A 66,924-nucleotide genomic window follows, 5' to 3' on the forward strand; every position below is an offset into this window, starting at 1 on the left:
AGCAGTATTACTATTACTTCTGATAAATTAGCAAACTATCCTAGATCACTGCACCTCTCCTGCAATTGCAACGACTCACGTTGTTGCTGCTATGGCAGTCTTGGGGGCAAAAAAATCCCTTTGGATGCTCCAATTATTAGCTGACTTTCATTAATAAAAAACCTGCTCTGCTTCCTATGCATGTGGTAATCCTATTTTATGGTGGTATGTGCATCACTTGACTGATGCTTCTCTCGGCCTAAAGGCGACTGCTGCACCTTGGAACGTACCAGATCAGACTCAGATTATTCTAGGCAATGCTATTAGAAATGCCACTTTTTCAGCTGGAGTGCAACAGACTTCTATCTAATTAAAAACAACCACATCCCAACTGTGTGATGCTCTTGCACAGTTTTGACTAATTCTGGTTTGTTGCAGTCAACAGAAAGTTGTCCGCAAATAATTTTTGCATAGTACTTAAATATTATCTTTGGTGATGTACCCATATTTTTTTTTATATATATATATATATGCACTTAAGGTTAGGCATAGGCAGGACCCTTTTGTCACATCTCTTTAAATAAACAGTGGGAACATACAAAGTAAACATGGATGCAGGCCACATGCTTTATTGCAAAGACAATTTACTGAAGAAAGTTTACTGGCTCTTGTAGAGAAATGGTAAGAAAAAGAGTCAGCAAAGAGGCATGGGACACAGGAAGCAGGAGCAGTTAAAGTGAGACTTTGGTTTATGGATAAACATATGTTTGGCTCTTTTTTTTGGCTAAACGTAACAGCGTGAATGCCAAGCAATGCCTAAAAAAGAAGAGTGGAACGAAAACCGAAACTGCTCTGTGGTCTTTCTTATTTCTTCAGGGAACAAAGAAGTTTATGCAAGTTTCTCAGCAATACTTTTGGCCGCTTTGATAGTAAACATGACATCGATTTCATTTAAAAGTTTCAAGGCCCATAGAATCTCTATGATTTTCCAGAAGCAGCCTTGGGGGGGGGGGGGGGGGGGGGAAGGAGGAATGTACCCAGTGCATTTTGAAGGGAAAAATAATGAGATAAAAAAATTACTATTGAGATGAAGATGACTGCCAAATTTAATGTAACTCCCTTTCAACACAGCCAGCAACTACAGATTTGACTGCAATGAAGGAGGTGGAACAAAGAACTTCTGGTTCTGCAGAGAAAGATGGAAGGCACCTCAACCATCTTCCCATAGTTGACACATTTCAGCGTTTGGCACAGAACAGGTATTTACACCCATGAAGCCCATCTCCATTATTTACCCACGGTGTTACCCAGAACAGAGGAATACCTGCAATGTTAACTCACGGACCTTGGTGCATCCGGCTCAAACATTTCTTACAAGTTTCCTTGTGGCAGCATACAAACATTTCCTTTCTGCTGGGGAAGTCCTTAGAGCTCCTCTGCTTTTGGGTAAAATGACTAAAACGAATCTTAAGTGAAGAAAATTAGCTTTATTTATGTAAATTAGAAAAACAAATTGTTAGAACTTTGGTCAAATGGTTAATTCTGTACAATTTACAATTATATTTATATACAAAACTTATAATAAAATACAGTACATCACACTTTTCCTGAGTCACCGCATGTTTCTCAGTTCTGTAAATCTTTTTTTTTTCCTTCTTTCTTTTAAAGTAATTAGATTCAAGAAGGAAATACTATCCTCAGTTTGATAGTGTTTGGTTTAGATAATACTGGTATTAAGAAAGAAGTCAATACACTATATGTAGAAAATACTTTATAGCCATTGCAATTTTGATAGTTATTTTTCTATATTAAAATATGTTTCTTGATAAAAATGTTAATTAGATACTCCTTATTCTGAGTCTGCTGCACTTTATTTGACACAAGACAAGCTGACTTCAAATACATCCATCTCTCATTGCAGAGATACATAAGTTCAGGTGAGTTACACATACATATAACCGATCATTTAAAGATCGGGAAACATACATCCAGATAGAGCAGATCTCTGAATGGAGGCACAGTATATTAAAATTGCTGTCCTATCCTGGACAAGAGACACAAGCTCCAATTGCCCGGCCAGCAAAACAGAAAATTAACACAAGTGAACATCCTGTAAAGTGAGACGGTGCCGAGCAGCGAGGCACCAAGCCTGCCAACGCTCACAGGCGCAGAACAGTCCTGCTGGGTGAGGCGCTACGGAGTCCTCGGGGAAGAAGCATTGCAGAGCTGTATTTAACAGCAGTTGGTAAATCTCAGCCAGCTCAAGAAGTTATTAGGGTTAAAGCTATCAATATTACCTTTCTTGAGTTGAATATTTTGAGATCAACAATAATCTATTGTAAGGCTTACAAGGATATTTAATCTGTTTACTTAATGACGCAGTGTGTTAAATTAGTAATTAGGATAGATTGCAACCTGCAAGTAAATTTATGTCCCAGTTAAATCCAAAGACCAATAAATGTAACTTATTTTTGACAGACACTGATTTAAAACAAATTGATTTTGCTTAATGGCTAAGTGTGGGCTGCTCCTAAATAGATCTATGGTAAAGTTCACTGTACTTTTTTGATATAGGCATGTGTATTTCTGGTATTTTAGTCCAAAATAATCCAAAAATACAGATTAGATGAGCTCTGATAGATTTATTCACAGTGTTTAGAGATGTTTAAGAAGTCTCACAGTAACAGAAAGTTATCTAGAGATTTGCTTTCTCTTCAAAACTTTCTGTAATACTTCAGTGCAAACTGAAATATATGAGATCAACTCATAGCGACCCTACTCCGATTAGAAATTAAAAGGGACATTTTTTGCTGTTGATATAAAAGTGCGTAAACTGACAATATGAGACTTTAAAGAAAATTGGTCTTCAGCTGAATGCTCGAACTTTTCCCAGGATTCTTTGCATGTTTAGCAGTCTTCACCTTGATGCTTTCTTGATTGCCTTTTACAGCTGACTCGAGCCTGGCTTTCATAGTTGGAGAAGCCGCCATTAGTTTCTTGAAAACTGATGAATACTGTGGGCCAATCTGCATCAGATTTTGCAAAGCAAACTCATGTAGATTTTTTGCTGAGTTTGTAGCAGAAACCAGGGCATTTTCATCCAAAAGGAAGGAAATAAGGATGGGAAGAAGGCAGGCCACCAAATGAGCACCTATAAACATTGAAAACAGAACTTAAACATACACTTTTTAAAAACAGCTTCAAATTCTAACTAGATGTGTCTCCCTAAGTTAGCATTTAACACAAACTATAAAGCTGGAAATGTTATTTGGAACGTTGGTAAAAAGAACCAACGTTCTTGTTGGCAATTTTGTTAGCAATTAGTGTTCAGGACTAGATTCCTAGCAGTAATTTTGTTTTAATTTGTTACTTATGGCAACTTTCAGCACGTCCAATGCTTTGGATCCTAGTACTGGCAGTAACTTACGGTGCTCTTCCTCAGCAGTGGCTGTCAGCCCCGTAACCACCTTTATTCCCTCCTGAATGACTTGAAGTTCAGCAGCATTTTCAGGTTTTGCTTTTTCTGTTTCCTGCAGTTTTCCCACAATGGATGGTGCTAAAGAATGAATATAAGGATATGACACAGTTTTGTTCGGATGCTGAAAGATGGAGTGCAGCAGCTGGTAGCACTTATACTGTACCTAAAGGGAAAATGAAATTTGCAGTTAAAGCGTTATACTTAAAAATACAAGTCAGTGTTTTAAAACTCACAGTTTATCAGATAAAATTTTAGGGAGGGGGAAAAATGTGCCTCAGATTCAAAATTCATCAGGTTGCAGGCTGCTAATGCAAAATACTTTACAGGAGCATTATAACTTGTAATCAAATTATTAACGGAAACTAGATCATTTTTCCTGTATCTTTCCACTGAGGCCTACACCTTCCTGCACTTTTGAGTTCAGGAAAAAAATATTATTCGTATGAAAATTATGTCCTAGCACTGTTTTGAAAATACACTCTTTTTTGCAAAAACACAGCTGACTGAAAATGGATGCTTAAAATGTAAGCATTACCTCTGCCAAACTATAGGCACAATTTTTAAAAGCCTGAAATGGTGCAGTAGCTGGTGTGTCACGGGAAGTCAACAGGACCAAAACTGTCACGTTCCTACATCATTTCTGAAAGGCTCAGATGCCTAAACACCTGGGTAAAACTTGCAAATGCAACTTTTTTTGCATACTACTATTTTCTTGCAGTCATATTTGGCATCCCCACCTTCCTATCAGTGGAAATCAATGTTTATAATACTAGAAATATATTAAATACAGCTTACAGCTATTTCTCAAGTAAAGGCAACTTTGTTTAATTTGTGTTACTACATGAATATATACAGAGAAGATGCAAGAAAACCAGTTTACAGTGAATTCTCACAGTCAAACACGACATCTAATGCATGTTTTTTTTCAGAGCTGGATTTTCAGACTGAGGAAGTCCCAACTCCTAGGAAAGCCATTTATATTTGCAACAATAATAAATACAATTTTTTTTTCCCTGATATGTTGTTTTTTCAGATGAAGAATAGTAACAGATGAACTGTGGCACTACAATCTAAAGCAACTATGCAGAAATATTTATACTAGGCCAGAACACGGCGTTGATCTAGCTCAACAGGCTGCCTCCAGCAGTGGCCAGGAGCTGATGCTTGTGGGACAGTAAAAGTTATATAGCGGTACTTGCTCCAGCTCCCAAAGACCAACAGCTGAGGGATTTCCTATGCAAAAGACAGTATCTGCATGTTGAAGATAAAATAAATCAAATGAAACAGGTGACTGAAAAACTACACAACTGTATCATGTACTTATTAATGTGTAAAGCTTTGACTGATGCAATAAAAAAATAAATCATAGAAATACGAAAGCGTATACAGAATAAAAAGTGATAAAATGCACTGCTGGACATGTTCTCGCTGACTTATTCTAACTATATTTTAAAATACAACAGATACAGTCAGGAAAGAATTAACTGGAATCACCACACAGGACAAGTAAAACAACTGAACAGAAAATAAGCTAAAATCAATCTCATATGATACTAATATTCTTAGCACTTCCCCAGTACTTACAAGAGGATCTTTTGAGTCAAGTGTTATTTTAAACTTCTCAATACAACGCTTTTGAAGGCACTCTACGGTAGTCACTTCTGGACTGGTAGACATAACGAATACTGTAATAGCAGTGAGCAGGCTGACTTCATCGAGGTCTTGGAGAAGCCCATCTACTATCAATAAAGTAAGGAGTCTGTTAGGTTTGCATTAAAAGTAATTTTATGAATTCAAGTGTTACGAAGAGGTGGAATAGAAATATCAATGTCTACCTTTCTTTAGAAATCTCTAGGAATCTTACGTCACGTCAAAAACATGACATACTCTGATGCACTGATAGGGATTTTTACCGCAATAAAAGCCAAGGCCAAAATGGGAATTCAGGGGTGGTTACATGCATATTTAGAAATAACAGCATATTCCTACTCCATTGTTCCTCTGTATAAATTACAATAAATATCTTTGAAGAACTCGTATGACATACCAGGATACAATGTATTTTGAGAATAATATAAAATTTGCATTAAGAACATATATTCTTTTGCTATACCACAAAAAATCAGCACTATAAACAAAAGTTCCAACAACAACCTACAACTTAGAGAGATTAAACGTAAGGAATGATGAAAGTACTACAAACTCGGGAAGTTGAAGCAGCAGCATACAGAAAACTAACTTTAAGACAAAATTATTTTTTCTTGAACTACTGTTTTAATCCCCTTTGCTTCAAATGCAGACCTTAACTCTTTGTGGAGAGCCTGCAAGCAGCGCAGCTCTCTGTTATGCTCAACTGTACGCTGAAGCCGTAACTCCCATTTATTCTATCATACCGTGTAACTACACTGTGCCACTGCCTAAGGCAGAGCTCAGCCTGCAGTCCCACGTTCATACCTTTACAGACGACTTCTCATATGAACTGTAGGGACAAGATCGCACTATAGTTTCAGCGGTACTTAGTAGCCAAGTAATTCTTCAGTGACTAAAATTGTTTTGTTGGTTTTTTTTTTGTTTGGTTTTTTTTGTTTGTTTGTTTGTTTTTTAAACACACAAACCCAAAATTTGTGCTTACCTTGATCCCAACAGTCAAGCACTGTGACCAAAGCACTACGCAGAAGATCAGTCCAAGCAGTCCGGCTCTTCTCTGCTCGAGCCATCGGAGAAGACAAGAGCCCTTTAAGAGCTTGTAGCGATGCAGCAACCGTCAAAGGTAACTGGCCATCTTGCAATTTCACAGCGGTTTCTTTAAGTACTCCAATAATTAGGTACAAAATAGTAGGAAGAACCGAAACACTTCCTGTAAAACAAAGCAAATTAATTTCACAGAAGGTTAAAAAATTCAGGTACCTTTTGCATTAAAAAAAAAACCACCTCATTTTTATTTATAGCTTATCTTTTTTAATCACCTGTGTGAATGGAGGCTCTGGTAATTTGAAGAAAGATTTGAAATATCATGTGACTTGCTATAGCAAACACGGAGTCAGGCTGCTCACGTGAAGTTAAAACTTTCCCTCTTTTAAATTAGCACTGTATATCTTTTTCTTGATGATTTTATCATATGAAGTGTGGAATTATGTCATGTTCAGAGAAAAGCAAGAACAGAAAGATATGAACCACTGAGAAGCAGAAGAAATCAACCATAACTCCTTGCAGTGGTTTCCTAATGTTCAAATGATGGCTTTTAGTGAAAGGTAATGCGAGAAATTTCCCTTTCAAATTTAATTTATGTCTACATTATAAATTCCTGAATACACAATTCGAGTACAATAGAACCACGTAGCTATCGTATACTTCCCTGTACAAAATGAATCTATTAATTGCACGGCTACATGTGGGAGGAAAAGAAAAACTACTCCTTTAATTGCTTCAGTTTTGTAACTTGTTTTGTAATCTGACAGTCAAAAACATAATTAGAACAGGAAACTGTCACAAGCAAATCAACGAAACTTGCTGCCAGATTTAACCAGCTGAGAAAATTAGGTAATAACAAGGGGGCTCAGAAGAGGCCAATATTTTTTCATTAATCTTTCCTTGTGATGAAACGGCATACCTTCAGGAGAGCAGATTGCAGGAACATCAGAGAGAATAACTAATGCTGCTGCTACCAGTCTACTCCCATCTTCCGACAATAACAGATGTTTTCCAGGTTGAACTGCAGGGCTACAAGTTAATTTAGGGTTGAGCTGGGGAAGCTGTCTGACAAGAATACAAACACATAGCTCCAGTGTTGCAAAGACTAATGATTTCCCAGGCACCAGCCCTCCGGTGTCTTTGCCTTCTCCAAATTCTGGTAACGTTTCCTTTTCTGCAGCACCATCATCAACTAAAACGAAAAGAAGAAATATGGCAGAAATCTGCAGGCTGGATCTTGCTTCCAGAAAGTTTACGTCTTAAGATTGTTTCATCACCAAGTGATAATCTTGATACATATATACGTGTCTGCATGTGTATTCAAAGTTCTACTGGCAAACTGCCATCCTTCTGAATGAGCAAACTACGCGCTCATTGTCAAAAGGCAGAAGTGTGTGCAATAGATTTAGACACACAACATGCTGAGGCACCATGCCAATATGGTGTCGCCTGGTATAAGTGTTTTGTTTCTTCTCCCAGTTTTTTTCTTTTAAAAAAGAACAATCAGAGTAAGTAGTGGAGTCTGTCTGGTAACAGCTGTGTGTGCTGAGTCTCTCCCTTGCTCTGCTGCAGCTGATCCCAGCTTTTTGCTAAGACTCCTCCCTCCCTGACACCTCACAAGACTATCCCAACTGCAGTTTCTCCAGTCTTTCTCTTCACTCCATGCCTTCTAGTCACCACCAAACCCACGTGCTATCTTTCATACCACCCCAATTTGTCATATTAGGCACCTGGACTGAGTTAAGTAAACCAGGATTAGTCACCAACTGTGCAACACTTCAATTAAGATGCATCTTGGAATACTACCTTCAAGAATCCGGTTTTCCAAGAAAGAATTGCTTTAACCCTGACAATACGTATTCAATCTCTCATACATTATTGTACCTTCTGCGCTTCTCCGCTTTTCCTTCACATGTTCCTGAGCTGCAAAAAGAATCAGCCGAACCACTTCGAGGGCAGCAAGCTGGATATCCGGCGATTCTCTGGTCAGTATCAGTCGATGCAGAACATTCAGCAGCTCTACACCCAACTCCTACAGTGAGAAAATGCTTAATATAGCCTCATTTTGATGCAGGAATTTTAGAAACTTGTTAATACTTGCTAAAGCCAACAGTATTACTCTCATTAATCTCATTAAGGGACATGGTACAATCACAGGAGTTGGCATTTTCTTCAACAACTAGCTCCTAGCTCCCAGTAGGAGCAGTCCTGCTCAGTTCTCCCAACACAATAGTAATAACTGTAATTTAGAGATAAGGCACTTAAAACTACTACAAAAAAAATAATCAAGTAAACTTTATCTTACAGCTTTTTAACTCTTGGAGGTGGGGATACTACATTGTAACCCTTGTACAGGATATGCATTTCCTTGGAAAAAGCGCCAAGAGGCAGCAGAACTTAGGCATGTCCACAGGCTTTATCACTTTTGCTGTGTTAGACAGCTGCATGGCACACGGATTAGTATAAAGCTTCATTTAAAGAAAATAAAAGGAATTTTGAAGTTACAGCTTCTTTCTAGGATCACTGGGGTGTTGTGCTTTTTTTTTGGGTTTGCCTTTTTTTTTTTTAAACATCACTGCTTTTGTCCAGTTTGCTCTCATCATCTTCAATATTTATGACAGAATTAATTGAACTGTCCTTTGACAGAGAGAGCAAGAGAACTTTTTTTCTGAAATTCTGTCTTTACCTGGCTCTCATCCTAGCTTCCTAATTACTCCTTCCTGATGAATGTCCTCAAGTTCTCTGCCCCTCACTGTCTTCTTACAGGTTCAATGCTGTGCTCTTTTTCTCTCCTCGTTCTACAGCTTTGGATTTTGGTAAAGCATATGATTCACCTACTACTTACGTGTTGAAGATTTCTACATATACGACACAGAATAGAGATACTGTTCAAACTGAAATTATGCTTTAATTCTGGAGGGCTTTTGATCATTAAGATATTACCTGATCACCACCTATTTTAGACCTTGGCCATGGAACATCGAAGAGTGCCTGTAGAGCATGTAAGCAGGCAACAATGTTCTCCATTGCTGCATCGGATCGAGGAGAGCAGAGAAATTCCACACTAATCCCTGTAAGTGTCAGAAGAAAAAAACAACGTATTTGCTTGAAATTTTAAGAAGTAATTTTGTCAATTATTAAGTAACCTAACAGTAGGTTGAGAAGACATAGAAATAGCGTTTGTATCTTATTAGCATCTCCTATTGCTAATATCTTGGGGCAAGAACTCTTATTTCTCTCAAAACAATGAAAGAATTTCAGCTTCCAGACAGTATAAGACACAATTATAACTGACTATTAACATAAGCAAATTAATAAAGAGAGAGCAATTTCTGAGTAAAAGACTGAATTCTAGGTCCAGTGAATAGGCAGACAATCCATAAAGAGCATATAGCAGAATATTTGCCTAATCACACTGATTTATGTAATAGAAGGAAATAAAGGAGAAAGTAACAATAGTTCAGAGACTCAAAGGTTGAGGCTTTATCTTCCCATTTTACAAAAATGCTGCAGATCGCAGCTACCGCAACTGGAGCGCCAGCAATAAGTAAATTACATGAAGCCTAAGCTTGCAAACTCTAGACCAGATAAAAGCAATCACTTTTTTTCTGAGCTTTCAGAACTCTTCAGATGACATTTTTATGACATTGGAGATAGACTTCATATGAATGTAATCCATATTCTCATCCCAGTTGTTCAGCTGTAATTCCAAAATGTGTGATGACTTGGGAAACTGAGCAATGCACACTAAGGAACTGCTGTGCAACAGAAAGCGCCCCTGTTTTAAAGTTCTTTCAGTTTCTCTGTAAGTAGTGAAAATTAACAAGTGGAATATGCTCGGAAGCAGAACAAACAAGCCAGGTGTCCACGGTAAAGTATATGAAATTTGAAGCACTAATCAAGTAGCAGAGGGAGCAGGGGAAATGAGCAGCTTCTGTACCAGAGGTCCCACTTTCAACCGCGGGAGCAATGGAGTTCAAAAGGAAGGTGGGTCTGTGCAGGAAGACTGGCATCCAGAAGAAGCCATATGCATCTGGGTCATACAAACCCATTTCAAAAAGGGATTACAAAAGAAGAATACAAAAGAGAGACCAAATAAAAAAAAAAAAAGTGCAATCAGAAATGCCTAATTATGTAAATTTAGAGAACTGGGACTGAATTCAACTGCCTGATTAGCCTCTGCAGTAGTGGAGGCTTAAAGAGAGCTTTATGTGAACTTAAGGAAACACTTGTTCACTGTGATGGTGACCGAGCACTGGCACAGGTTGCCCTGAGAGGTTGTGGAGCCTCCATCCTTGGAGAAACTCAACAGCCATCTGGACACGGTCCTGGGCAACTGGCTTTAGGTGGCCCTGCTTGAGCAAGAGGTGGTGGACAAGATGACCTCCACAATTCTCTTCCAATCTACACACTATTCTGTGATGTGAAACTGTACCTCAGTGATGCTAAACCACACACTCTGTAATTGTAGTACTACAACCAAGATAAAATACACCCTTGAACTTGCATGTTTATGAGCAGAGCAGTAAGCACTTGTCTTAGGTCTTGTTTAGCTCACACAGTTTTTTCTACCACATTTGGGGAAATGCTCTACAATTTTCTCACTAGGACAAAATTCTTCTGACTGTATATTTTTCTAAGATATGCAATATTCAACACTGCAGTTAAATATGAATAATTAAATGTTTGCTAACAGTTTTATCTATTAAAAATGACATTTTGGGTTACAGCATCTAGACAGATTATGCGCTCACTAACCCAAGATAAGATGAAATCTGTCAGTATTCACATCCTCAGGAGATTTCACCAAGGGCCTGGTAGAAGAATCTTGACACATGGTAGTCGGGGTGACAGGTCTAGAGAGATTATTAACTCCTTCATCTGGATCAGCAACGATGAAACCTGTGCTAGTAAGCCATAATGCTGTAGCATAAAGTATCAGTGCCCAGGAGTTGTAGTAATGAGGTCTGGCATTTTCAATTGTCTCTGCTGTATAAAATGTACCACCTACAAGAAGAGAAGTTACGAGTTTGAAGGATATCGTATATTTTCAACTACCATATTTTCACATTCTTATAGAAGAAGATTCTTCTTTTTATTGAAATGATGCTTACCATATTTTATGTATGACTTTTTTTTTTATTAAATGTGCAATATTAAAATTCAGGCTAATAAGCGCACTTGATTTAGATTTATTTGGATAGAATCCAATACAATTACCTTTTTCTTCTTTCAACCATAAAATTACCCAATAAACAATAATACCAAACAAACCTCTGTTCTCAACAGCAGTCTTTATCTTTAGATAGGTACACAAGTATGTCTGTTCTCTATACAATTTAATCTTACTCTGATCTTAACACATCAGCTAGCACGTTAATGACGCGTAATTACAAGTGACCTATGAAAATACAATTGATTTGCCTTCTTACCTTCAGCAGGTAGTTGCGATGCATATTCTGAAGGCAAAGTTAAGAGAGCAAAATCCTGAAGTGCAGCAAGCCAGAGCTTGCTTAGTGTTCCAAGATCTGTCTGTACTAAATCCAGGAGTCCACTGGCTGAAGATGTTACATCTCTGTAGCTTTCTTCAGCAGAGTTTGCAGTTTTTAAACAGTGATTGTGTGCATCACTTTGATTTTTCTGCTTCTCAACTGCAACTATGTAAACCTGTTTATATATTTGGAGAGATATTTACAAATATTAACACTTGGAAACCTACTGTGATCATTAACATGACTGCCTGTTGAATGGGCAGCAGGTGTCCTAGACTATTCCTGCTTCAAGTCCAGCCAGGCGTGGGTGAACAAGCACTTCTTTTCTCTACCTTCTGAATCCACTCCCCCAGCTAATCTTGACGCAAGGGCCCCAATAAACAAACAGCCCCAAGAAACCTACTAAAATTCCTAAACATAGCTGCAGTTAACTTCCCTGCACTTAAAAATCAATGTATTACTAGTCCAGCTTCAGCTTCCAACCATCAAACCCCGTTATAGTTACAGCTACAAGACTGAAGAACTTATTAACAAATAATATACCTCTATTACTATCAAATAATATACCTATATACCTATACACAGTCAAACTATTCCTAAATCTTTTAACTGAAATGACATATTGCACTTGCAACCAACTTTTCAGAAATACGTATTATTCTGTGTTAGCAGCACAGAATGAAGAGTACAATCTTGCATCATTTGCAGACTTTGGGTGTTACCATCAATAGGTTAACTTCAATGTGAAAAGGTCAAATTTCCCTAGATGCCCCTCTAGTTTTCGAAAAAAGATAGGCTTAAGAATGTTTCAGACCAGCAGCCCTCTCCAGAAGGCCCCTGGAGGGAAGCTCTTCTCCTCAACTATAAAGGAGGCTAAGGAGACCAGTTCAACTAATCTCGTTTTTGTGAGTAGCTATCTCCTGCAATTACGATTTCTGTATCTTTTTCAAGATTGCAAGTTGTAGTGGGTTGACCCAGGCCAGCAACTAAGCACCCACCACACCTCTCTTTCACTCCTCCCCACAACAGGATCGGGGAGTTCCTTCAAATAGGTAAAGATCCTAAGTGAGAAATAGGTAAGATCCTAAGTGAGAAGGAACCACCTAGGGCTTAAATGAAATATTAATAAATTACAGATCACAAGAGCTTATCCCTGGTTTACTTTGCCATAGTTTCTCATATCCAAGATCCAGTAGAAAGTTATACAGAGTTTGCTTTGAAGACTTCTAGTGATCTCAATTATAGACTGGAACAATCTCCAGATCTTCACTTCTTACAGTTGAGCCTCACATCTAGTCTGAATTTTGTCTCAGCTTCTGACCAGTGAGAGGTTATTGTTATATGCCATTAAAAACCTTTTCTCCATATAATAATTTCAAATTGATCACAGCACCTCATCTTTTCCTGAATAGATGACATAGACTATCTACTTAAACCTCATGCAAAGGACCAGCAACTTCTATTTAATGAAGCATGCAAGAAATTCCTGAAACCATTCTGTCTGAAAGGTTTTAAGTCACCTATCAGTCATCAAGACTACAATTTCAGAGCTTTACACTAACCTCTGCCCAAGCCTTAAGCACAGCCAGTATCTCCATAGTTGAGGTGCTCTCGTTATATTGTTGACTTTGTGCTTCCTTCCCAGCCTGCACTTTGACCAAAGAGGATACAAGCAACTGGTGAACCCTTCGAAGGTCATTAAGATCACTGACTACACCGCTTGCTATCCAGGCACTGCACACCTAGTGTCATAAAACAGAAATAGTAAGAAACAAGAGCCAAACACCACTGGACACACTTTTTTCCATCTGTAAAATGATGAAAAATGGATTTAATTTCTACTGAGATACAGTTACTCTCAGATAATATCAAATGTTAAATGACATTACAGTTTAGCATACGTAAGTAAGGAAAGCCAAAAATATTAGAAGGATGTCATAAATAACAGCCAAAGTATCAACTGCTACAAAGTTTCTCAAAAGATTTTAAAGTGCATAAAATCTTTGGGTTGTTACAATGTAGAGAGGTAACATGGGTGACACTACTTTGTGTGCATTGAGGATTTGAGGGTAGATGATTTATTTCCTTTTTCTTGTGTGAGGCATCAAGCAAAACAAAAATTTCAGAGAGTCTATTACCTAAGACTTCTGATTTTCAACACTTGCCTGACATGCTTTTGCTGTGACATCAGGAGGAGTTTCAGGAGCAAAGGCAGGCCTAAGTGCTGCTCCAACCTAAAGAGAAGTTAATACGTTTAATACATAGTGAGCAATTAACTAAATAGTTACTTTTCATAAGCAGGCTTTGTTCCAGTTTTCCTTTATAAAGCAGTTTCCTGTTCATTTTTCCACAGACTGTTTCAGTGAGCTTAAAAAGCAGGGAGACAATTGCAGTCGTACTTCTATTGTTTTGCTTTGCTTACACTGAAGACACGGTTCTCTTAGAGAAAGGTCTTCAAAGTTGATTCTATTTTTTACACAGTCTAAAACTGAAACAGAAACCTCTTCCTTCCTGAATTCTTGACTTGATGAGTAGCCCTCAAAAGAAAAAACAATGTTCCAAACCATGAAAGACTTGCAAGACACCTAATGAGTGACATTTCCTTACTTAGAAAGAATACAGATTTAAGGAAACAAACAGCTGAAGTTGGTCAACTTTGCAAAGCGAAAGAAGGGAAAAGCACAAACCCCATACACCTAATAAAGAACACACAAACAGACTCACCAGGTTGCAGAGATTTTGACTGTTCTCAATGTTGAAAGCTATTTCACTAAAGGTAATGAAAATTTCCCTTATTGCTTTAGCTGATACCTGAAAACTCAGACTTAAGTCTGATGCTCTTTGAGATGAAAGTACAGTGTTGTACAAGTACTACAAATATGTTCCTGAAAATAAGTGAAACACTAGATATTTAATTGCTTCAACATCTCTTCAACTTCTATGAAACAGCTGATGAGAAGATCTATGCATAGCATTAACAGAAACACTTTAAAAGGTAGTGAACGTGAAAAGGAGAATTATTAGCTTGATTTGTGACCTGCTTGATGATTTTGGACAGCAAGGACAGATAGTGTATTTTTTCCACTTGGTAGTTCCAGACTAGATCAAGGCACTTCTACTTTCCCACAAAGAAGTGCCAATAGCATAGAATTCTAATGGCAAACGCAAGATCAAAGTGGGCTAGGATGGCTTCAGTGTCAGGATCTCTCCACTTCTATGAGAGAAAGTGATTGGCTTATTCAATGCCTGCTAAAAATTGAGGAATGAGCGCCAGATGACACTTAACACAGCTGCCTGACATATTTAATGCACATGCAGCCTGGAATGCAAAATGATCAGGACATCCTTTCTGTAAGTCTCAACCAAGACTTAACTGAAATAGTTCTTGTGAGTACAATACATGCTTTTACCTCCTCTAGCTGATTTAATGACCAAGATCTAGTGTGATCTCTGGGGTGCAAAGGCTACTTCTAAGCAGTTTTAAGTGACAGTTGTTCCTAATACTTCTTGCAATACTTCCAACGCTTTCAAGACTATGCTTTCAAAAAAAAAAAAAAAAAAACAAAACCAAAAACAACCCAATGTTCTATTTCCTTTTTGCTGTATTCAAATAGGGAAGAGGGAAAAATGCTGAAACTTTAAAGCTTTGGGGCTAAAAAATTATATGCCCACTGAAAAGATGCTTTCTAAGTCCAAATAAATTAATAATAGTTTCAGTAACAAACTAAGTGAAACCTGACTCTAGCACTACGCACCGCAAAGAGCAAATTTCTTTTAGTGATTAACTGTAACTAATTCTTTCTAAGTTATTAGCAATGATGCTTACATTGGCTTGATATTGCTCCAAAATTACATGACCTGGAAACTCCGGCTCTGGAACAGCTGCAAATTTCCGAACAACAATTAGCAATGTCTGAAGCCCAGAAAGACGAAGTTGATCACTGTGATCTGTGGCAGCCATAAAAGCCATACGGATCAAGTCAGCTAAATGCAATACCAAAAAGTCATCTGAAGAGAAAACAGAAATTAGAAAAAAAAAATTTATTAAATTTAGATTTAGACATAATATATTTTTTAAGACTGCTCCCAACGTTTTCAAAATGTATATTTTACATTTTACCTTACCACATATCAAGGATTTACTTCAGGCAACTTACACATAAAACAATCTTACTTGGACATCTTGCATTAGCTGATCTAGGCTTCTTTCCATTTGAATGTAAAAAAAAAAAATACTTAGAATAAAGCAGAAATATCCTTATGTATGAGCCAGATTTTCTAAAAAAAAGTTTTGAGGAAAAGACCTCCAGATAAACATAGAGAGGTACTGAAAACTGGCACTGTGTTTCTACTGGTAATTATGCAAATTATGGAAACAAAAAAAAGTGGAGTTTTTTTAGTTATGCTCGCAGATACCAAACTGTGATGCTGTAGGCTGGTGCCAGCTATCACTTCTGATTGCCAAGGCTTATGCAGAAACAATGGCTTCCTACGCGTATGTCACGGCACTAGAACCAGGAAAGTGAGTGAAAATACTGCAGTCATATGCCAATATTTTGGCAAATAAAAATTGCTCTACAGCTTCATAAATATAAGCTTCTAATCAGAGTAATTAAACGTTTCAACAATTGCAAACAACAAATTTATGATGAGTTTAATTAAGACGCAAACAGCTAACATTTATTTTAAGCATAAAATTCTTTCAGTGCTTAACACATACCTCTTGAATCACGTTGTTTTCTTTCCTGAGCCAAAGTTATGTCGAAATGGGCACTGCCTGCATTTTCACACTGGCTTATAATTTTACAAACACACTCTGCAGCAAAAACTCTGGTAGGCCACCGTGGATTACTGAAAGGATGGAACCTCTCATCGCTGTCAGTCGTTAATACAGATGCATCATCCACTTTGGCAGTTTCCTCTTCTTGAGTGGTATCTAGTGAAGCGACTGTATTGAAATCTGCATTTAGGACATGGGGGTGGGGGGAGAAGAAATGTAATATTCTTTCTTACTGTAACTGAAAACTACAGAAGGACTTGTAAGAAAATCTCTTCATGGTCTATCTCTAGCCTCCAACTCACTATCACTCCCTTCAACCTTGGTGTCTTAAAGGAAAGATATTTGATATTACTTGCTGGAAGACAAGATCAATACCAGGAAAGGAAACGAAGAACTGCAGTGAAATAAGTGAAAGGGGAAAAAAAAAAAAAAGCTCTTTTAAAATAAATGTAACATGTTAGAAGCTAGTACTTTTCCAAATCAAAAAAATCTAAACCCAAGAAGTTTTCCTACCGCACTGCAGATAAAAGAATTCCACCCCCCCGCCCCAGTATTCAGCACAGTAATTAATTCTATCTGTTCAAGAGTTTCATTATGATATAGTAGGTCTGCATCACTCCTATTATTAAAAGAAGAGAGGGTCTGAATATTTTTCTTGTAGGCGTTTGCACAGGACCCACAAGCTCAAATGTATTCTGCATTTCCATTTCTGATATAGAAATAAGTTAACGTTAACGTGCTGGTTTTGGCTGGGGTAGAGTTAATTTTCTTCGTGGTGGCTCCTATGTTTTAGATTTGTGCTGGAAACAGTGTTGATAACACAGGGATGTTTCAGTCGCTGCTGAGCAGCGCTTGCACAGAGTTGGGGCCTTTTCTGCCTCTCACACCGTCCCACCAGCAAGCAGGCTGCGGGGCACGAGAAGCTGGAAGGAGACACGGCCAGGACAGACACTGACCCCAACTGGCCAAAGGGCTATTCCATACCACGTGACGTCATGCTCAGCATATGAAGCTGGGGAAGAAAGAGGAAGGGGGGGATGTTTGGAGTTATGGCATTTGTCTTCCCAAGTCACCATTAAGTGTAATGGAGCCCTGCTTTCCTGGAGATGGCTGAACACCTGCCTGCCCATGGGAAGTAGTGAATGAATTCCCTCTGCACTTTGCTTGCATGCACAGCTTTTGCTTTACTTATTAAACTGTCTTTGTCTCAACCCATGAGGTTTCTCACTTTACTCTTCCTAATCTCTCCTCCATCCCAACCAGGCCGGGGGGAAGTGAGCGAGAGGCTGAGTGTGGTGCTTGGTTGCTGGCTGGGGTTAAATCACAACAACTACAAATCAACAAGAATGTGAACAGGAAAGACTTCCTAAAATGTTTACAAAAACTTGTTCAATAGGGAAACAGCAGTCAGAAGGGACAAAATCATATTCCTTCTGAAAGAACTAAGTTAAAGGGTCCAATGTTTCAATATGAAGGACGATGACATACTTAATAAATGTCAAACATTCAAGAAACAAGAATACTTTCCCTCAGTGACAGACTGTACTGCTGCAGGCCTTATTTTCATTGTGTTCTCGAATACAGTGTATTAGAACTTACCAGCTGAGGCTGCAAGAACATCTTTACAAAGCTTCAGCCAAAAAGAGAGCTTTTCAACTGCCATTGAAGTAAGCATATGAGTCAGAGTCTCTTTGATATCTTGGCACAATCTTTGATCCAATTCTTTGTCCAGCAAGCCCAGCAATGCCCCCTCCAGGCCTATTTCTCTGATGTTAACATCTGGTAAGAAGAAAGTCTGTGAGCTGAATGCTGTACATCACAAAACTGAAGTAATGACCACAGAAACACCACTGAAGGTTGCACTCAATATTTCATGAACAACTATCTAGCTCTGAAGTACTTTTGAAACAATAGTATTAATTGCTTTAATACTGTGTCCAAATCATCTGAGTACAAAACAAACTTTGAACTTTTACAGAAATATACTAACAACAGGAAGAAAGTTACCCCAGAGAAAGAACCAGAATCCTACTCTGAATTTCACAGCATTACCATCACCATAGCATCTGTGCTCCTGAAAAACTATTATCTTTGGCCATCTCATTCTTCACGCTGACTGCATTATTGCAAAATGGCTATCGTCTATCTTTTCTGAAAATTTCCAAATGAGTTTAAATTGAAATCCAAAGTGAAATCATGTATTACCACCATCCTCCTCACAGGAAGGCACGTGAGGATGAACTAGTGATCACTCTCAGGCCTTTTAGCAAGAACCCCAAACCTATAGGAAGTTAAAAATTCTAGGGACCCCCAGCTGATGATTACTAAACTAGTTCTCCAAAGAGGTCAGCAGAAACTTTTTTCAACAGGCTTTGTATACCTTCCCTCAATGACAGATTTTTAATTTAAGAGGGAAAATAAAATGATGAATATGCATGTAAAATGCAGGACTGTGAAGCAGTTACTACAACAGCTACTGGCTAGACGGGCTTAGGTTTCCCTGGAACTCCACTTGCATTTTCTCATTTAGTGACCATTACTACCTACAGTATATGAAAAGCAATAGTATCTTCATTTTATCACTAAGAAAGGGTTTAGATGCTTCCATAGTTTGGTACTATACAGAGAACTGAAGCAGAAAATCTTTTTGAGTTAAAGATTTCAATAATGTAGCAAAGTTCTCATACCCATAGTAGAGTGTGTTTAAAATTCATTACCAAGGTGTCAAGCTCTTTGATCTCAAAACTTCAATATGTTACCTGGAGTAAAATCTTCTCTGCTCTCTTTAACTAATGCCACGGCATATTCCGATACCTCAGCAGCTTCTCTTTGCACAAGCTGACGTAAGCAAGCTACCACTGCACGTCTCAATAGTAAGTATGAGCTACAGAGATTCACCTGAAACGTGCAAGAAGAAACAGTAAGATGGCAAACAAACCTTTACAGCAATACCTCAATAAGTCCATTATTTTCTGAACAATTGCAGTTCTGACAAATCTGCAAAGTCAGTAAGCAAGTAATTGATGCTATTTTTGCTCAGTATTTGTTTTGTTTTGTTTTTTAGCCCCAGATGATAGGTTTTGCAACTCCTGTAATCATTTTTAACATATCAGTACTTTTAACATTTTCTCTCCAAAGATTGGTGTGGGGCTGGATCCAACTCCCACCGATATTGGTAGAAAGACCCTCATTAACTTCAATGACGGCTGAACTGTGGTCTCAATGAACAATTAACTCTATTCTTTGCCTGCAGGGTATATATAACAGGCTTGAAAACTCAGTGCAAGAGAAAACTACCCCAATCCTCCTCAAATGTAACTAGGGGAATCCCAGTGTAACCAAGGGCGAGAGAGTCGATCAGGCTTTAGTAAGTCTGAACTCCATGCATGAAAGTAAGTTTATAAGAAAGAGCAAAGAGAACACCGCTGCAATTTCATTGCCAAAAATATTATATACTCAGATTACATTAAATCATGTTTAGAGAAGGCAAGAGGAAGGGTGAGTTACTGATGAGTGTATCACACTGAGACAAGTCAGCTCTCCTGAGCAGTTTCTAGCAAAAAAGTTTATAGCATCACCATATTTTAACACCACCAGGCCAGTGTTTGTTTTTTATACTGAAAAATACATGATAACAGATTCATTATTACAGGAACAAGGGAAAACACTTTAAAACCCAAGACATAGCCTCAAGGTTTTTTTGCTAGAGTGGAGTTTTCCAATTTTTATTTGCTTGCTTTCAATTTTAAGAACATTCTGAAGGGTATCCTAAATATACAATGAACTAGCTGTATGGCCAGGCAAGATGGCTACACCAATATTTATGCAGCTGCTTTTAAATTAAGCTTAGGTTATCAGAAAAGAAATTTATTCTCTAGAAGTAAGCAATTGTGTACCCTTAGCTGTCACCACCCTTAAAATAGACAGAGCTGAGTGTCTGCTGCAGGGAAACCTTGCGGTATGGTCATGCTCCTTGTTTGTCAGCAGTAGGTCAATATATGTTAGTCAAAATGACTAATATATATTAGTTAACACACAGTGAAAAAGAATAACTTAAGGACAAGAAGAGTAAGTGCTACAGAATTTCAGCTTTGTTACATTAACAAAACTAAGCTTCGTCTTCTGAATTTCTATGCATGCACATCAACCTACAATATTCAGTTACATATTTAGTAGACACAAAGATAAACTCTATGCATAATTCTTCCAAAAGAAAAGAAACCTGACTCAGTACGTATGTCTGCAAGATACTTTAACTGAAACTTTAAAAACAACAAGTGAGGCTTTTAATGCAACATTTATGCAAGCAGGCTACACATTCTACTGCAAGTTGGACATGCATAAACTGCGTGCTCATTTTTAATAGGGAAAAAACAGAGGATCCAATTGAGGCCACTGAATAATGCAAGATGCACATTTTTAATCTCTCTCATTCTCCCACATTCTAAGCAGGGGACAGGACAAAATAACAGACACAAAATGCAAGCATCACAAACAAACTTAAATGAACAAACGGTTCCCTTTCTGTGCTTAACATGTAAAAACAAAATTATGCCTCACTAAGCACATAAATGTAATGTACATCTGCCATCTGCAGAAAGTTAGGAGAGGTCTGGTTAGGATGATAATCAAATGTCATTTGACATGCTAAAAGAAATTACGTTAAAATGGTTAAAAGCAAAAGAAAAAAATGAAATAAAAAACACCACTGCAAACTGCAAAAGTTTAGGATTAACAAGGCACAGGGACCTACCAACACAGAATTATCCAACAAGATTTCCTGCACAAAAACAAATGACAAACCAGTCATGACAAAACCAAAATATAGATATCACAGTGATACCAACCACACGTGGAGACCATTACATGTAAATCCAGCATATATTAAAATTAAGAGTCTTAACTCAAACATACCAAACCCCTAATTTTAGTTCATTTACCTTTTATTTAATATTGAACACGCTTAAATTGCAAGCCAGCTGCCCCTAAAATTAGTACTTATACAGTACCAAGAGAACAGCACAGCATAGTTATTGACATTGTGTACCTTATTGTGTTTCAAAATATCTTCAGTGTCTTGCAGCTGAAAACTGGTGTTCACTACCTCATAAGCTTACACGGATAAGCTCTTTAGAAGTCTGTGCTCACATCAGTTAGCTTTAGAGCTAATATTAGACATAATTAAAAGCATATGATTTCTACTCTATTGGAGCCAAGAATTTAACTTTAAAGAATTTAAGCGTTACGCTGCTAGATACAAAAGCCCTGCGATAAAAGATCCAATTGACAAAGAAAGAATACTTTCAGAAGCCAAAGAAGGGAAGGTAGATAATGACAGGCACATGTACACAATTGAGAAAAAACCACAAACAACAACAAAACCAAACCAAACAAAAACTGAGCCAGTGAAGCTGTGCATCCATTGCCCAAGTCATGTTTTGTTAGTGCTGGCACAGTCACAAACTGAATATTTTGGAAAACTGAACCATCTCATGCTGTAGGGGTTGGGAAGACAGGTGGAGGAGGCAGCGTGCAGCTGCTCAGCATGCCTAATGCCACATTTATTTGAAAAAGAAAAAAACAGGAAAAAAAAGAAAAGGGAAAAAAAGAGAAAAAAGAAAAAAAGAAGAAAGAAAAAAAAGAGGAAAGAGGAAAGTCTATTTCAGAATTTTAAAAAGGCAGTTTGAAGACAGAGAAATTTTCTAGAAACCTTGAGGGAGAAGGGTGGACAGGGCAGTTGGTTCAATTGTTACTAAAAAGCACCACCATTTCTTTGCACATTTGTTTCCAAGGTTTTATGAGTAAGAATTCATGTTTCTATGGACAGAAGGGAAAAGATCATTTATCTGACCACAGATTCTTTGCCTCTCCTGTTTTTCTGCCTTAAATAAAGAATGTAGTGGTGAATATCCACAGTACGTAGCGCCCAACTTTTATACTCTAGTTCCCCTTAAGATTTCAAAATGCATTCCAGAGGACGACAGTCATACCTTGTTCTCCACCTGCAGAAGTTTAAACTCCTGGTGAATGACTTGCTGAGGGTCACTTTGCAAGTCAACAACAGGCAAGAACAGATTTCTGGTCCAGTCCAACAGTTTATTCTGCTTCCCTAGCGTGACGGTGATTTAGTGGGTGGAAACCAGAGGGATGGATGGCGAGTTTTACAAATGCAGAAGGTCTGCTTGTGCAATGATCTCACAGACCTGCGAAGCACAAGCTCAAACCTTCTTTGTTTATGACACTCCTGAGAGATGTACTGATGTTTACTGAATTGTCAGCATCAGCAACATTGGTTCTACTTCTGTAACAAGTTCATGAGAATAAGTTCACCCATGTAAGGCCACTGACTTTGGTGGACTCCTCCTCCGAGAAGCTCACGATTGTTTCAGGAGTAGAGGCGAACATGCACGTGTGCACAGACACACACACTTGAGCCAGGAACCATGCTTCTTAATTGAGTAATTTAATTATTATTATAAAGTTCATAAAGTACTGTATGAAGTACTTTGAGACAATTTGAAAAAAAAAATTTAAAGTCAGTACTAGCATATGAACAAGACAACTTTATCATGATATCTTCTTTACTGGTAGGTACTTGCTATTAGAGACATCATACTGTACCTGGAAGAAGACTGTACATGGACTTAACATACGATCCCAAATCCTAATACATCCTCTGAGCACGAGAGTGTCTTACATGATTGGTTGTGATTTTAGTAATATAAGAAAAACTGGTTTACCCAGAGAAGAGAAAATCATAGCTGGTATATGTTAAAAGAAAGAACACTTCAGATGAGTTCCATTTCTTTTGCAACTAGTATATCCATGCCTTACACAATTTGGGGCTGAAAGAGCTTCTCCTTCAATTTTTCCTGGCTCCTACAATCATGTTTCTAGTCAAACTGAATAAAGATAAATGGATAAAATCCAAACTCCATACAAAATCAATATATGGTTACTATCGATATCCAAGTGCAACCCAGGGGAAGATGTGAATAGGAATTGTGTTAAGATAGACAAGAGAGATTTAAAAAAAACCAAACCACCATAATTTATTGTCGGGTTTTTTTTTTTTTTTTTTTATTTTTTTCTCTGATTTAGAGGTAGAGTCTTACTTAAAAAAAACAACCAACCAACCAAAAAAAAAACCCAACCAAAAAACCCCCCTAGCTAGCCCCTCAAAAGCCACCAAGGCTAGTAACTACCAAAAAATTATTTTTGCTTTCTTCAGTGCTAAGTGCTTGGGAACAGCAGCTATTCAAAGACAGAGAGACTTTAGGGGAAAAAAACAACAAACAAAATCCTAGCAAACAACCCCCACACACACCTCTTTGTCAAATACAGCTGAAAAATAGTTTGGTTTACTTTATTCAAAGACCTGGTTTGACTGTTACTTATGTAAGCGTCAGAAATTTTTATACTGACTGCCAAGAAGTCAGTACACTGAAGCATTAGTGCTACAGAAATTAAAAATAGAGGAATCTACGTTTTTTCACCATCATTAAAAAAAACCCCAACCCAATCCAAACAACTCTCAGTAATTACTACACACAGTTTTGTTTTGTTTTTTTTAAATCAATCCTTCACTTAAGACATAAAAGCAGCAGAGCTAAAATACTGGCCAACATAAAATAGCTGGTAAAAATCCAGCACAAAGTTGTAAGGGATGGTGTATCCTGCCAGACAACTGGCCTTAATAAGAGCAGCAGAATGCACTTGCAAACAGTTCAGAAGGCCAAGATTTCTACAGAATGTGCTCTTCTTGTAAAGGGGAAGCAGAAACTGAGGAAAAAAACCTGAAAAAATAGAGAATACTTGCCTGTAGGAGGATATGAAACACCTCACCCCTCCATAACAATCAGTTCCCCTGGTTAAAGACGCATTTGCATTTTTTAGGTGTTTCTGAACTAAATGTTTTAAAATACAGGACGTAGACAAGTAAACATACTCACACACAGGCAGCTTACGAGGCTGGACAAGTTGACGTGTCGAGGAGCAAACATGTGAAGCTGCTGAAGGCAAGAGATGGCTTGAGCCTGAACAAGGCAGTCAGGATTGTCCTGCATCACCGCACAGCCCAGGAGACAGGAAGTTCTTAAGGCTGAAACTGTCATACTGCTGCCTAGATTCAGAAGAAGAAAGGTTTTTGTTTTCAAAACATCAACTTTTTTTTTTTTATTTTTCCTCAGAACATAACCTGTCTTTTTCCCAAGCCACACATAACTCTCATCCTCTGGGAGAATACTTTTTAGATCTGTGTTATACTCTGATATCAATATCACATTGCTCTGTGGAAATTTCAGTGTCCAGGTACCTAAAAGCTGACTTAAACGCAAATTTACATGTCTGCACCATTACTAAGACATAGACTGGCTCTTAACTCTTGAAATATTCATATCTTCTGTTTTCATGCTAAATGTAGGAATTTTCAGCCCCAGGCAGGGCTTGGAGAACCAGTCCAAACAAAGGAAAAGATGTCAAAAAGAAACACTAGTTTTGGAAAACCAGCAGTCATGACATCCTGACTGCATAAACTCATGGCCTGTGAAATATTGTCTTATAATGGGGAAAAAAAAACTTAGCACGCATTTATTTGTTGGTAAAATTTGAATTACACATTCCAATAACACCTAGCAATTTTGTTGCTAAACCAAACATAGCCAAGACTATTTTCTATTGCATACCTTGCAACTCAGGGCCCAGCGTGGTAATAAGTGCATTTAAACAGCGACCAAGGCTTTGGTGAACTTCAGTGTGAGCAGGAGGCACAGTCAACAACAGCATGAGAACAAGAGATAAGGTGGGTTCCACGTGCACGTGATACAAGGGGCCAGCTAAATCTACTACCAGGGAGAGAGAGTGCAGCGCCCATGCCTGTAAAATAAGAGCAGCTGTCACGTCATGTCTATACGAGAGAATAAACATAAGATCTTCTTAAAATTTGATAGTTCAAGTGAAATTTAGTGATTAAGTGTAACAAAAGTTGCACTTTTAGGCTTCAAAGGGAGAGGTTATGTGAGGTATACCTAAGAGGTTGTGAAGTGTTATTTTTACAAGAAAAAACTTATACTCCAGAATATAAACCAGTAAATTTGTAACATAACATTTTTCAGTAAGTGACAAGTACCTGCACATCAGGAGAAGTGCTGTCCTGAGATAAAGTATAAAGGATTCCAACACATGCATTCAGGTGCTGAGTAGAACCTATTCCTCCTAGGTACCTATACAGACATCCCAGAGCCAAAGAATGACCTGTTCTTGATACCACATCCCTAGCAGATTTTAGCCTATTAATTATAAAGAAAGAAAGCTGTTAGTGTAATCACCAAGACTGATACTATGTAATAAGCACATCTACAAATTGAATTTCTAGCATATAATCATCAAAATATTTTATTAGACATTGTTATATTGCTGAAATTCTAAGTTCATTTATCATCTCTTATCTGAAGGAAGTACCAAAAATATTATAAATATAACTAAATAATGTTGCTAGAACAGCAGCCAATTTAATTGATTTGAAAATCTACACACTTACTTACACATTCTTCTTAAAGATCAGCATAACCAAAAATCATAGAATCGTAGAATGGTTTGGGTTGGAAGGGATCTTAAAGATCACCTAGTTCCAATCCCCCTGCCATGGGCAGGGACACCTCCCACTAGACCAGGTCGCTCAAAGCCCCATCCAGCCGGTGCCTTGAACACCTCCAGGGATGGGGCATCCACAACTTCCCTGGGCAACCTGTTCCAGCGTCTCTTCCTAGTATCTAATCTAAATCTCCCCTCTTTCAGTTTAAAACCATTACCTCTTGTCCTGTCACTACACTCCCTGATAAAGAGTCCCTCCTCATTTCTCCTGGAGGCCCCCTTTAGGTACTGGAAGGCCGCTATAAGGTCTCCCCGGAGCCTTCACTTCTCCAGGCTGAATAAGCCCAACTCTCATGCAGAAGTCAGGCAGTGCTTTTTCCTGTTAATTTCTTAAGTGACATCAAATTAATAAGGGAAACCAGCTTTTAAAAATTATTATCATAATAGGGGCCAGGTAAATTTCTCAAACATTTTTATAAACTCAACCAGTAACTTACCAGACTTCTTTTTTTTTAAAAAAAACTTACTTGTCAAAACTGACTTGTGCTAATCCAGCAGTGAAGGCACTGTCAGAAACCACCTGTGCCAATCTGGCCAAACACTCTGCAGCAGCACATCTTAGGAGTGGATTATTGCTTTCCAAGGCACCCATTACCAATGTCAGGGCAGACTTTCTAACTTCTTCTGGACCTAAATTTCCCTTGCAGTTGGCCAAGTGCTAAAATAGATATTAAACGTATTAATCAGCAAGGCAGTATAGTAATCAGAATGTGTTTTCCCTAAAAAAGGGAAAAATTAAAACTGACTCTTCAGCACTTAACAAAAGTGCAACATCATAAAAAAATATATTATCACAGAAAACAGGACTGATCTCCACCTTGACTGTTAATCACAATAAGAACTTCTGTGTAGACACATTTGAACCAACAGATGCCATGTTTTAGTAACAGAGAGAGCGAGAAACAAAGGAGAGAAACAAAGGAGAGAAACAAAGGAGAGAAACAAAGGAGAGAAACAAAGGAGAGAAACAAAGGAGAGAAACAAAGGAGAGAAACAAAGGAGAGAAACAAAGGAGAGAAACAAAGGAGAGAAACAAAGGAGAGCAGAGATTTACCTTTAAGGAAGTAGAAAAGGCTGATACAACATTAAGTTGTACTATTTGTTGCCGTGATCCTTTTGTTTGCTTTATGGAATTCAATAGCTGCTCTAACACCTGGAGCCTTAAACAAAACCAGAAAGGAAACCACAGAATTAAAAACTTAAGGAATAAAGTCAAGCTTTTTTATTTTATTTTAAAACACATAACAAATCCTATATATTATAGAAACAGAGATGTAACAAATCTATTACTCTAACTCTTGAGCATTTTCCTTCAACTGGCATCTACAAACTTGTCTACTACAAAAAGCATTTCTATTCCATATTAGAATAGGTAACTACTCTACAAACACAAACTTTTTGCCTTTGTTTCCTTATGACATATGTATTCACAGATAATCACTAATATCTAAGTAGCATCAGACATGTTATTGAAAGGAACCGTGTATGGGAGTGATGCACTTTGGCTTACAATTGAGAAAGGAGGAGAGAAAAGAAAAAGAAAAGGAAAATGCAGTTATCTGCAGCAACTAGTTCAGGTCTTGAGAAACAGCTGAAGAAAACCAACTGCAACCTGGTGACAGCAGGGGCAAAAAGCCCAGACAAACAGAAAGAAAAAAAACAGTCAGTGAAGACAGAATAAGGAAGGAAATGCAAGTCAGAAGAACATATCATAAAGCATGTGGCAATTTTATTGCAGGAATGCTCATATCCAAACAGCTGCCTCGGGATTACATTAAATCCTGAGTATTCTAAGCAGTGAAGACATCAAGACTCACATGGTGAGCATTCATCCCTTACTGGAAATTGAAAAAACCATTACCACCTATAATGACCATGATCTGAAGTCTAACTACAGGTGGCTTTGAAAATATAAAACTTTTTAAAGTAAATAATAATCGATTTGCTCCAATGCTGCATTCAAGAAAATTACCAGCAGCGCACAGAATAAGCAACAGCATGCAAAAATCCTGAAGAATTTTGTGCTTCAGCAATCAGTGTGCTTATAAATGTGAAACAACCAAAATGCCATGTGTGCAGTAGGAAGATACGTACACACAGACAAAATCAAGAGAAGTCTGTGATCCCTTTCAAGCACTCTTGTACTTTGACAGAACTGTGTTAAGATGCACACACTTGTTTCTTCCCATCCGCTTTTTTTAAAGAATGAGGCAGGATAAGGGTTAAATTTTACTACAGCTTCCTACTCCTTTTGTCCCTCTTTGGTTCTAAGGCATTTGGTGATTATGTATTAAGCACTACAATAATCATATAATAGCTCTTAAAATAACTTCTATTTTGATCTGGCTATCGAAACAAAACATTATTTTTCTTGGTCAACAGAATTTATCATAATGACAGTAACCTCTTACTGGATGTGTCTTTTCAGTGTGAGTAACTTTAAACAGAAAGTCTAATAATTTGTTAGTCCAAATTATATTATTCAGATGATTTACAGAATCCACTTATACAATTCAAATCCACTTATACAATTCATTATTTTTTCAGAATTGTTTTAATCTGTGTTCAATCTCAAACACTGTGACCATCTCTTAGCAGCTCCCAAATCCCCCAACAGTTACGGTTACTACTGTACCTGTGAGATTCTGCTACATGGGAAAACATAACTCCAAAGAGACGAGTTGCTGCACTGATAACAGATAATACAGGAGGTAGCGGTTTAGGTACCGAATCACCTTTTACAACTTTCTCATAAATTGAGTAAGGGTCATACTCCAGGCTGCCGCCAGCTATGCTGTTACCTAAAAGGAGCTGTAAGAAAGGCAAAAAAAAAAAGTGATAGCCGTATTTTTGATCAAGTCAAAACCAACCCTGACCCAAATAACCAGAATTGTATAAAAACATAATACCGCCATTATACCAGACCAAAAATACCTGCTCTTCAATAAATCGGTGGTCAGTCTCCTGCAGTAAGGGACCAAGTAAAAGGAGATCATTCTCATGACAAAGAGGTGGAAGCAAGAACGTAGAGGCATCAATCTGGCTATCTGGGACAGTCAAGTCAGTCACTAACTCTTTTAGAACAGCACAGAAGCTTCCTTTAAATTAAACGAAAAAAAAAAAAACAAAATTTTTGGTTAATTACTTGCCACAAGCAAGTACTGAAATCTATACTGAATAGATGCTGAAATAGCAACATCCATCTAAAATTTTCCTTAAGTATTCAAATAGTTAATTGGAGAACACTCTGACTACTAGGGAAATGATGGAGCACAAGTTCAGAAAAGCAAACTGAGCACATCGAGCAATCCAGAAGATGAAAACCAGAAGCCTTCATCTTTACAGAAGGCATAATGGCTTGCAACTGATAATCCAGTAAGTTAGTTACATTTACAATTCAAGTAGAGGCGAAAAGGCAGTTACAAGCACAGACGTATTTTCTTCCATTTCCTGAGAATTCGTGCTGTGGAAGGTATTACTCAACCACACAGGAATACTCAGAGCTGGCAAAGCACATGTCATTTAAGCCATCCATAAATTTGATAAATAACCAAAAGCTGCAGAATGTACTCCCTTATTTCAGGAGTCTGCACTCAAAGCAAAGCATGAGGAATTTACTGTAGGTTACATTATGATAATTTACAGTGGTAGTTAAAACTTTCACATACTTTTGTACATAATATTTCAGAGAAGATTGTACATTATACATAAACATTAGGCATTCCGAGTCAGACTATTTTAGGTTATTAAAATAGTCCCCGCAGTGAGAGAACATTTCCAGTGCTGAACGACACGTGATGAGAAAGGTCTGGCTTATCCCATAAGTAAGTTGTGGCAAAAAACACTGCAGAACTGATCTTAAAAGAATGTATACAGTCATTATGCAAATATTACATAAGAATTTACCTCCAGAGCATTAAGATTGCAAAGTAAAGTCCTCATGATTTGAGACATATCAGCATGAAGGGGGGCTTAACTCCACATATCCAGTTCTTTGCATTCAGTTTTGTTGTTAGATGATCACACAATTACCCATTTGCACTGAAGTTGCTTATAATTTTCCAACACACAGAAGTTCCCAAAAGCGGGACAACACGGTTGCCAGCACCTCGCGAGCACGAGCAGAACCATTTGTACCGCTGGAGCTGGTAGCTGCAACCAGCCATTTTACCCTTCCTGAGCCTTGAATCCATCCTGAGAAAGGTGACTTCCTCCCCTCTGCCCCCAGACTCCTGTCCCCATCAGCCTCCCTCCCCTGCCAGCCTCTGCTGCTTCGTCTGCCTCCCTGACTAATTAGCAAGCAGGTCATTTTCCCAGAAATGCTTAACTTGAAGCTAAATGCAAAAGGTTAGCACTATCAAATATACTCCAAGATGCACAGATAGTGTGTGAAAGAGACAGAAATCGAGCCTTTTAAAAAAACCACAATAATTAACAACAACTAGAAACTGCTCTTTCATTAATTATTATAGATCACAATTAAAAAAAAATTGAAAAACCCCCTTTCTATGAAAACAGCTTTTCAAATAGAATTTAATGGAGATACTCAGCAATTTTTAACCAACGTAACACTTATTTTAGTCCCAGACACTTGACCATGCTCAACACGTCAAATAATGTTATTGCAGTGTAAAGCAATTCAAAATTCTGGGCCAGAGTGCTGTTCCAGCATTCTAGCTATTCATCTCAGCCTATTAAGAAAGAGAAGTGAATGCTTGTATTCAATTTTATGGTTTAGACAGTGGAACACAACAAGCACAAAAAGCTGAAGAATGAAAAGAACCCTAATGAGTTGTCTGACAAAACACATTAATTTCAGACCATAGAAAACATCAACAAATCTAATAATTAAAATTCAAACTACTGAAATTATTTGTGTGAAATTATCAATTTGGACATTATAATAATGAAATTGTTTATATTAACTCACAGGAAATAGATTTTTCAGCCTAAAAAACGTGAGCACATCAGCGTCCAAAACTAATGACATGTGAAAACAATCAAGAATGTATATCACCATCTTAGAAACAGAACTTGCTTTTCCCAGCTTAACAAGTTCATATGTTGCATCAGCTAAATTGCAGCCTTAACCCTTCACAAATGACGAAAGGCAGCACTAGAACGTTTTTCACTGATGTTCAAGTTAACCTAATACATTCTTGTCATATCTGTCTGCTGAAATAATGCAAAAAATCATCTACTACTCACAGTAGCCTTCATAATTCTGCTGTTTGAACAGATACTGATTTTTATTGATGACAGAAAGCAGGAAGAGAACCATCAGAGAGGCAGAACGAGAGCAGGAAAGCACCAAACAGAGCCTAAACAAGTTCTAGTATCTCAGGCCTCAGAAATGTAAAGGTTTGAGTCAAGAAGGAGGCTTGGAGCTATGAACACAGAATCTGTTTTCAACCATTTATTTTGCTGGGTATTTTGTTTTGTTCCTCTTCGGCTAAAGAAAAAAATCTTTGCAAGTTACTTGCAGATACTAAAAGCTTGAGTTACAACTCCTAGTATATGAGCCCATCACTGATTTTCTCAAAAAGAAACACCTTGCAAGTTTCTAGTCTCTGGCTAACTACCCAGACTGAAGAAAATGAAAATAAATCAAACCATGAACCAGTGAAAGCTTCTCATTCAGTGTGTCACTCCAAGCCATGCAAAATGTGCCAGGCTGTGCAACACAAGAGTACACCTACTAGTCTTCCTAGTGATAATGACTAAAATTAGACACCAAAAAAAGCACCCTGGGTTCCATAATCATATCGTTTCCCCAATAATTTATTGTAAAAAAATCCATATAGTTTCTGCATGAAGCTGTCATACTGGAAATAATACAGAAAGAAAGTATTTATTTCAAGCTTTACCTTAAAAACATTTTTGGCATTTCTAAATGATGCATACTTACATGTTGAAATATATAACAGACTCTGAAAATAAGCTCTGGCAACATATGCATTTCCATTCTTTCCCCACTCTCATAATGCTGTATTACAAACAGGTGAACAAATCTGAGACTACACCTGTCAAACTACTGTTTGGATTATAAAGCTATTTGCAAAGCTTTCATCAAGATGACCACTTACAAACCTTTTAAGCTTTTTCTTTATTTATTGGTTCTACATTGCAGCATCCTCAGCTAGGATGCTCTCTCACAAGATTCAGACTTTACAGATCACACTGTAAAATACTCTATTTTTCAATAAAGTTAGATTATATGCAAAATTCCCCAACAAATCAAGAAAGCACTAAAAACCACCCACATCCAAATATTTGTATTCTATAAAACATTGCCCCTGTAATAAAAGAACCAAAGAAATAACTTGCTGTAAGGGATGGAGGTGTCATTTTCAGTCTTTTAAGTCCGAGTCACAAATGAGTATTATGCACTATGCTTCAAGTATTACATACAGATTTCTAAAGCGGCATCAGCTTTAAGGCAAAGGCCAGGGATTTGTCCTTATGAAGATTCCCTTGGCAGTTACCACTAGATGGAGCAGATTATTTGAGGAGGTATTCCCTCCGAGATACAGAGGACACAGTCAGTTCAGCGGCTGGCTGCCCACTATTCTCTCTGTCCTGATGAAATACTCTGTACTTCTCTTTACAGCTGGGAAACACTCTGGTTCCTTATTTCAGTCCACACAGTACTCTACGGCAGTTGTTATAGTTGAACTGTTAGACCTGTCTAACTACAGTGCAGTTATTGGATTAGAGGATTAGATTTTAAGTACTGCTAGTTATGTTCTGCTACAGAAAAGTGATAGTATACCCAGATTTTTAAAAATTTTTTTTAAATACAAATTTTTTATCCACAATCTGCACAGAATCAGATGAATGCATCTGATATATATACGTCTACTTGAAGCAATTAAATTAATTTCATTTAAATTCTTTTAATGGACTGTATTAAATTGGTTTATGCTAAGATTACACCTTTTGGATTTAGGATTCAATGGAAAGTAACACAGACATCAAAGAAAGTAAATTTCTCAAGTAGTTTAAAATTGCAAGGTTGTCTATATTCATGTTTCAACTAAAAATAGGAAAAAGGTCTGGTATTTGTAATGGGAGAGGGGAAAAAAAGATCATGAACGCTACCTTTTCAAAACTGTAGTGAACTCACTACAGTTTCATCAAATCTAAACAGAGGGAATAAAATTTGTTTATTAGAAAAGCTGGAGCTAACCTTTGCTAGCTGAATAGATGTTGAACAAAAACTTTAAAATGAGCCCATGGCATTTTTAGCCGGTATCTCTTTTAAGGAAATACGTACCTTCATAGGTCTTTGGAGGCAATACTGCTAGTAATTCATAAAGCTTATGTCTGTAAACTGTTGACGGTGTTTTTAAAGAATTTCCATATGATTTATATATTGAAGAAAGCCTTAAAATATAAAAGCACATGAGAGATGTTAAAGACTTCAAGTATTATGCAACACCCCAGTTACATTTGTACTGCTCTACTGAATAATTTTAAAATCTATACATACTGTAACTGCAGTTTTGATTTGCGTTACCAATAGTAGAAGCAAAACAATGCTCTGACAGAACCTCCCAGGACTCCATTCCCAGTCATTACTTTTATTTAATACTAGAGAAATAAATAAGGCTTTCTATTGCCTTTGATTGGACCTATATTTATTGTAATTAACTTTTTTTGTGGATATCTCTCTGTATATTTGCATTTAGAGCCTAAATACATTAAATCACTACCTATTCTGAAGGCAAAAATTTAAAAATTATAAAACCCTCTCCAGCTCAGCTCTGAATCTAAATATTAAAAACTTTTTGTCTGAGCACATTCTTGAACTTTGTTTTTCATTTTATAAATAATGATCATGCTTAAATATGAATGTGTATGTTTGATTTAAAAAGCAGAATAAACCCACTAACTTAAAAGCATGCAATAATTTCTTCCCTAGCTTTTTCTACGTGAAACTGGAATCTGCAAAATACATTATGCCAGCTAAAATCTTCAGCTATCCAGCTGAATTCTATAGGCTAATTTTTGTACTTTAAGAAGTAAGTTCTTTAGAAAGTGCACTAAATCAAATACAAGAAGATTGCTCTGTAGCTTTTCAAAACCAGAATCTCATTTAACAGTTTGATACACACACTTACTGTGTCAATAAATCAACAGCACTTGGAAGAGGAGGAAGAAGCCTCTGAACAACTTCATCCGTAAGAAGACCAGCACAGTGGGAAACAAAGCTTTTGATAGCTAGAAAAGGAATTGGATTTTAACTTACTAAGTGTGAGATATCTAGAAGAAAAACAATCACATTCTTGAAGTAATCACATTATTATCTCACTAATAATTTAAAGTAGAATAAAGCATGTAAAAAAATTTTATAGTATTTTTACCAATAATTTAAGAAACTGACAGAAATCTCAAATGGAAAAAAGTCATATTTACAGATGCGCTGTTTTGGTGTCTCAGCTTGGATGTTCATACACTGACTTTTCATTGCATATTTAAATGCAAGCATTTTTTACTTTTTGTTACCAATTGAGCTATGGGATTTAATTCAACTTCATGATAATTCCATGATAAAAATAAGAAAAAAAAAAAACGGGAGAAGGATGATGATCAGATGACCCACTGCTTACTTCACTAGTTTTCTATTTAAATTTAGCTTAAGTGCTGTACTTTAAGCAACAACATATATACATGAGTATTTTTCATTGTTTACAGAAAATTAAACTTGAGGTAGTAGTTCAAAAAGCAACTGAAAATATCCTATTTTCAAAAGCAAAATAGAATATTTAAAGGTTAATAGTTTAAGCTACTTCTAGAATGAAATTACTATTGAATTACATAATTTCTGATAGATTTCACTAGTGACAGAGTGGTGATCACTATACTAGGGTTCACATTTCTGCAATGCAAAGGAATCTTTAGTACTCTAGAATATGTAACTGAAACACATTTAAGTATTTGAAGATCACTGGAGTAATCTCTTGGAAACCCAAATTCACAGTATTTCATAATGAAAACTTTAAACCTACCATACAGCAGGCAAATACACAGAACTTTTTACTGGCTGAGAACTGCAACTTCTTATTGTAATTTTTACCTGAGTCTTCCCACCCTCACAAGTGTGTTTGACTGACTCACCAATTCTACTTCGCTTACAGTAAGTCAGCTATTAGGAAACAGAACTGCTATTTACCAGATATAATAGAGTCTATAAACAACAGAACATACCCTGGTTTGGGTCTTCATTCCTTACTTAAACAAGAGAAGAGCAGCAACCCTCACGACATCATTTACTATTTGGAAATCAATTGATAAGAAGAACAAGAGGAAAAACCCTCTCGGGTTTTTTTGGTTGTTTTTTACAAAAAATGAAACACATGTACGTAGACATAGATATACAGGTAAGTATATATATACATATATACAAACACATGTGTTGGGGAGTGAATACATCCTTTAGCATTCAGTGAAAAAAAACACAACATGAAGTACTGTTGTTCTTTGAGAAGGAAAAATAAACAGCCAAACTATAAATACGCAGAGAAAGACACGGTAAATCCCACTCACCACAGAGAGCACCAGCACGACCTTCCAGTGTTACTTGCCAGGTAAATGAATCTCCTCGTGTCTTCTCTGTTTCCAAGTCTTTAGGAGATGATGGAAAGATGCACTTCCACAGTAACAGCATTCGTGGCAGGTGGTGTTGGACAACCGCAGGACCTGTAAGTGTTGACAGTTGTTACACCAATGCAAAGATCAATAAAATTAATTTGTTTCTTTGGTTCTTTTATCTATGTTCACAAAATCATTACAGCTGTGAACAAACATTATGCTACTTTCCCAACTGTCTCAGATGTCTTTTCTCAAAGGTTTACTGTCTTGGTACTCCATTACAATTTTCATATGTAACTACATACCCACTGGCACATTTACAAGTATGCCATCAAGCCACCTATAATCTCTGTTTTACTAAGTACAGACCCTGTGGATCACCAGCATAGAAGAGATGTAATAAGCAATAAATAGAGATGTTCAGAAAAGTTATGGGTTAATGTACAATCTAAGAAAAAACTGGGAGCTGTTGGGCAGAAAGAATAGCTGAAAACATGAAAAGTGCCTTAAAAGTATGAACAAAACAGATAAAATACATTCTTCATGAGTAATTTAGTTATCACAGTCAATAATCTGACCACTAACAAATATCAGAAAGTTCTGTAAGTTTTTCAAATGCCTGACAAGAGGGAAATACAAATGATTAGCTCATTTTGTTCTGGGATAGATCTTAAAAAATATCAGTGTCATTCTTCACGACCACAAAGACATTTGGTTAGATTGACTTTGAAATTTATCTTCTATATTTAATTAATAGAGGTCCCACCCAGTCACTGTTTTCCAGACATTGCTCCCAATGAACTAATAGCAAATTTGGGAGAAACGACATTTTTATTTTAAATTTTTTTTCTAAAAATTCCGATTGACCTTTTTTTTTAGGAACCATTTAGCAGTGCTAAATTAAATGAAACATCAAAAGAACTAAAGTCAGAGAAAAAAATACAGAACAGCTTATTTTAGTTTAAGAACAATTGTAGAAAGCTACTACCTAGTGTCATGAGGGCCGCTATCAACAGCCATCCAGCCTGTGTTCGCTGCAGTGAAATGCGACTGTTCTGAGAAGCAGAACACAACAAATCCTCTGCTACTGCCATGATGACCTTCAACGTTAAAGAAAAAAAAAAACCAGAGTATCAGCATCATAGTAACTACTACCGGATTTTTCAATACTATTTGCTGCAATACTTAATCCTATTCCAGTGTCCCCAAATAGAAAGCTGTCGTCTCACATTATAGCAAGAAACTTGGGCTCCTGAAGTTGCAATGACCAACTAGTCTGGGATGGCTTCAACAGCTCCCGTGGGGTACTAGGTAATGTACTTTGCTGCTCTGTCCCCTTCTTTTATTAGCAGTAAAATTAGAGCTGATAATTCTCACAGGAATATGTGTGGTGAGGATAAAAGGGTTCTGATATTCTGTTTATGCCGCTATGTAGAAAAAGGATAGCATGAGACCTACAAATTAGAGCTCAGAAGAAGCGATGAAAGGATTAACAATCTTTTTAGCCCTGTTTTAGAACATGGTCTATCATTATCTCTGACAGTTTTTAATCAACAAATGGCATGACTAAACAAAGAAGTTAGAATGGTGTGGTATGGTTAGAATTAATCCTATCTTAGCTTCTCCACAATAACTGCATGTGCCTACTATTATGTGCTAAATGCAAGGTGCCAATCTGTGCTTGTTACCGAAGCCACCTAGAATTTACATGGAGGAACACACAGTGTGTCCATGGACAATTACCACAGTATGGCTACACTTCAAAAAGTATTCTGCAAATGGCTTGCTTCAATTATGTTTCATATAAGCCAAAATAAGTATTTCTTACATCTTGCATTATGTCTGGTTGCCAAAACAAACTGCTTGTAAATTAGTGTTACAAGTAAAAAGTGTCATTATCACCTCAGTATAGCAAATTTCCTTCTATAATTTTTTTTTTCACAGTATAATTTATTTGGACAATATAGACAACATCCTTCCATAATTTATCTGAAAAATTATGAAACCTCATAAAAGCTTGCACATGAAAGTTTGGTTCAGAAAAGTTTGAAGTTTATACACTTCCAAAACTTAATGAAATATTAACAGTCTGAAAATATTAGTTTCCCCAATTCCATAATGTTACCAGATGGTTGCAAATGAAGACATTTATTTTGACAGATTCTTGATGGATTTAAAATATTTGATCCTAAAATTAAAATGGCACCCCGTTAAAATATACTACTAAAAATTACCAACAGCTTAGCATACTTAAATTACCTGTTAAACAAGCATCCTAGAAAGGATTTCATTTGATGATTTTTGACAATTTTTCTCTCTGTGTACTAGAAGAAACGTCTTATTTTTGAAGGATTTCTTTTTAATCTGAAGTGCAAGCACTAATACAGAACACTAAATATGTACAAACCCACTAATTATTCTGTTCTCTTGAATAGGTTCCACCTGCAACTTGAACCACGCTCTCAAAGGAAAATACATTATTATAAAACAGTTTCTATCCAGGTCACTACTGTCTACGTTTGATATTTCCTTTTCAAAACTGCTCTGTTTAACACTGGTCTCTTTCAGCTCCTCAGAAGAGGAGCTAGTCTGGAATCTGGCAGAATTCCTAGGAGAGAATGGAAAAGGGCTTTTGTCAACTCCTCTGTTCTCCCCCCTGCCAGCTCCGTACAGAATGCAGTGCTTCTCCCACACGTTTCTGTGACCTCCCATACCTCCTCCTGGCCCTATTTCATCCCATTCTATTCCTCTAAAAGAAATCTTTGTTAAGAATTATGTTTCTTTGTTAAACAGAAACTCAGCCCAACTTAGGTGTATAGTATTTGAATGGCACTTCTTATCTATATAACTGGGCAAATGATGATACTAATTTTGTTCTCTCCCCACAGTCTTTCAGTAATCACAAGGAAAAGTTTTTAAAAGCTAAGAAAAACAGGGATTTTTTGTTTGTTTGTTTACATTTATAAATTGTTTCATCAGTAGTTGAGACTTTGAATGTTGAGAACTGTAGCTAGCAATGTCTGTTGAGGAGTGGCGTGGAACTGTGAGTACTCAACAATGCTTGAAGGGTGGGCTGGATTCACTGTAAGGGACATTTTTCCTAATGTACTAAAGGATTCCTTTCATCTTACAGTGGTGTAATAACAAGAAAAAAAACCACAATCCTTGCGTCAGTGTGCCACTTCTTCCCTAACGTCTGCTGGCTCCAAAACAGGTATTTTCAGAACTGAGAATGTGTTTCTACATTATGCAGAGAATTAGCATGTACTGCTGGTATTTGTGTTGCACCACAGTTGTCCAACTGTGAGTAACTTCATGGATAATGTTCTCATTGAGATGGGAACAGCTTCTTCTCCTGGTCTGTATTTCTACATCTGCATATTCCTAAAACTGGAGAGCACAGTATATCCCGTCTGAGGGATTGGTACAAGCATCTTAGACTATGTTAATGCAAGAAAAAGGTAGCAGTGTGAGTGGCTAATAAAGTCGCAGGTGACATTTCCTGAGAGATTCACAATCCTGACACATGAGAAAAACACTTGCTTATTTGAGTTACGGTATGTTTCAAAATTCCCTTCTTGAGGAAAGAAAATATCTCACCAGTATACTGGGTTACGCGATCATGTCATAAAGAATACATGCAAATACTACTGCAAAAACATCAAACTGCCTACAAATAAAGTATTCAGACCATACCTTCCCTTTTCCATGTGGAATTCCCAAAGGACAGTGTTTTACTGCACCCAGCAAAGCAGCAACAGCAAAACTGTAGCCAGTTACAGCTTCTGGGGAGGATTTCAATACACTAAGACGTTCAATGCAACGATCCAACAGTAGGGACACGTAGGAGGGCAATGCGACTGCAATACAGCGTAAGCACCAAGCTGCTGTTAGTCTGACTGAAACGCTGGGATGAAGAATGACAGAAACTACTGCTTCCAGAACTCCTGAAAAATAAAATGCATAAACACACTTAAGAAACAGGCAAGCAGATTGCCAAACAAGCAAAAACGTATACAGAGGACTAGTGAACTTACCACTACCCAGTTTTTGTACTTCTCTTTAAAAAGCACTATTGATTTATATTGTGAAATATTTATCAAATTTAAATACCTCAATACTTGAAAAGAAAAAAAAAAAATATCCTGAATCAAAAGTAACAATATGGAGAAGGCCTAACATATTATGCAGTTATTCCCCAACATGCATAGAAAATATCTGTAAGTATTCTCAAGGAAGCAGAAATCCACACAGGGGAGACAGATACCCACTTGAACCCACCCAGAAAAAAAAAACAATTCTCCCTGCAGCTAAATGAAGGCTATTAATAAAGGTAGATGAAGATACTCAGCTCAATCAAACTGATTTACTATAAACATTACAAAGAATTAAAATACAACACTTAATGGAGTTAAATTTTATATTGATTTTGTTGGGTTTTTTTAAATTAACATACTAGTACAGGCTGGAGAAGATAGAGAACTCTTTGGGCAGTGCCTGAAGATTTCCTACAGCATGTAAGGTAACCAACTCCTCTTTTTTTTTTTTTTTCTTTTTTTATGTTTAGTGGAAGAAAACAGAGAAGGATAGAAGAACTAAGGAGGTCCAGGTGAGGAGACTGCATGCCAAAAGAAAGGTTACTAGTCAATGCCAGATAAAGGATCCCAAAGGATTTGAAAGAACTAACAGTCTAGCCAAAAGAAATCAGAGAAGATCACAGTGAACAAAGTAATATATTTTGTACTCTGGATTACAAAATAATTTAAGACTTGTACCTGTACTGGAGTCTTGCAGTAATGGTGCTGCTGTAGTTCCTAAGCCATGGATGAGACTTCCAAGTTCCTGAAGTGCACACACAAGCACATGCTGACTTGCTGTTACATCTGTCGTACTAATTCTTGTTTCCAAGTTACTGTCACTCATTGCAGCATCTGATAACACAACATAGGAAGATCCCCATGAAATCATTACCAACATGAAACAAACAGATCAGAACAAGGATTTTGCTATGGTAAATCTTTTTCTTTCCCCCTACAAGGATGATGGTGGGAGATCAGCAGCTCCTTTTGGAAGTTTTGTACAAGACTTTATCATGTAAGAGATGTTTTCTCCAGGAGAAATGCTCTTTTTGTCAATTAGGAACAAATGCTTCTTTTTTGAACCATCAGTAGTGTCAGCTGCTCTGAACAGGAATGCAGAATCTGGCTAGACGTAAATATATGTTTTTATATATATTAACTCCAATTTAACTTATTTTAGAATACTGTCTAGACTTTACTGCTGCATATATTTATTATTTTATTATATTTATAATCGGTTAGAATTCTATTCACCAAGAAAGAAGTGTTAAAAATGATGTTTACACTTGTGTGGGTACACACACGGAGAAACACAGACACACACACAAACAAATAACCAGCCCAAGTTAAAAACAAAGCAGTCCATCAAAAGCCCTCTACATTATTATGGTAATAAATCAGCAGTATATATTCTATTTCTGCAGTCACTGGATTAAGAAGTTGGACAATCACTTAAAAAAGGAAAAACAGAGGCCCAAATGGATAATCTTGTTAGACCCATACCCACAACTTTCTTCAGTTTCCAGATGGCCTGACAAATCTCCTTGGCAGCTGCAATTTGAGCTTTCTCCCCAAGAAGGCCTCCTACTGTAGCTCGAAGGATAAATGAAACACAGCGGCGACAGCCGATAGCATCCGTCTGACTCTGAATAGCCTTAGGGTGAGACTGAGACACCAGATCTAGAATATGGGAAAGGAAGGCAGAGAAGTTCCTTTCAAGCCATTGTGCTCCTAATGTAGAGACAAATACCACATATGCCTGGAAGAGATTTGAAAAGAAGCCATATTTTAGAGAAAAGTCATCTGGAAGCTCACTGCCAGTTATCCCACATAATTTTTTTTTTTTACTAATTTTTTTTTTTTTTTAAATCTCTGCCACATTGCCACAACTAGAACATCACTAAACTGAGACTACTTATACATTATGCATCCATAAATCATGCATGTTCTCATTTTCAGGTAGCTGCAATTTTTTTTTTTTAATCTATTTAAATAATTTAACTTACTATCACAACTGTACTAGCACTACTGCAGCCTGCTTTGTCTGTGAGTTAATTGAAGCTGCTTGCCCACGTTATTTCATTCTGGAGTGTGAGAAATGGCAGTTTACCCTGCACAGGCACTTGTTATGTAAAACATTGTGTTAGGTCTCACTGAACAACAGCTTCCAGCTATTTAACATTCTGCACGTGGAACCCAAATTTAATGTATGAATGCATTTTAAGAACTACTATGTTACAAAACTATAACCCATAACCCTGAGAGAATTCTGTTATTATAGGCTTTGAATTAAGGAATATTAGCAGCCTCCAAGCACTGCTCTTCTTCTCAATGAATTTTAATTGTTTGCCTTGCAATGGAGGTACCATAAAAAGACTATGTTTGTCACAACAAAGAGAAAGAATGTAGAGTCACTTTACAAATCTAATCACCACAAGACCATTTATTTGGCCACATAATACGGTCCCCTACAAATGCCTACCATATGCATGTGTTGGATTTTTTTTAATGAATACATGTGCTACCATCAAGAAAATGGAATACAAAAAATGAGAATATGCAAACGAACACACAAAATTCCTCATAAGAAAGTTCACAACTACTATCCATAGCAACAAACTTACATATTTGCCTCATACATACTTTGTCTCCTGTCTAATACTAACAGCGAAATCATTCACATAAAACAAAGCGAAGTACTGTAGATGGAGAAATTAGATCCTGTTAGCATCCTGACAAATGCTACTTAGGCTTCATAGTATGCCAGTACATTACTCCTGTTTTACAGATTTGAGAACTGAGGAATTTAACAGGACAAACAGACTTGTGAAGAGCCATACTGCCACGGCTACATTTTGAACCTGGCTGTGTCTTGAACAAATTAAAATTCTTCTTCCATAGGTAAGAAGGCATCTTCAGCGTTGTTCTTATTTTTTATTTATAATAAGCTGCAATTCACATAATAAATAATACATTTTATAACTGCAAGTGTTTTCTGCTCACAGGCGCTGATAAACATTGCACTATTTTAACCGTTCTGGTACAGTTAGTGTGTACCATCTAGCACAGGTACTATTGTGTTAACACAGGAATGCATGAAAAAGGAGACAACCTCCAAAAATCAGTACAAATAGTCAAAACACTGAACTGAAATATCTATTCCTGGAAAACTAATAAAACCACCATGTGTACAGAACACCCTAGGAGTCTGGCATGCATTTTCTAGGCAAATAGCTGTCAAGGTATTATTGTTCCCCAGTTTTTCTGTTTCTCTGCCAGAAGTTAATGCTTTCACCCAGCATGATCTGAGCACAGAAGACAATTTGTGAGCACTTTCTAGCTGTTCCAGTGCAAAGTCTGGCAGCTTCTATCATAATTCAAGCTAATTTACATATTTTTTGCACTGCAGAAGTTGAAATGCACTGAAAAACTGCCTTACTAGCAAAAGGGACGTATCAAGTAACTGTGGGGACTATAACATATTAAAATAATCACAGCTGTTTGATATGTAAATGTTCACCATGACCTTTACTCTTGATTCATAGGTTTAACATTTGAATATTTAGGTCTTAGCACACAAATGTTGTTTAAGATAGTATTTACAGGAAGAATTCAATCTGATATTATCTGAAAAATTTATACTGTTTTACTAGCCTGTATTATATGATCTGACTTCAGTCATGCTCAGTTAACAAGATTCTATCCTCTAACTGAACATCCTGGAACACAGCAAAACAGGTATTTGGGTTTTTTTCCACTAAATTCTGTTTTCCGTATTTTTCACGCACTTATTCAAAGCAGAACCATTCTTTCACAACAGGACTGGGAATGTCCCTATACAGAAGGGAACTATTCCAAGAACCCTTGTAACTTCTCCTTTCATTTTTAGACATAAGGTATTAAGTTCTAAATTTAAAATTTGAGTAAAGTACTTACTTATATCACTTAATTGAAATTCGTATCATGTGAAACTTTCAAAAGTAACACATATTTAATTTTGAAAATTTCAAACTGTCAGGTAAACAATAAGCAACATCACAAATCTTTTTTCTTTTATTTTTAGCATAACTCAATATACAAATCCTTATTTTAAATTACTTAAATTTAGTCACAGATACAAAAAAGAGACATATGGAGTGCAAAACAGTTACTATAGGATCATTTAGCAATCTCAGAAAATCATAAATAACGTAATCCAAACCTGGGTGACTCCAACTCTTACGTCTCTGCTGACTGAACTTGTGCCTTTCAACATATCACCACTGGCTCGTAGAAACCCACAACTTCCACGCAGAAATCCAGTTCCCAAGAGCTCCATCACTTCTTCCAAAGAGATTCTGCGGAAGTTATGCCTGGTGGATGCTAAGAATAGATGTAAATCTTTAGAGGAATAGCTCTGTAAAACTTGAGACATTAGAGAAGAAAAGTTTCAACTCTAATCATTTCAGAAAAAACAATTTGCACAAATTCAGTAGCACAATCAAATCCAAATACTGTTTGAGCATAATTTCACAACAGTAACTCAGACACTTTAGGAGTCACTGCTCCAGTGAACCACAATATTTCTCAGTTTTTCTGTTTCAGATATCTTTAAACAGCTTAGGCCATCACCTGATACATATACAGACGTTTACCCTCCCTAAGTATCCACGCTCCCTCAGCAAAAACGTCTGTATGGTTGACTCCTACCACCTGAAGATTCATGAAAGCCCTGCCTCTAACTCATTCCAGCTTAACCGTCAAAGGCAACCCTCTATTCCAAACTCCAAACAGGGAGGATTACCTTTCTGCTATGCTTAGCCAGGTAAGGGGCCCGGCTGCAAGTTCTCTTCGAAACAAAAGCATCTCACCTTAGTATTGAATTAGCTCTCCAAATAAATGGGAACAATAGAATATGTTTACAATATTCCAGGAAAATTATTTATCCTTAATTTCTATTCTGTTTTTTTATTTCTTGATAGAAAGTTCATATAAAATAAATGCTGGGACATGAGTGTACAAACTTTGCATGATGACTGCACACTGTACAAAATAAGTGACCTAAAATTTTCACTAAATTTTTCGTTCTCTTCCAAGTATTGAAATGAGAAAAGGAAGGAGAGGATTTGAGATAATCATGTCCAAAAAAACCCAAACCCAACCAACCCAATATTGGCAGGTTATTGGAGAAAAAGAAGAAACTTCAGGACTCTGCACTTCTTCATGTACTGCTCCCTCCAGTCTCCCCCAGCCCCTTCCAGCCCCCCTTAGCTTCTGTCTCACTTAGCTCTAACTTCTTTTTAACTAAAAAGAATCAAAATAAATAAAAATAACTAAAAAATAACCAATCAGTTTATGTGTTTCTCACATAACCGTATCTTAGCACTTTAGAAACACAACCACACTCCTTACAAAGATTAAACTACTGAGTCTATGAAGAAGTCAGAGTATTATTTTTTTTACTTTACTGGGAAAAGATGAGTGCTGGTTGCTTTCTGTAACAGTAATTCTCTCCAAAAGATTCTTAGAAATTATAAATCAAGACTTCAGAGTTTCCAATGCAAATACACAGCCTCAAGAATTTTGAAAGGCAGTGAAATCAGCTTAAAGGCATCTAATTTTGTGATTTGCTGCTTATTGCACCGAAGGTCTTCTCTGATGCCATGAAAAGCAGAGCAAACAGTCTGAATCACACTTACTCTGCATCCTGTTATATTTTGCTTAGATTACAGTTAGATATTTAGCTTTGCGCTCCTGAGATAGGACTGAAAATGCCCGGTCTGAACGACACCAAAGACTGGAGGTGTTAACTTTGTGCCAGGATGCTTCAGTTAGATCAGGTACTGTCTGTCAGCAGAAACTGTTACCTACTCTGTTGAGTGAACAAAACTGCAGGCTCATTTCTGCTTCTGATTCATACTGCTACATAATCCAGATGTGACATTGATGACTGTGAAAAAACAGCTTGGAAAGATATCCTTAACTCTGTTGTTTGACAAAGTGACACTCCCTCAAATCTTAGTGCTTTCTACACTGCTGAAATTAATCTTGCCTTGAAATTCTTCAGGCGACTAATTTCCCTCCATGTAATAACAATCTTGTAACAGAGAAAAATAGTTTTACCAAATATTTTTCTTTTTAAAATTATTTTATAAATAGGTAACACAACCAAACCCACAGCACTTCACAAGAAAAAAATTACAACAAAGACCAAACCAGAGATAAGAACAGCCAGACGAAGCTTACTTTGTGATTTTACTTTGGGCTTCAACAGTTTGAGAGTTTCTGATCATCTGACAGATTTTTTACAGATGAGGAATCAGCAAACATAGTACATACTTTACCTGTTGGCTGTTTAGATGTTAGAGCTCTAGCCAATACTGTGCCTAAAAGTTTTGAAACTGCTAATCGTACATCGTAGTTGGAACCTTCAAAGGATTTAAAACACAAAGTCACAACACTATCCAGATCTGTACTCCACATAAATACTGCTTCATTCTGCAGTTCAAGAAGACACTAGACAAAAAAGGGAAATAAAAATGTTTTGATGTGGAAAAGCACTCCGTACAAATTTTAGCTTGCTACACAATACACAGAGCTCTCCCTAACAAAACAAGCACGTTGCTTCATACTAAAATGACTTAAATTTTTGCAATATCAAAGAAATGAAGATAAGCAAACAATGTATTTACTGCTGTGTTCATCATCCATCAAAACAGAACTTTATTTAGAGAGCTTAATAAAACCAGCTATTAGAGCACTCTACCTTTGCAGCAGCGCAGCGGACTGCCATGGATCGATCTGTCAAACACGATCGGGCAGCTTTGTAAATATCTCTGTGACAGGGGATAGCAGCAGCTCCTAAACCCTTTAATATATTTTGCAAACTAAGCATGATTTCATAACGACCTTGAGACTGAAAAATGAAAAAGAAAAATGTTAAAGCTTTGTAACCCTAAGCTCCTTGGAAATACAAAATGCCAACTACTGAAATAGGTAAACAATGGTTTTGGTCTTTTAAACTTTTAGAGACCTTTTTATGTGGAAGTGAGTCAAAGCTGATATAGTGTTACAGAGCAAGTTAAGCAAGTGAAAATAGTAATTCTACAGTCTACTTGAAAGTACTCGCTAGCAGTTTAAAACTCAACACATGAAGTACAAGTTGGAGTAAAAATGTTCTCATTAATAATGGCAATTAGATTTTCTAGTTTATCAAGTTCTTTCATGAAATCAGTTTGAGAATAGCTATGATCCATCTGCTTATAGTCATATATCTATTATCTCTCTAGTAATTCTTTGGAATTTAGGTATTGATTTTTATCCTATGACTTTCCACATTTTTTCATATTTTGGTATCATGCACTTTCTCCTACTTATTGGTCCATCTACCAACAGTAAAACATCCTATTATTTTTCCAATCATTTTTTAAACATGCTGTTCCAATACCTCTGCATTCTTCATTGCTTTAAGCACATTCCCAACGGTGTCAGTAAAACTGTTTCCCAAAATTCTTCCCAATTTTTTGTATAAATAGCCCAAGCATACCACCGCAGCACTAAAACAAAAGCAAATCCAAAGACGCGTGAAAATGGATGCAGTAATAGATGAAAGGGATTAAGACGACTAACATAATCAATGGGCAAACAACAAAATAACTAAATACAATGTCCCAAAAAAGTAAGTGGATTATCAAAAGAAAAAAAAAAAGAAGAAAAAAAAAAAAAGTGGTCTGTGTGTGGCACATACTCACGCTTTAGGAGAAATGCGGACACAAAGTTTGGGAAAATAACTTGGATAATACATAATACAAGAATTCAGGTAATACAATCTTCCAATAAATTTTACAATAGGAATACAATTTTCATATCCACCATTAAATCTTAACATGAATTTCTAACTAAGCATGCCCTGCATCACGCAGTTTATGGCACGGTGCTACGGCAGATGCTGCTAGAAGTAGCCAGGGACAGGTTTATTTACAATTCAATGGTTAACAGTACACTGCAAATGGTCTAGTAATTAAAATTCTGGCATTTATGTATAACAATACATAATAAGGAAACACCTTGAAGTAAATAAAAATATCAGCCCATGTCCTTTTCACAGCACATAGATTCTGAATTTAGTTTCCAGGTGAAATATGTGACAACTGGAGTCTATGTGCTCACTGGCATCTCCTTCAGCCAAAGCAAAAATTGCTAATATTGAGAAAAAAAAAAGGAGTTGCGTAATTAAAGTGTTTTCCTTTGAATAATTAATTAGGTAACAGTTTGCTTTTGTATTGGCAAATCTATAACTAAACCAATTTATTTGATGAATACAAGGAAAAAAAGAAATTATATCTTTAATCAGCTTTCAGCTCTTTGGCCAGACCTACTTAAATATGTAGTTACACTCCTCAGCACCTCTTCCAACAAAACAACATTTTACTTATTCCCCGACTGAATTCAAGTTTGACATAAAGAATTTTAACTTCTTATACCAAACACATTCTTAATTAGAAAAATGCATTTAATATTAACAGTAATTCCCTAAATGGCAAAGCACAGTAAGAAAAATGCAACTGATATTCTTTATCCCTTATCATACAAAAATCCTGTTTTTGTTAAAGCAACATTTTTCATTATTGCTTTTATCCAACTGAGTACACACCAACAGTTTGGACTTTAATTTTGTTCACGGTGTGGCTGGGCACAAAATTACAACTGCACCATCTTACTACTAAATTGATCCTCTGATGGTCACAGATACTCTCTTTAATTAGCTTCAAGACTAAATAATATATATTTTACATCATAATCCAAAGAAGGAATATTTAACAAACATATACAAAAAAACCCCAAACCAGAACTACCTTTTTACATCATGGTATAACCTGCAAACACTCCTACATGGTTGGCTGTACTGCTGTGTATTTAAGAATTGTATGAAAGAGTCAATCACTGCTGAACAGTGATTTCAAGCAACAAAGTGGCAATATTTGTTGATGAATTACATCTAGTCAACTAAAGATGGGAATCCAGCTACTTCTGCAAATCAGTATTTAAGTTTCTGTAAAAGTTCAAAGCGTAGGACTTAGGAAGCTCTTTTGGCTGCCTTCTAGGAACGTATCATAACTCTAGTTGTCTTTTTATTCGCCCCCCACCCCCAAATGTTTCTTCACTAAATCCAAACTGTACTATCTATTGAGTCACTTTATCTGTCAAATCACAAGCAACAGCCAGAAGTTTCCCAGGGAGCCTGTAAGTTTATACAAGTTTTGCAAGGAAAAAGCCTTTCTGCTTGTGTTTTTTTCCTCCCTGGCAGCACACCTCCATTTTGATAAATGACTCTCTATATAAGACACATTTAAATTGTTTTCTCTCAAATTTTGCCTTAAGAATTGTACTTGGAAAGATACCAACAAAAATGCAGAACTAAGATACATAAAGATGTGGTAAAACAGCACTGAGATCAGCTATGAAAGTTTGCTGACCAGCCAAATGCTTTCAAACGCTTATGGTTTAAAAACAGCCCTAGTGTAACAAAAACTTTGTAATTTTAAGTAAAGTAATAAGCTGTATTCACACTCCATGACCTGTTTATCTGATCTGATATAGCATTCACATCATAGTCAATTTTAGTAGGAGATAAGCACCTAACTAAGGTCCTTTTTAAAATGCTTGCCTAAAACATTTCCACCTTCCACTTACAAGAAAGAAGAAAAATAATAATTTATGAGACAAGAGAACAATTCATTGGAAACTTTATTTAATGGAGTTTCCAGGTGAATCAACATACTGTGAACAATGACGGTGAGGTGTTGCTACCAGACACCGTGGACATGTATGCTAAACAAGGACAGATGGCAAACAAACACAATGCTTTAATAAAGAGTTAAAAAAAAAAAAAAACAAAAAGGAAAAAAAGCAGTCTTACTTCACTGAACACCAAGTATTCCATATACTTGCAGCCCAAGATGAAAGATTTTACTCCAATTCTGTAATTCCAATTGTTTTTCTGTAGCCTGTTGTCTCAGTGTCAGTATTACAAGAAATCCCTTCTCCAAACCTTTTTCTGAAGTAAACCCTATTTTACTGCTACCTTTTTCTCCGCTTCACATCTTATTTCCTCTAGTCAGTACCGCTTATGTACCCAGCAGGATTCTGAACACTGCCACCTCTCTTTCTCCCCCAGCTACTCCTCTGCCTTTTGAGGCTGGATATCTGCCATTTCTGTCTGTCTTTGCTATTTCTGCCTTACTCTGAGGGACTCCATAATCCCCCCGGGCTACACGGACATCACCCCACTTCCTCCAGCACAGCATCTTGCAGCCGAAGCCAGGAAGACCCGCAGAGCTCTGTCCCATGCTACAACTCACCTATAATGTTAATGCATCTCTCTCTTGAGAAGCCAGTAGTATCGCAGTAATTTATTCGCAGGACTAAAAACCTTTATAGCAAACTTATTCTTAACTCAAAAGACTGCACAAGAGGTCAGTTGGAAGAAGAGGGAAACAAAAATTCACGAAATTGGAAAATACAGCTGACTCCTTGCAAAAGCCTATTTTAAGGAAACTTTCACTTGGGTTGTCAGAAACAGGATTCACCTGTGAAGCAAAGGAGGAAGACGGATTCCTCTCTACTTTGTATACTGTATCATTAGTGCACAATGATGCTTTACTATCTCTACCTTTAATTTTCTTTGTTATAGTGAAAGATGTGCCTTGTTTCAGGAACGAAGGTTATTCATAATATTTCAGCCCCTTAAGATTTGGTTTCATATCCTGCTGTAACAGTTCAGGCTTCTCTGTTCTCTTGGCTAAGCTTTAGGCCTTTAGTTAGAAAGATTTCAGATGTTTCTAACTAACTATATCCCGTTTCCCAGCTGGAGCAAGAAATTTACTTAATAACTGTGTTGTGCACCTGGAGTTGTACTTCTCTGCTTTCCTGCTCTACTCAGCAGTATATTACTTTCTCCTTCTTTTTCAAACACCTGCCCCCACATAACTCTGTTACCTATTGCTGGTATTTTCTCTGGCCTGACTTTCAATTATCTGGCTGGAGATCACCGTCTTCTACCCTTTTGGTTCCTGCTGCACGTATATGCAATATCTAATACTACCACATTCTTTGTTTTATCTATCCTGTGGTAGTGAATTCAGATGCATCATGTCGGGTAACTTTTTTTTTTCCTTTTAATAATGTTAAATAAGTTACTTAGGAAAAGCTTTCTTCACCTTTTTTGTACCAAGCAGTGTTTGTTTGACTTGCTGTGAAGCATGGATTTTCAATATGGCAATACGTATATTGCAAGCTGGTTTTGTCCCCTCACTGAACAAAAATATAAAGCATAAACCAGCCTCAGTTTACCCTATTACCTTAAAGCATAGTATAGTCATTATAGTTCTGAATTAGAGCAACAAGTTTAGCATTCCTACACTCCTAAATGAAATAATTCAGCTCAGCTTTCAAATCACTCAAGGCATTTCTTTAAAGTGGATCCAGTAAACGCTAGCTACCTCGGTCAAATTTTGTTCTAATACATGGAACTGACACTGACTCCCATCAGCCACCAAATTGCCTCTGCGTTAAATGCTTCATAAGTAATGTGTTTTTAAAGTGTTTTAATGTGATTGATTTTATGTTATATTTATGTGAATCCTAACAAGAAACTTCTAAATAAGGAAGAAAAATATATTTTTAGCTTATTTAACTTTCAAGGGCAATATATGTTGTAAAGTACTGACCTGACTTCTTTTTCCCCCCAATGTGCAGCAGAACTTCTTACTCAAAACTTTCCAGTAAAGACACAGAAAGAAATATATAAAATGCTACACAAGTACTTAAACACTCATAATTCTGCCCCGAAGATAGCATTAAAAGAAAATTGTTATAATACCTAGGAGGAAGGAAGCAATTTGAATTTGCTTTCAGGTTTCAGATTAATTCAGTTTCTCTTTGTAATACTCAAGTATAAAAATTCTAGAGATGTAATACCAAAGAAAAAATTACTTTTTACAGCTGGATACACCCACAATAATGCTACTAATCAGGGAGGCTCCCAAATTCTGTGTGTCATATGGTACAAAGCTTCTACTGGACAAGGGGCAGAAATGAGGGAGCACACCCTCTCCTACATTAACTTCTCACCATGTGAATCCATCTCTCTTGTTATTACAGGATTTGAAGTTTGGGGTTAAAAAAATATACTTACAGTTTCGTAGGCAGATAACTTGGTGAATCATCTTTACTCCGAATGAGTTCATTGCATTTGTCAATTGTTTGGTAAACAGAAAAAGTGTCTCCAGTGCTATAAAGTACAGCTAAATTCTTGGCAACAAGCCGTCTGGTAGGAGGTCCTGGTGAATTGTTTAATAAAGAAGTCAATTGTTCAACCAGTTTCTTCTGGTTTTCTCTTATATCAGCCTGGAAATAAAACCAGTAACCAGTTAAATTTCAGTTAAATCTAGAAGTCAGATAAAGATAATTAATGCTAATTCTCTTTACTTGTCATTATTACCATTCTGACACTGACATTCTTAATATGTGAATATTTTATTCTTATTAAAAAAAACCCAACCCATTTTTCAGAGCATAATTCTTTCTAGTAGCATTTCAGGAGTATTTTCCCTGTGTCCCTTGAATAGTTACATCTTGCTAAAACAAAATCATCATTTCTTGCTTCTTTTATGCCTGTTTTAAAATAAAACAATTAATAAAATTATAGTAACTTAGGTGGTAAAGAACTTCAGCAGAGTTTCAAGAAGTCAAGCATTAGAAATGAAAGAACTTTCCTTAAAATAATTATCTATTTTAGTCTTATCTTAATTTTTTTATTTAAAAAAAAAAAAAAAAAATAGATTAAGAGCCTGTCACTTTATTTAATTTACATATTTTAACACAAATAACATAATTATTAATAGCATTATCTAGGTTGGTCTACTGTTAAATATCCACATATGCTAATTAATATATACTAAACAACGAAACAAATAATTGGACAGTTGGCTGGAAACAAATCTTTTATCACTTGACTAGGAAAATAAAAGACATAAGAGAAAGATGTTACATTCTTGCTTCCTAGAGAACTACCAAATAATTGTGCTATGCTAGATGGAAGCATGACTGCCATTCTTCACCATGTGGTTGCAAAATCTTGCAGTAATAATCTAAGTTTAAAAAAAAAAAAAGTAAGTAAAAAATTCACTTCTTGCTTATTTCTCAAATTCCTTTCATTGGACAAGTGGCTCTGTCACTTGAAGGGCCGTGACCAAAAACTTGTAACATTTAGAAAGTTACTGCTAACACTGAACATACTTTCATTGTGTGTATGTAAAAGAGATGAAGCAAATGAAATTGAATACTGCTCTTTGTTTTTAAACAAAATAACAAAAAAGAGAGAAATAGCTCTATAATGTGCTTTTCTTCTCAAGTCTCATTATACTTACTCTGCTAGTCACTGGTAAAAGTTTTTCCAAAAACTGTAGCCATTCAAAAATGAACTCTGCTTTTTGAAATTCACCAAGCTGGTTATACGCTTCTTCATTCAGTAGTAAACTGTGAGCTAACTCCATTCCTTGAAATTTTCCTCAAATGTCTCCTCCAACACCGCGGAATAATAAAAAAAAAAAAAAACACCAACCCACAAGCTACAAGAACTGTGTTAATCAGGTTTTCTTCCCCATTAATATGTGGTGACTGAATCAGAAGTTTAATCACCTAAACAGAAAAATAAACAAATTACTAGAGTTAGCAATCATATTATATTTATGCTTCGCTTATTAAAATGAAACTTTCAAAGGGACACTTAAAATTGGAAAAAAAAAAGATTACAGTAGTTTTATTTATGTGGCTTTAGTAATAATGGTTTTGGAAATGAGATAATGGTATTGATGTAATATACAAAGTTAAATACTCTTCAGAAAAATCAGAGTTCTCACTGAACTACTATTTTTCTTCATCTTGTTTTGCATGAAGTGAGGTTACTAGTACTTGATCCCGTATATGCCTGAAAATAATGATCAACTGACCCCAAATATAATGACTCTCGTGATCTAGAATTAAGTGCGGCAATAGCAACAACCTACGTCTAGCAAACTCATGTTAATTATATTCACAAACAGAAATGCCAACACCTTATTCAAACACTTCATGTATTCTCAATGCCAAGCAAGGCATAAAATAAAAACAGAACTTTATTGCTGAACAAACCTATAATGCTGTCTTTTTTCAAAAAAAACCCCACACCTGAAAAAAGGACGGTTTCAAAAAGAAACAGTCCAAAAAGTCCAAAAGAAATTATATTTTATTTATGTCTCTCAGATTATTTTGGGAATTTCCATGTTGTCGACAGGCAGAACTAGAAGCAAACCAAGATGAGAAATACTTCCAATGTTAATTTTTTTCCCTCCACTATTTAAATACCACGTAGCCTCAAACTACAAAATGTAATATTCTGTAGGCTTTGCAAACAAAAATAGTCAAGGAGATTCTGGTAAAATGTCAACCATATTTTAAACTCCCAAACAAATTATCCTTTCCAGAGGTCACTGAGACTGCTGAACACACATTTTTTTCCTATGCAGTAACAATATTATAGTGTAAAATGATCCATCAGACAGTAAACGGGCCATAGAAAGCAGTGGTAAATAATTCAGTGCTCGGGTTGTCAACAAATGTACAGCAGGTTACCTTTACTACTTTCTACACATTTTTTAATGTAAAATTTACTCACAAAGGAAATTAGTCACATCTAATTTACTATAATGAACTGTCACTTCAAATTTACCTGAAACACCAGGCAGCTTGACAAGGCATCACACTATAAAATGACAATCAAGAGATAAATTTACATACTTAAATACACCTATATATATTTCATCTGCCTACGTACGTAGAGATGTTCACAATTTACCAGTTATCTCACTCCTAGAACGCTCACAGACCTTAACTCTATCCTCACATCTTCTGAGACATACAAAAAAGTAGGATTATGTATTTCATTGAATATTTGAGTAGAGTTTCATCACTGCTCAGCAGGAAATTACACGTACAGGTCACAAACCCTCCTTTCTACCTCACCCAAGGGCTGTCGCAAATCACCTACTGCCACAGCAGCTGATTCAACTTAGATATGGAGCTGAGGATTATAACTCACAGCTGTTTGCCCCAACTGAAAAGATCACAGATCACTTACCTAGCAGATCACGGATAATTCTCCTCATTGTAAAAACTGTCTCTCTGCTGCTCCAGGTTCTTGCATAAAGGATGTCAGGAGCTTGATCTTCTAGAGAAAGAGTTAACACAACAAAAATCAACTTTAAAAAGCACATGAAATACAAGTGTCTCTTCTACAAAAAAAAACCCCAAAAAAACCAAAAAAACCCCAACAAACACCCAAGAATTCCGAAGTCTTGCATACTGACAATTTTTATTACCCAATAGTTCACCAAAAGGCACTAAACTAGAATTCCATAAATATTATTAGCTGTTTATATGTTGCATTTGAATTGGCCAGACCCATGGTATTCACCATACAATTCGATTCATTTAACCACCTTTCTTACTTGTTTTGTTAACTCAGATTAACTCTAAAACAAACAAACACACAAACGAGCCGAAACAGCATAATACCATAATTATTATCCAAAAAGATGATTTCAGTGCCTTCATCAGATCTACATTACTTCAATATATCTCAAAAAGCATAAGTGGAAAATATTTATTGCACTAATCTGGAATGCTACCACAAATGACCGTGTCCTTATCATTGTCACAAACAACACAACAGCACTCATGTCTATATCAACAACGAGCAAAACTGGCAAAGGTGACTCAACTGTTCTGAAATATTCATGTACAACACTATGAATACAAAAAGACATGAGGATTATCAATCCATTCTCCTAGCTCCCAGATATAATTTTAATATTAGAATTAATGGGCAAAAATGTTTCCTTTTAAACGTCATTCAACTTGAACTTAGTCTGGCAGGACAAGAAATACAGGTTGCATACTATTTTAAATGTAATCAGTTTTCAATCAGTCTATAAAAGAATGAATTTGAGAACAGATTAAAAGTACATGTTGATTTCAAAGTAATCTAAACCTCTTTCGGCCCAGGGAACCAGGGTTCAGCCTGGTGAAGAGAAGGCCCAGGGGGACCTAACAGCAGGTGTCACAAGGGAAGATTACCAAGAAGATGAAGCCAGGTTCTTTACTGAAGTGTATGGGAGGGAATAATACCCAAAGTACCATAAATTGAAACAGGGAAGGTCCTAAATGGATAAAAGAATGAAAGATTTTCACTGTAAGGATTATCAGCCACTGGGACCAATGCTGAGAGGCTGCAGAACACCCTCAGGGGTTTCTAAGACTAGACTGGACAGAACCCTAAGCCCCCTGGTCTGAACTCAAGAGTTAACCCTTCTTTGAGCAAAAGGTTGGACAAAAAGACCTCCTAGAGCCCCTTCCAATGGGGATGGGTCTACATTTTGTCAACTATCCTGCCCACAACTCACACTGCCGACATATGTTCTTGTTAATGCTAGCCAAAGATAAAAGTCTATGTTGTCCCACTGAAGTTATTACTGTAACATGTTTCTGTATGTGACACTTCCACCTTATAAGCACATATTTGTAAAAATCAACTGGAAGTATTTTTTTTGTTTAGTGTTTTTTTTTGTTTGTTTGTTTTGTTTGTTTTTTGTTTTTTTTTAAGATTTGCATAGTCTAAATTAAAAAAGAAAAATGTTATGATGTAGTTGCTGATCATTATAACGAACAACTGATAACATAGAAACACTAGCATTTCTCAGAGGAAAGGCTATCAGTTGTGAATTACAGAGGCTGATTGTTCATTATGCAAGATTTTGTTTTGTAGAAACTGAGAACTAACCACCCAGCAAAAAAAAAAGTCACAGACCTGATCTTCCCCATGCTGGCCAACAAGCAAACCTTGGTTCCACGAAGCTATGTACCAAACAGTATACTCTCCATCCTATCAAAAATACCTTATCCCAAACACCTACTAAGACTTCCTTTAATGAGTTGTAAGTCTGCACACCAGAGATTCTTATGAAGCTTCAAAAATAATAATGTAAAAACGGCACAGGCATACAACCTTGGGAGAACGTAGGGAATTAGGTTTTTAATGCAGCCTATTGGTTTTCCAGTCTGATTGAAGAACTCCACAGAAGGCACGGTGGTGCTTTACAAGGCTACGCAAAACCCAACACAAGCACAGAATGTGGGGATGAGCTGGGTTTGATTAATATTAAATACGTCCTTGTTATGCACACAGATGTTACTAGGCAATTTCTAAGTGCAGAAGGAAACATCAAACCTAAACACATACACTGCAGAGACGGGTGTAACTCTGCTCTAGGCAGAGGCATGGCATAGCCACGTGGTGGGCTGGGCAGCCACGATGAGGGACCGAACGTTACGCCAGCCATTGCAGGTATTACAGCTTCTTCAACATCCTCACACACTAGTAAATCGATGCAAGTACAAGCTAAGCATGTAAAGATGCATCCATATTTACACAAAAGCCATGTTTAAAAGTGTTGAATTATTTGAAAGTCCCTTTCCCCTGGCGTTATGATTCTGGATCCTTCTCAATCTGGAAAAATAAATGTGAAATTTCATTGAATGGAACACATACTATGCCATCAACAGAAATGAAAAGGCACATATGGCTGGTAAAAAAAAATATCTGAATTTTCTAGCCAGCATGACACATCATCCTTCTGGTTTTGTCTTTAGATAACTGAAGTAATTACAAGATTTACTTTCCCATCAAGTGCTACAGGAGCAGATCAATCAAAAATCCCTTTTTTTTTTCCTTTGAGGTAAGTTTATTTTACATTTAGACTATGCTACAAAACTGTCACAAAGTTTTATTGGACAGGCAGAAGTTGTTCACATGTATTACTGATGAAAAATTTTTTCATTTGCCGACTGCCAATTTGGCAAGCAGGATTGTTCAAGACCGATCAGAAAAGACCTCAGAAAAGCTCTTAGAACAAGCAGTAGATGGAATGCTGCCCTGTAAATTGAAAGGAATATAGGGTGAATCAAGCATTAAAAGGCAACAGCAATTGAGTTTCTAAAGTTCCTGAAAACCACAAGGAGAAAAAAAAAAAGAGACTTGTAGTCTTCTTTAAAAAACAAAAAAGAAAAAGGTGACTGAACCAGGGTAATAGCTGCTGATCTGAATAGCTGTCTTTAGGAACTGGCTTTAAAATATGAGAACTAAGAGATAACCCATGACACAGCCAAAAACCCAAATAGATCTATTTTGTGTATCAAGTTTGTTCTGAGATCACTAATCTTGTCAGGCTTTAAAAGCTGAGGGGACCAGTCCACAGACTGCTGTATTTCTTTCAAATGGAAGTCTGAGATAAAAATTAATACACAACAAATGAAAAGCTATAAGCAATAGTGGCAACTTAATGAATTTGACTTTTCCCCTTCCTTCCACCCCATGGCATATTTTGTCTCTGCATTAAGAAAAAAAAAAAGTAAAAAAAAAAAGTAATCTGCAATAAAGTAGACTCCTAACTGATCTCTCATTCAAGGAAGATCAACACAAGTAATAGAAACTACCACACAGATCAAGTATGTACTTACAAATGTATTTTCTTTTAAGATTTCTCACATTTGATCAATCTTTCATTGTTCCTGCAGTTTGTCTCTCTTTGCTAGGAACAAGCGCTGCTCCAAGAGAAATCAGATCAACCTGAACTCTCGGAGTATGATACTCAGGCAAGGACCTAGTATACAATCTAGGTGAGGATCTAGGTCTTTTACGTCTACTACATAGTGAAGAAAATAACGCGGTTTAACTTATCTTAATAAGAATTATTTATAGTATTCTAATTTAACAAGTATTAAAATAATTCTGCATTAAATCTGATAATAAAGCATAAAGATAATAAACCTGTGGATTCAATTTTGTACCAAAGACTAGTCTAGCAAAGAAGTAAAAAGGTCATTATTTTTCTAAGAAATGATCACCGTTACTCATCGCTAGCAATGAGTAAATAGTAAAAAAATGAGTAATGAGTAATAAGTAAGATAAAAAAGTGACCAGTAATAATTACCAGTGTTTTCATAACAGCTGCCATTGGGCTGACTACAAAATCAATGCCATAATCATCATACTGCTGAAAAACAGACCTGAAGCACGTTCATTAGCTTCAAGTTGTCCTTCACTGCATCCCAGTGGTATTTTAACCCACTTCAAAGTCATGTTTTTTCCTCGGAAAGTAAGATTTATTATCATCTATCTAAACAAACGAACCAATACATTTAAGAGAAAGCCTTCCAGCCTGACACGTTTAGTTCTAGTCATTAACAGTTCAGATCAATGTTACTCCTGCAGCACTGTTTTAAAAGTTTAATGGGATGATCGTTACCCACGCATCTGAGCTGACTGCATGGCAAGAGGATCGAAGCCCAAGCCCGAGTTAAGCCCTTGCACAAACCTGCTTAGTGTTGTCTCCCAAACATAAAGAGAGCTCCTGCCCGGCTCCTTCAGGCTCAATCCTGATAAGAAGAACCCAGGGTGACGCTCTTTTTGCCAGCGGGGCTGAAAAACCACCTTAAAGCACCAGCCAAATCCAGCTCTCCATGAATGAAACATAGACCAAAGTCCAGTAGTTACAGGGTATTGTTTATGCCAGCAGGCAAACATAAGGAGGCACCGAGGAAGGCAACAAGTCCAGGATCAAACTCCCGACAACTTCAAACAGGAGATCTGATTGCCCAGGGAAGGAAGGATTGAGATATCTTCAGCTGTAACTTAGCTAGAATTTATAGCACACACAGAAATCATCTCATTTATATAAACTACAATGACAGAATCTTAAAAATTTTATAAGAAATGAACTCTGATTATTTCAGTGCCAAGAACTAAAATCCCCGCTCAGATGAGCTTGGAGTTTAGACACTGGAAACGCTACTGGAGTGGGAGCGTTCAATATCTAGATCCAGGTATTTATTATTACTCAAAAGACAGGGCAGTCTTTCTTCACTTACTGACTTCTACAAACTATTATCAACTAACACACAGAAGCAAAGTCTGCCCCAAAATTGTCAGTAAGAGAAGGCAAAGCAAAATAAAAGTGTGAGCGTAAGTACAGCAGTACCCCAATATCTGTGAGACATTCAGCATCAGCATTCAGCCAACTGGTGCCTTTTCCCTACATACCGAAACCTTCAATTTTTGGCTCCACAGAGCCACATGAAGCAATGGCAGGTAACTGCTGGTCCCCACACAACACTGACCCCTCCGTTCGTATTTTATGTTCATCAGTGCTAATCACTCTTGCCCTCTCATTCAACTGAAAAAAAAAAGCTGAAAATCTTGTGTACCCTTTCACTGCTTTCTTGCATGTAGTTTTAAAGAAAACATACAAGCAAATTTAGGGCATTTCAGCACAAAGACACCAAGAGAAGGATTTAAAAGAAAAACAACCTCTCCTGAAGACTGACTGTTTCTTTAGCAGAAGTATTGGTATGTTAAATTGATTAAACCCTTGATGAGAAGGACTATGAAGAGGTTATGAAACCAGAGTCCAGTCTTTCAATGCATACACACACATGCTTCAATTTATCAGTGACCAGTCTCATCAGTTTGGACCAAATTACTCCTTGGCATCAAATAGACTTGCCTTTCATCCAAAATTAATATACTGCTATAAGAATGCCAAGTATTTTGCAGTGTTATGTTATATTGGTCAGCAGTGGGGAAACTTGAAGCCAAGCATGCAGGAGACGGGACTAACAGGGATGCAGCTTGCAAGAACAGACCACAAGAGAAAGTTATCACAAGACCACAGCCCAGAGCACACAGAAAAAGAATACCAGGCCACGGAGAAGATTTTAAGACTTTTAAATCAAGCAGAACTGTAACTCTTAATATCAGATTTTAGGTGCGCTAGCATGTGGAAAACGCACCAGATAGTAAATCTCACAGTTGGATACTCACATGTTTTATTGCATATTCTGTGTTACAAACGGATTCAATTCCACTCACAGATCAAGCCATCTTCCTTTTAAAATAAAAGTATGCACACGCTTGCATCACATGCTTATCCCAAATACCAAAAAGCAATAAAGAATCTGTTTGACTAAGAGCAACAAAAAACCCCCCAATTATTACACAACCATCCATTTCCTCTAATTACTGCTGAAGATTTCAGACTAGGGCAACTTCCACTTAGATTATATTTTTTGTATGCAATTATCCAGCTTAGAAGCATGATTCCGAAATCATAGATGTTGAAACAAGACCCCTTTCTTTCAGTGTCCCCGCTTAACAGTCTTCTGGATGAAGCAATTTGCCCCAGGAAAGCCATGCATCTATTCTACCACTGAAAATTTGGTAGCATTTACTCAGGTGCTTATTGAAAGCTGCAATCCGAGTGCATCCTCATATATTGCACCTTCCATGTAGGTCTTGCCCTGTTCGCATAGCACTTCAGGCTGTGCTAAAGAACAAACACCAGGCAGCCCAAACAGAATTCTTGCTAGTTTCTCAGCTACTTTCATCTGTGCTGCAAAACAAAAGGGCTGTATTTTGATGTTCTGTGAACAATGATGCTCATACAAAGTACTTGTTTACTCCCCCAGGAACAGTTCCAAACGACTGGTTTTCCGAGCAAAATGCTTATCAAATGTTATTGATTTCCAAGTTTCAGAAGAATCGCCCTGTATTTGAAAAAAGCAACAAAGCTTAAAAGCAACAAAGATCTAAGTGAAATCTATCAGAAACCTTGTTCTGGGCTTGCTGGTTTAAAAAATATTCACACAAAGAATGTGGCCACCCACAAGCCTCATACATAACGGTGACATTGATACCAACTACAACACAATATACATTTGCTGAAGTGTGAAAGAAATGACAAGACAATGTCTTCTAGGAATGCTGAATGATTTCTGTGAAGTTTTGAGGACAAAGCTTGACATAACTAGAGAAAAAATACCCCGAAAAATCTGCCTGGAAATGCAATAGCTCTTTTAGCAATGCAAAGCATTCAGGACATTTTGAAAAACTCAGATTTTGGAAGACATTCATTCATCGTGTGAAAAAGTACATATACTTTGCTTTCACGTTTCTTATCATCACTTCAATCTTTATCGCCACAGGAGAACTATTCCAGGAAACCGAGAAACAGCTACATTCAGTTATTGAGAGATACAAACCAGCCATTTCCTGAGCTCCACAGCAGGCACCACTGGCACACTCTGTCCCTCCTTGCACCCACAACTCTTGAATAGTAGTTAGGCTCATTACTGCAAGTTTCAGTCAAAAGATAAACTTGGCTCCATTACAGGGACCTCGGAACTTATTTTATTTACAAGCAACCTGGCAAACTGCATTAAAATAATTAATCAATGCTTCTAATAGCTAGAAAAACAGTAGCATATTTGGAGTCTGATTCTGACAATGTGCGTTTAAAAGATGCCCTCTCTTCCTCCCTCCCCTCCTCCCCCCCAATTTGACTAACTAAACCTCAAAAAGCAGTAACTAGCTTCAGTCTGAATAAAAATGCATAGAATGCTTTGGCTTTATTTCTTTGCAGGTTTGAAAGCTGGTGTGATAGTGAGGCAAGTGCATAAAAATCACAGAAGTATAAACATCCACCTAAACCCTAACAATAATTTCAATATATGTCTGAAGATAGCTTTATTCCTGACAATGTTATAGACAATACTGTTTATCTAATACAGACAAAATATATCAAACTACATATATTGACAGGGTTGTTTGTTTTTTTTTTTGTCACAATGACAGGAGTTCCATAAAATTAAGTTCTTTGTTAATATATTAAATTGACTTAAAGCAGGTGATATATGTGCATATGGATAATCCAAAGTGCAGGCTGATTTTAGCTACCAATTTTTCGTTAAGGTAAATGATGAATCCAGCCCAGTTTAGCACTAAGTTAAACCACAGGACATTTTTGCTGAACGTATCCTGAAATCCCGGAAAAGTATACTTATTTTTTCTGAGAATCACTATACCTATCATAGTACTAGCCTAACTAGTTAAGCTAGTACTATGGCTAGACTTCAACTGCACTGAAACACGCCAACACAGAAATTCAGCAGCAGCAGAAGCCCTCACAGGTGCAGACTCTGCAGGAGGCTTGTTTGGCAGATCAGAGACCACTATCCGGGCATAAATCACTGGCACACCTCACTGTGATGGCTGATTCTCTGGATATTTCACACGGCTGCTCCTCAAAGAAAACTCCATAACAGCTCAACAAAATGTAACTGCATAGAGATTTCATGCTTTTTTTGGGTTGTGATGAAGATGTAAATGCACCTCATGTCTTAAATTTTAAGGTTCTGCTTCCTTATAAACAGTAAAAACTGCAATGGTAAAAACTGAATAGAACAAACATCCCATAATCTGAAAACGTTTTTTTAAGAAGGTGTTTCTAACCTCTTGCCTCATTAGGATGTCCTGCATTTTAAACAGAAGATCATTCTGCATTGATTAACAAAGTTTTTGACACATTGGGATACAATGTCATTAACTGGTCAGTAACTCAGATATTTTACTGACAATAAAACCAATCCTCTGTTCAAGATTAAGCACAAGTTTTCAATATATCGCTAGACTTAGTGTAACATTAAACCGGTTTTCTCCCTCCCCCACCTCCTTTTCATTGTGTCAAACCATCAGGAAATGGAAAAGAAACCCAAACTTGATTCAGCGCACAACCAGAAGTAATCTATCTTCCGAGTCTCAATTGTTATTTCATAGAGGAGTTGAGAATATTACATATCAGGTAGCAAAACACCAAAACATACGATATAGCCTGACTACTTCTGAAGACAGGGAAAATATTTTTAGCATGGGAAACGAAAATAAAAGTTTAGTACAATTCATGGTCACAACTATAAACACTTAATCCTACTAAATCCAAATCCAAACTTCAAGAAACATTACAAATAATGAATCCACACTTCCAAAAATATCAAATTTCATATATAGAAGCACAAAATTGGACTCAACTTTATCTGCTTTCCTCTTCTCTTATCACCCTTTCACCCATATCTCAATAAACTTTACTCTTATTTAAAATAATCTTAGGACATCTACTACTCCTTCCCTCATTCCAGAACGTCAACACTAACGCAACTTTACAGGTTTTACATCCCTGTGCGAAGTTTTTACCAGTTACACGGTGTGGACTTGCTCGTGGTCCTATCGGGACAGTCACGAATTCAAACTGCAACAGCCTGCAATAATATTTCTGCATAGCAGAATGTGCAATACCGCTACCCTTCCCCCAAAACATATCCAATTAAAAAGATGTATACGAAAATATTAAAACAACCCCTAAAATGTGAGTGAATGCCAATCTGTCCCTGCAGTCTCAGTCTCGGAATCGACCCGCACCAGGCAAACACACTTCCCCCCCCGGCCTGCCCCACTCCTGCTTACCCCAGACCCGGGGGGACACACGGTCGCCCTCCCGCCCCTCGCCGTGACATCCGGGCGGGCACGCTCGGACGGCACCACGCGTGTGGCCGGCTTGCCTCGCCCCCACGACGGTAAGACCCTCCACTGCTCCCCTCACGGGAGTGACACAGACGCCGGGGGATGGCACAGGACGGGATGGGACGGGGCGGCCGGTCCTGCGGGAGCCCGGGAGCCGCCCGGCCGCCGGGTCTCTGCCTCACCCACCCAGCCGGCTCCGGGGGTGATCGAGCACTTTTCAGGCGCAGGCCTCGGGCCGCCCCCGCCCCTCAGCGAGCTCCCCGGCTCCCCTCAGCCCCTCTCCCCGCCTTCACACAACCCCTCACCCCGCGCCGAGCCCGGGCATCCCCTCCCGCCCGGCGGCGGCGGGCTGGCACCCCCCTGCTGTAGTGTCATCCCCGCCCTCCCGGGCCCTCCTCCGGGCCTTCGCTCCCGCGCCCCTTCCCTCGCCCCCTCGGACGCCCCCTCCCCAGCGGCTGGCGGGACAGGACCGGCGCCCTCCGCCCGCCCGCGGTACCTGCGCGTCGCGGCGCCGCTCGTCCCGCCGCAAGGCTCCCGCGCCGCTCTGCGGGGCGGCGGCGCTGCGGGGCTCAGCTCCGTCCGCCCGCCCTCCTCCGGCGCGGGGGGGCGGCGGGGGCCTGCGGCCGGGCCGCCGCCGCTGCTGCCGCCCGCCGGGGGGGGAGGGCGGGGCGGGAGGAGGGCGCCGGCGCCGCTCAGGGCAGTGCAATCGGGCGCGGAGCCATCGAGCGCCCGCCGGGGGCCGGTGCGGGCCTGGGCGGCCCCGGGGGAGCGCAGAGGCCCGGGGGGCCCGGCGGGCGGGAGCCGCAAGGCCGCGGTACGGTGTCGGGGGGACGGAGGGAGGGAGGCACCGCCCGGGGGTCGGCAGCCACCGGGGCGGCGGGAAACGAGCCGCGCGCTGCTCCCGCTCGATGAGGCGGCGTGAGGGAGGCGCAGGCGGGAGCTGACGGTCTCCCACAGAAAACGACAACAGAAAAAAACCCCACTTGGTCATTAAAGATAGCTTTTTTTTTTTTTTTTTTTTTTTTTTTGTTAAGGTGGTTCGGTTGCTTGCGCTGAGGTTTGTACCTGGTTCTGATCAGAGTCCGCCGCGGCTTCTGGTTGTCCCTGCGCCCCACAGGCGGCGGGGTGCTCTCCGGAGAGCGCGGCGCCAGGAGCACCCCGGTTATGGTCTCAGCCATTCCTCACGCCCAACATTTGCTAGAGCTGTTACCCCTGGGTCCCACCAGCGTAAGCTTTGAACCCAAACCGAGAGGGGATCCCACCTCAGGGAGCCGCTGTGTCTGACTGACAAGGTCAGGCATGGGCTCCTCCAGCATTTTCACCTGTAATTTTTTATTACCCCTTGAGGGCTCCAACTGAAAGAGGTTGCGACATCGTTGGGAGTGACTTCTGCCCCTGGAAATTTTCATAAGGGGATTTGCTAGTAGTGAGAAAACTTCTACCGGGGGGGGGGGGAGATTTTCCTTTCTGAATTCTGTCATAAGAGTTTACCTTCTGCCTTACTAAGGGCAAAAACGTATGTGTCTCAACCGGTTTTTAGTTTAAAAATAAACAAACAATAATCTTACTGTAGTTTTGTAGCTGATGCCCGGCCACGTCTCCATTGTTTTTGCACCCTACCAAATACCTAGCAGAGCAAACTGGAAGACGGGTATCAGGTCCAGTTTCTGCTGGCAACAACTTCGTTTGGTGGGATTGAGATACTGTGTTTTAATTCTGCTACTTTAGCTGCTGCTACAAAGTTGATGAAGAAATAATGCGGTTTTGAATTAACGACTGGTTTTGACTACACAACAAATCTTAAAGATGATCTTTTGTCTGCTTATTCCCACAGTGCCACATCGGTTAAACCTCAGAGCGGGAAAACTAAGATTCCTCTCCACAAACTGTGGTCTCTGGGGCCATCTTCTTTGAAGTGGTGCAAACCATCATAGGGAGAGAATAATGCCTGGGATGCATAAGCGTAGGAGCCATAATTGTGCCTAGCCCTTACATAAGCTTGTAACTCCTCTTCAGATAGGTTCAACATGTAAAGTTTACATCCAGTTGTGAACATCTGTATTCAGTCACGTAGATGATACCGCTGAGGAATAATTCAAAGAGTGCACACAGAACAGAACTGCCTGATTACGTTTTGCTGTAGATGCACCCGGCTGCATTACCGTATATGGACACTGGTTTCATTTTTACTAAATCGCCCGTGATAAAGAAACATGAGCATTGATGCAATGACCTTTTACAAAAAAAAATCTGCCAATGGATATGGTAATGAAGAATACATAAATGCCTCATACCTGAAGCAGGAAACTGTTTCCATAATATATTCACAGAAATCAACTCTGCAAACTCCTACTGGTGTAAAGGTGTTAACCCCTGGTAACGAAAATAACACACACCCCCAGGAAAGAGTTATTTTCTCAGTTAACCACATTTTCATCAGAAATGAGTTTCTGCTGCTCATCATAAAGCGGTTTGGCATTCAACTTGTGAGAAAGGTCAACTGAACAATTTGTATTCAAAGACTGTTGGTGCTATGACGTTTTCCATAATGAACTCCTGAAAAACAAAGGCTGCTCTCTGTCTGACAGTCCTGAGGTAATGGAAAGACCTGGTAATATTTCTGAAGGGACTGATCATGTTTAGGTCAGAAAAAAAAAATGAAAAAAACCAAATCTGGAATAATTTTTTGAAGA

The 66,924-nt window shown here is 37.7% G+C and overlaps 1 protein-coding gene across 1 annotated transcript; it reads right to left on the reverse strand.

The window, feature by feature from the left end:
- Nucleotides 1-1,448: 1,448 nt before the first annotated feature.
- HEATR5A (HEAT repeat containing 5A) lies at nucleotides 1,449-53,279 on the reverse strand. Its single transcript, XM_074148720.1, has 35 exons — nucleotides 53,154-53,279; nucleotides 51,920-52,131; nucleotides 47,171-47,279; nucleotides 46,490-46,639; nucleotides 46,068-46,239; nucleotides 43,946-44,106; nucleotides 41,248-41,503; nucleotides 40,441-40,596; nucleotides 39,362-39,612; nucleotides 36,654-36,765; nucleotides 35,621-35,773; nucleotides 34,195-34,294; nucleotides 33,348-33,457; nucleotides 29,006-29,169; nucleotides 28,707-28,882; nucleotides 27,126-27,231; nucleotides 26,539-26,729; nucleotides 25,548-25,707; nucleotides 25,105-25,294; nucleotides 24,373-24,542; nucleotides 19,180-19,318; nucleotides 18,020-18,199; nucleotides 16,361-16,600; nucleotides 15,467-15,648; nucleotides 13,806-13,874; nucleotides 13,203-13,382; nucleotides 11,581-11,815; nucleotides 10,907-11,155; nucleotides 9,092-9,219; nucleotides 8,033-8,180; nucleotides 7,068-7,340; nucleotides 6,090-6,314; nucleotides 5,042-5,196; nucleotides 3,407-3,620; nucleotides 1,449-3,130 (listed from the first exon to the last, which is right to left on the reverse strand). The coding sequence occupies exons 1-35, from the start codon at nucleotides 53,277-53,279 to the stop codon at nucleotides 2,829-2,831; spliced, it is 6,144 nt and encodes a 2,047-aa protein (XP_074004821.1). The 3' UTR covers nucleotides 1,449-2,828.
- Nucleotides 53,280-66,924: the final 13,645 nt, after the last annotated feature.

The sequence above is a fragment of the Numenius arquata genome, chromosome 6, assembly GCF_964106895.1.
Source record: "Numenius arquata chromosome 6, bNumArq3.hap1.1, whole genome shotgun sequence".
NCBI classification, from domain to species: domain Eukaryota; kingdom Metazoa; phylum Chordata; class Aves; order Charadriiformes; family Scolopacidae; genus Numenius; species Numenius arquata.

What these genes read in the sequence shown, in the direction of transcription:
- HEATR5A (XM_074148720.1), bottom strand. Translation starts at nt 53,279, where the DNA reads ATGGAGTTAGCTCACAGTTTACTACTGAATGAAGAAGCGTATAACCAG. An exon ending in ACCGATTTATTGAAGAGCAG is followed by an intron (nt 28,883 to 29,005) that starts GTATTTTTGGTC and finishes CCTTTCTTACAG; the next exon opens with CTCCTTTTAGGTAACAGCAT. An exon ending in TGTTCTTGCAGCCTCAGCTG is followed by an intron (nt 16,601 to 18,019) that starts GTAAGTTCTAAT and finishes TCCTAAATGCAG; the next exon opens with ATTTCAATACAGTCGCTTCA.